We start from the raw sequence: 72,089 nt of genomic DNA on the forward strand, positions 1-72,089 counted from the left end.
AAATAGGGTAAAATACGGATTTCAACGAGTTTTTCCAACTCAGACAATCTAACCTTCACCCACAGGCATTCAAACAGTTTATCTCACATAAGCATCTAGCCACATGGTAAGCATGCTGTCATGGCAACACTCACACGCATGCGGTATGCTAAAGCATAAATACTTACAATGTACTCCGTGCCAAAACAATAAACTAGTTAGCAAACATGCGTGATCCTAGTTCATGTCAAATTGACTAATGCAACACATGCAGGATGCAATTAGAGTAGGCTCGGCTAACCTAAACATGGCATGTGAAATGCAATCAATTGATGCACGTATTCAATTTGGAATTGAAGTACAAATGCAGTTAGAATGATGCGCCGAGCCTGGTGCATGTAAGACAAATGAATGAATGCACGCATGCATAGCATAAGGTATGCTAATTTTAAATATGCCCTAGTCTACCATCATAAGCAGGTAAATAAAAGAGAAGAAAGACGTGAGGTTGGGAGACATACACACACTCACGCACACTTATTACAGATTTGCCCTCGCTCGGAGGGACCAAATAAATAATACAAATTAACTAACTCGCGAGCTAATTAATTATTACAAATTACCTAATCAGTTAACAAACTAACTAAGCTAGGAAAAACAGTAAACCGCCTCGGGAAGAGAGCTCGATGCAACGCATGCTCGGGTCCTGCTCGGAAGTGCACGGCCATGCATAGTCTGCCTCTGTTTTCCCTGCTCTGCCTTTCTGAAGACTGCCAAAGTCTCAAGGATGCCTCTCTGGATACTGGGAATCACCACCGGCTGAGTAGAATTACCACCGGCAATGAATGGTGGTCACTGGCACAAATGAATCCATCGGCTGGTGATTTACTGCCGGTCGGCAATGTATACTGCCAGTCGGCAAAGAATGCCTGCAGAACCTGCAACTCACAGCAGCAGAGGACAGAACTTGCATGGCAATACAATTCAAGCAATGTATGCACCAATCATGTCCCCTATCATGTTTGTGACTCAAAAGGGCATGTGTCTCGATTCTCGAATCACCAATCACGCATTTCCATGCATGATGGCCCAAAGAATCAAGTGTGCAACTTTCATGTCAAATGAAATGCAAACCAAACAAACGAACCAAGGCCCAATTCCTATCACCAAGTCAAGGAACAAGGCATGCATGCAAGATGCAATGCAACCTAGGCATGCGAGCTAAGGATGCAACATGGCATGGCAAGACACTTATGCAAGCATACAAGCAAACATGAGGCGATGCAAACCGATGAAAAGGTGGACTTATACATGATTTAGGCAACTCTAAATAGGCCTAAAATAGTGGCCAAAAACCAAGGAATTGGGATCAAACATACGTACACACATGCAAGTAAGTTGGACCAACACTTAGGCATTAAATAAGCAACTCTAAGGCACACTTGAAAAGGGATATCATGGACAATTAGCATGCAACATAAGCTCTGAAAATCATGTTAAGATGGTGTCAAACCAAACAAACAAAATGATCCAAGCATGCAATAAATGGCCCAAGTACTTGAAGCAAGCCAAAGGGACTTGAACCATGACTAAGTCAACCAAGCCTCACAAGGCTAAGAGGACTTAAAATAGGTTCAAGACAGACCTAGACCATGCAAAAGGGGGCCCCCTAGATGGTATCTAAGTGGCTCAAATTCAAAGGCATGTACAATGGCCAAAACATGGAGCATATGGCACAAGCTCATAAGGCATTAAAGAGACAACCAAGGCAAGCATATAAGCATGCAAAGGGGACTGAAATGTCATGGTGGATAGTTCCAAACCACTAAATCAATGCAAAAATGTCATGCTATACATTCACACACCTAAGGCCAACAACCCGGAATGCAAAGGGGCTATACTAAGCATGCCAAATCCGACCCAAACAACCTAGGACAGACCTTAAACATGGCAAAATATGCACAAAAGCTTCACAAGACTAAGCCTAAAACATGCTAGACTAAGGGTTAACAACCTAAGGCATATTAAGGCAATAACAAGGCATTACATGGTAGGTATGCTAAGCATGCATGGTGTACCAAAACCAACGCACAACAAGGTTATATCATGGCATAATAAGCAAGGAAAACAGACAAGACATGATCAATACACACTTCAACATGATGCTCCCTCAAGAGGCCAAAAAGGGTCCCTTTCAAGGACAACAAGGAGAGGGGGTGGCCCTCCCCTTTTGGAGACTTCAAGGCACCATCTTCGCCACTAAAATCCCTCAAGATTTCAGTGGTGACGAGGCCCAAACACCAAAGTTTCGAAACTTGCACAAAAATAGCACAAGAAGGAGCCTTACAAGGCTTAGGAGGGGTCAAACAAACCCAAACCACAAAACACTCTTAATAAACAATCAAGAGGGCTAAAAAACAGAACTTTTTTGTCTTATACAATAAGCACGAAAATAGCTCTAAGATAGGTAGAAAAGTGATGCAAAAATGGGGAATATAAGGGAAGTTCCTCACCCTTGTAGATCACCTTCACAAATGATGCTCCAACAGCCCTCCTTGGCTTGAATCCAGCTCCAAAACACCAAAACCAGTCCCTTAGAACCTCAGTAGCCAAAAGAAGGTGAAACACTAGGTGTTTGTGTGCAATAGTATGGACTAAAACACAATTAAACACACACAAAGGTAAAAAGAGAGAGGTATAGAAATAAAATGTGTATGGATCCTAACCCTAAAACCAGAGCTCTTCTCTGTATTTTTTCTCTCTCAAGTGTCTAACCTAGAGCCAAGAGAGGAGGGCTCCTCTTATAGAGGAGCCAATCTTGTAAAGCTTACAAGGTAAGCTAACAAGGAGTGCATCCCTCCATACACGTGTATGGAGGGGAACAAAATGACATACAACTGTCTTAAAATATCTGCAAAAGCAGATGAACAGTAATCGGCTGCTCAAAATTGCCATTTTGTAAAAAAGTAGTGCCGACCGGCAACAAACAGTGCCGACCGGCAATATATATTGCCGATGGCAACAAAATACCAGCCGGTGGCCCATGGCCATGGCAGGTGATGTGTGGGGATGCCTCACAAGGCATTCCCTGCCCTTCCAAGGCAAAACACAAGTGTTTGGTGCAAAACCAGACACTAAACAGTCGAGTTCGGAGATCCTGAGGCAAGGTGCGTAGCCGAAACCTCAGGGAACTCCAAACGAACACAAACATGGATGATCACCGGGTGTTCAAACGGTGACGTCCAAGTCTTGAGGACGGTCAAAAATGGGGTGTCTACAGTTGCCCCTCTTTGACAGAGCTCGAAAGTCATAACAATGACGGGAGTGAATGTCAAAGCCCAGAGACGACCCATTTTTGACCAGGCCGAAGACTCAGACAAACATGCAAGACAAACAAGGTATGCGCCCGAAGGCTGGGGCAAAATGCAAGACAATGCACAGAGCCGGACATAACTTATGATCATGCAAAGAAAGCTGTAACGAAGCATAACATGCGACAGCTTTAAGCTAACATACACCAAACTACACTACAATGCAGAAAGGATGTAAGAGAATTATGTAATTCTCAATACGTCTCACTCGGAGGATACAATACCTGTGCGGCTCGTCTGGTTGCACCAGCCTCAAATGAACCGTACATACAGTATCATGCCTGAAAAGAAAGCAAACTCAACAGGTACGATATTGTTAGCAACATGCATGATAATGCAAGAATGGATGCAAAATGATATGCAATATATACAAAACGATGTATAAACAATGCAAATGAAGATGCAATGTAATTGAAATAATGCAAACTATATGCAAAGCAATTGAATCATGATCCAATCACGAGCGGTCCGAAACCACACCTATGTCAAATAGATTGATGGAGGTAACAAGTCTGTCTACCATAGAACGGTCAACTGAACTATGAGTAATGTAGACAGACACAAGAACAAATATTGGGGGGGATTGACACAAGTGGGGAAACGACCCGCTAGGGAAAGGACTACGATCCTAATGTTGGATGCAAAAATTACACTACAATGCAATATATAATGAAAATGCTGGGGAAAACGGCAATGGATATGGCACGCGGGCCAAACCAAATCTTGCCTAGGCAAAGCATGTACGCATACAAGCCACGTCTAACATAGAACGGTCCACTGAACTATGCTTCGACACGAGAAGTATGGGCACATACCGGACCAAGTTCAACATCGAAAGACGCAAGCCATAAATGGAAGGTGATGAAATGAATGCATGCAAATTACAATGCAATATCGACAATTATGCAATGGAATGGAAATAGATACAATGGATATGGTCGGCGGGCCAAACCAAATCTTGCTTAGGAAAAGCATGTACACGTACAAGCCATGTCTAACACAGAAAAGGTGCCACAACCCTCAAACCAACATACCAGCGTGGAATAGGCGCGTACACATGCAGAACTGTGCTTTAACGTGAAAAGTAAGGGCACATACCAGACCAAGCTCAACCTGGAAAGGCGCAAGCCATAGATGGAAGGCGATGCAATGAATGCATGCAAACTACAATGCAAATGCATGACAATGCGTGTTTATTTTCTACAATGCAATATTTACCATGTATGCATGACAATGCACTACTTACAATGGATGCATGACAAGGCACTATGATGCAACGACTATGATTACAGCTTTCCCTATCTTACCAACATGGCGATATACTAGGTTGGTTCAGTATCCAGAATTGAGTCGCAGACATGCTACCTCAATCTATGGGGCTTCCATATAGATTTCAAGCCGAGGATACACCCCTGGGTATTTAAACCAGACTTTAGTCTCGGAACTCCCGAACCTTTGCATTCTAGGCATAAGCCGTTCGAACTCTAGTTTCCACCGTCCCAGTTGGTCTTCTAGGAACTCATCGCAAACATAGGCAGGTGGCTTTACCAGACCACCGAAAGTCGTTTGGACACGACAAACACCAAAGGAATTGCACCTTTAGAGGATTTAAGGTCTCCTAGACCGGAATGCAAAATGTATGCATGACAATGCAAGTGTTTACGACGATGCATGAGAATGCATGTTGTTTTTTTTTTCGTTTGTTTTTTTGTTGTTGTTTTTGGGATGCAAATGCATGATGATGCATGATATGCATGTTGCATGGAATGCGCGATAACACACGGCTTGAGACACATGACAATGTAAATGGACTGTGCACATCAATGCACTAAAGGTCTTGCCGATTGCATGATAACGCATGTGACATTGCCAACAGTCGTTCGGGCACGACAAACACTGAAGGACTTGCACCTTCCGAGGATTTAGGGTCTCCTAAACCGAGCGTATTTAAGGTCTCGCCAGACCATGAAGTGCACAAGACAGCGCGAATGAGTTGCGCAAAATAGCGCGAATGAATGTAATGCACAGGATAGTGCGATGCGCAAAATAGCGCGATGGAATGCATGTGAAATTCAATGAGATGCGCAAAACAGCGCGATGCGTTTAGACAACGCGAGCGCACAAGACAGTGCGGTAATTTGAAATGCGCAAAACAGTGCGATGATTTGAAATGCACAAAACAGTGCGATGATTTGAAATGCACAAAACAGTGTGATAATTTGAAATGCACAAGACAGTGCGATAATTTGAAATGCACAAAACAGTGCGATTGTATGTGATGCACAAGACAGTGCGATAATTTGAAATGCACAAAACAGTGCGATTGATTTGAAATGCACAAAATAGTGCGATTGCGTGCGATGCACAAGACAGTGCGATAATATGTGATGCACAAGACAGTGCGATAATTTGAAATGCACAAAACAGTGCGATTGATTTGAAATGCACAAAACAGTGCGATTGATATGCGATATGCATGGGGCAACTTTTGAATTTCGTAAAAGCCAAAAGGATACGAAAAGGATACACCTTGCGCGAATTCGAGCGCCATGCACAGAAGACACGACCCGAGGTCAAAACGAAGGCCGGCTGAGCGTCGGAGATCCACTTTCTTGTACTTCTTTGAGCTATGAAGACCCAAAACTACAGATCTGACACAAACAAGGATGCAGGAGGCTCACCGGCCGGAAGAAGAGGCCACCGGCTGTCCATCGGCCATCAATACATTCCCGGCCATCCACCGACCACAAAAATAGTCCACTGGCCAAATATTTGGCCGACCGGCCAACAGCAAAACAACTCAAACAAACCACTGCCCATTTTGAACACTCAGCTCGTAACACAATGCTTGGTTTAATCTGCATACAACCCACACAGCTCACAACTAATTCTGAACACTGCTCATTCTGAACTTCATAGCCCATAACACAGTATTCTTAGTTCATTCTGCACGTGACGAAAACAGTTCAAATCTGAAAAGATGGAATACAAAGGTGGGATCGGCTGAAGTTGAAGCACACTCAGATGCAATCTGGAACCCACATGTTCACTGTTTCCAAGTGACCCGGGTTGAACCCTTGCGGTTTTACAAAAGAACCAAACCTATTTTATACAAATGTGGAGAATGGCACAGCACTCTGAGTATAGATGATTTTTGAAATTAAATAAGGGTTTTTCAAACCGGGGTATCGAGCCTACAACTGAACACAGCGGGAAGGACTCAAACAAAAAGGGTACACGACCTAAACACAACGAGACATGCTCGGAAAAGACCCAAAACAAAAGTTGAGGCGAACAAAACGAAAGACACGACACGCGGGCATGTTCAACGAAAGACCTCAAATCTCGAGGAGCCAGTTTCTCTGGGTATTGTTTCCCATCCTTTCTGATTTGTGATTCTCACATCACTCGGCCCTCAGGCTCGGTTTTTCTCTCAAAATCCTTTGGCTCACTCTTTTCTCTCAACTTACACCTTTCTATTCTTTATTCTCTCATTTTTCGTCCCTTCCGAAGGTGATTAATGAATGAATAGGAAGTTGCGGGTTCACGTCTGATGCCATTAGCTCACAGCTATTTCTTCTGGTGGGTAGAGTGCCCTCTTGGCAAGTATGTTGACGACGGGGGAAAGACAGAACACCTGACTCAACTGTGCCCCTAGTTCATCACTTTGACCGTTCTTCGTTTTGGTTTTCTACTAAAACAATTTTGATCAAGATGAGAGTCGAATTAACGTACTTGTTCGATTTTTGATTTGAAAACCATGCAAGTCAGGCTGCAAGCACTGAAAATTTTCCTTTTTTGGGTCCAAGAAATGGTCCAGTTTTGGAAAATGGAATAGTTTTCGGGAGAATAGTCAATCTCAGTAAAAATTTTCAAAAACTATTTTACAAACGGTCAATGCTCAACAAGCATGGAACTTACTCTTTGAGATGCGCAACCTCGGATCGGAGGCAATGGAAAATTGCCCCTGGCTTGAAGAACGCCGCACGGCAACGGAAAGTTGCCCCTGGTTTGAATGGCGTCTTGCGATGACTCGTGGCAACGGAAAGTTGCCCCTTGTTTGGATGGTGCCACAGCAGTTCGCAAACAGTCTTCATTGGTGGTGGTCGAACCCTTGGACACAGAGATGACGAAGACGGTTATAACAAATATATGGACACAGTCACCTTGGAAGGTGTTGGCGACTAGACTTTGGGATGAAGTCGAAACCATTGCATGGACCGAGACGCTATGAAAGCGTTGGGGGCTGGACTTCAGGATGAAGTTGCCTACGTATCCCAAACATGGGAATCAAGCCTTACGTAGTTCCGGTTAAGGTACACTCGGGTATTTTAACCTTCACTTTTTCAGGCTCTAACTTTTGCCAAGGCGCCCAATGCGGGTTTTCGACCTTGCGAGCTTCTTTTCATTTTCTTTTGTTCATTTCTTTTTCACATTTTTTTCTTTTCTTTTCTTTTCTTTTTTGCATTTTTTTACTTTTTTGTATTTTTCTTTTGCTTTAACTTTTTCCTGGGTCGCCCTTCCGGGTTTTCGACCCAGCGAGCCTCTCAAAGGGTAAAAGTGTAACAAGTCCATGCCAAATGGTTTTTGAAGTTGAAGCCTCTCTGTGTCTAGGAGAACGGCTGTTGCAACGATTTGCAGAAGAATCCATCGTGGTTGCTCCACGAGCTTCTTTTGGTGAGATCTAATCTTTTTGATTCGGCTTCGATGCCTCTTGCTCGAGGGCTGCTTCAGAACTGGCCACGCGGGCCTCCTCCGACAGTCGATCGTTGAATGTTCCGGATGAGTTCGTGGTTCAAAACAAACAGGTCAAATCTTGAGGCTGAGAGCGATCCTAGGCTGCACAATCTCAAGAGTGGTTCCACACAGGTCTTCACAAGGCCGTGTAAAACATTTGTTTTTGAAAGTTTTTAAGAAAGCGACGAATTGCTCGTGCCGAAGATAGTGTGAAACCAATTTGGATCAAGCCAGGGTCCTTCCTAGTACTCATGCTGACAAGAATGGTTTCATTGATCAAGGGCTTAGCACGCCTCCCTTTCTCTTAAAATGATCAAAAGTTTGCAAAACCTGAGGAATTCCTTCCTCTTCGTTTTTATCACTGCAGTGTTCAAAAGGGGTTTTTGAGAAACTTAGGTTAATGCAATGAGCTTGGCGCACAGGAGAGCAGGCGAGATGTACTGTTAGCCCGATCAAATTCGCTGGCATAACTAACTTATACTGAAAGCAAGCATGAAAGTGAGATAGCAACAGCTGTTTCATTCAGATTTGTGGGTGTAACTGGTCCCTCGGCAGAAACAGGCTCAAAAACAGGCTCAAAAACAAAAACGGGTAATTACAAGACAAAACGGTGTTCGAGGCAATAACTCCAGAATCACCTGGTATTCTATACAAAGGGGACTGACTCGCTACAACAAGACAGACCCTTAAGCAAGAAGACTGACTCCAGACAAAGAGACAGACTCAAAACAAAAGATTGACTCGAAACCCAAGCCAGATTTTACAGAGCTAGCATTCACAAATGGTCAAAATGCATGCCAGACGCCACATTCAAAATATACCGGATGCCGCCTGCAGGTGGTTCACCTTCTGATTACATACCTGCAGTATCTGTGTCCTCGAAATCCAATAGCTGGGTGGTAACGGACTTGGCTGAGGTGGGTGGGAGGATAACCTCGTTGTCAATCAAATCTTGCACCTCATGACGGAGGCGGAAACAATTGTCGGTTGCATGGCCCGTCTGCTGGTGGTACGCGCAGTACTGGGCAGCATCATGCGTGGCAGGGAGATTCTTCGGGAGAGGTCGAGGCTCCAAGGGTTTAAGGTGTCCCCTCTCGGCAAGGATCTAAAGTGCCTTGGACAAAGGCATGTAGAGAGCATGAAAGACCCTGCGCCCTCGGGGCAGGTACTTTGGAGTCTGAGCGCTCTTACTAGCCGCACAAGCGAAAGGGTCGGCAGGCGCCACCTTAGCTTTCTGATCTTTCCCAGGTGCAGGGGCGGGAATAGGAGGAACTGTTCTGGCATGACGGGGCCTATCCCGATTTTCTGACTAGCTTGAACTACCCTCAAGTGGAGGGGGGAAAGCATCCTCCACAGTTTTTGCCACAACTGCGGATATCTGTTGCTTGTTCATCCCCACGGCTTTCAAAACCTCGACTGCCCACAGCAGTTGTTCAATGGGATCGACATCTGCCTTCATTTTGTCTTTTCCTCTGGCCTCGGCCTGATTGAGGGTTTGGGTTGATGTTGATATGTCATTACCATAGCTGGAGGCCATCTCTGATTGGCTAAGTTCGATCACAATTCGCCCCAACAGCGGGGGCTCCTGGGGTACAAAACTCTCGGCATATGGTGCGGCAGGAGGTGAAGCTGACATTTCGTAGGCGAGATCTGCCACAGACCTCTGGAGATCACCTATCATCCCCATTAGTTCAAATGTAGTAGGCTCGCGAGCCTGGTATAGTTGGGGGGCCCAAACCGGGTGCGCAACAGGCGACCTGGGTGGATGTGGCATATCAATGTTGGTCTCACTTTGCAGAGTGATCCCTTGCTCTAATGCAGCTGTCATAACCACGATCTCTTCTGAATTTTGCGTCATCACAAGTCCTGCCTCGGCAAGGGGGAATACTAGCTATCCTGTATCAATTCTCTGGACACTCTGAACTGAATGGAGAAACAAACAACATTTCAGCCCAAACGGATCAAACACAGGTGTAGCCGAACAACTGCACTCTACTACTGATCACTGTTCCCCAAAATCATTGTTCCCAAAACTGAACCTGGTACCCACAGATAACTGATTCTCATAAACTGATACTGATGCCCTCGGGCCTAATACTCAATCTTGCAAACTGATATGTGTGTTCCTGTAGAGATACACTCTAAAAGCACATGGCAAATAAAGAGAGCCAAAACACCCCTATGTTGGGGTAGGGTTTCCCTGTCCTATTTTGTCAGGAGCTAGGGTTTTACTATGCACGCAGCAGTTTCAAACAACCTATAATCGGGTAAGCAGCCTGTCCTAACTTGGAATGGTCACTATGGATCCGAATATGCACTAGGTCGAATGGTCAAAAAGGGTGCCCCGGTAAAAACCGGGGTTTGTGTTCCCATGCTGTCAGAGCCCATAACCGGTCAGCCTTATGGTCATGCCTTGACAAGACAAGCCTCCGGCAAACCGTTCAGGAATGGAAGATGGCAAACACGGTGTCCTAGGCGCACCAATGCACATGCAATGCAAAGAGACACATAAATGAAATCAAAACAGGATATCACGAGTTCGAGTCAAGCTCTCATACTCCCCAGCGGAGTCGCCAGAAACTGTAGACGCGCCCGCGTGGGGCCTCATGCTACAGTTCGGACTCAATTTGTGTCACGGTTCTTAATCTGAACCAAAGAGTCCAAATCCGGCAAATCGTTTTGAGAAACAGATTTTTAGAAAAGAAGTGCCAAACATGGACTGCTTTGCCAGATACAGAGTCGCCACCTAAATATTTTTTAATGGGGAAATTTAGGAAACCCTGACTCAGTGCCAAAGGCCACGTGTCCATCATTGCCAAAGTTGCCTCGGCTCGGGAGCTTGGGTACGATTGGGAAAGGTCAGCTATGAGCACCCCCTCTCGCCCGATCCGAAGATCGGCCTCTACTAACCGTGATATCTAGTTTTGAAAACTTTATGTGTTCTTATTCCATTTATTAGCCTAGAATTACTACGTTATGCGTACAGCACACAAGTATAGACTAGATCGCCGAATTTATCCGTTTATTTTGGAAAACGTTTTGGAATTTGCTACTCGCAAGTAGGCTAAAATACGGATTTCAACGAGTTTTTCCAACTCAGACAATCCAACCTTCACCCACAGGCATTCAAACAGTTTATCTCACATAAGCATCTAGCCACATGGTAAGCATACTGTCATGGCAACACTCACACGCATGCGGTATGCTAAAGCATAAATACTTACAATGTACTCCGTGCCAAAACAATAAACTAGTTAGCAAACATGCGTGATCCTAGTTCATGTCAAATTGACTAATGCAACACATGCAGGATGCAATTAGAGTAGGCTCGGCTAACCTAAACATGGCATGTGAAATGCAATCAATTGATGCACGTATTCAATTTGAAATTGAAGTACAAATGCAGTTAGAATGATGCACCGAGCCTGGTGCATGTAAGACAAATGAATGAATGCACGCATGCATAGCATAAGGTATGCTAATTTTAAATATGCCCTAGTCTACCATCACGCACACTTATTACAGAGAAGAAAGAGAAGAAAGACGTGAGGTTGGGAGACATACACACACTCACGCACACTTATTACAGATTTGCCCTCGCTCGGAGGGACCAAATAAATAATACAAATTAACTAACTCCCGAGCTAATTAATTATTACAAATTACCTAATCAGTTAACAAACTAACTAAGCTAGGAAAAACAGTAAACCGCTTCAGGAAGAGAGCTCGATGCAACGCATGCTCGGGTCCTGCTCGGAAGTGCACGGCCATGCATAGTCTGCCTCTGTTTTCCCTGCTCTGCCTTTCTGAAGACTGCCAAAGTCTCAAGGATGCCTCTCTGGATACTGGGAATCACCACCGGCTGAGTAGAATTACCACCGGCAGTGAATGGTGGTCACCGGCACAAAATGAATCCATCGGCTGGTGATTTACTGCCGGTCGGCAATGTATACTGCCGGTCGGCAAAGAATGCCTGCAGAACCTGCATCTCACAGCAACAGAGGACAGAACTTGCATGGCAATACAATTCAAGCAATATATGCACCAATCATGTCCCCTATCATGTTTGTGACTCAAAAGGGCATGTGTCTCGATTCTCGAACCACCAATCACGCATTTCCATGCATGATGGCCCAAAGAATCAAGTGTGCAACTTTCATGTCAAATGAAATGCAAACCAAACAAACGAACCAAGGCCCAATTCATATCACCAAGTCAAGGAACAAGGCATGCATGCAAGATGCAATGCAACCTAGGCATGCGAGCTAAGGATGCAACATGGCATGGCAAGACACTTATGCAAGCATACAAGCAAACATGAGGCGATGCAAACCGATGAAAAGGTGGACTTATACATGATTTAGGCAACTCTAAATAGGCCTAAAACAGTGGCCAAAAATCAAGGAATTGGGATCAAACATACGTACACACATGCAAGTAAGTTGGACCAACACTTAGGCATTAAATAAGCAACTCTAAGGCACACTTGAAAAGGGATATCATGGACAATTAGCATGCAACATAAGCTCTGAAAATCATGTTAAGATGGTGTCAAACCAAACAAACAAAATGATCCAAGCATGCAATAAATGGCCCAAGTACTTGAAGCAAGTCAAAGGGACTTGAACCATGACTAAGTCAACCAAGCCTCACAAGGCTAAGAGGACTTAAAATAGGTTCAAGACAGACCTAGACCATGCAAAGGGGGGGCCCCTAGATGGCATCTAAGTGGCTCAAATTCAAAGGCATGTACAATGGCCAAAACATGGAGCATATGGCACAAGCTCATAAGGCATTAAAGAGACAACCAAGGCAAGCATATAAGCATGCAAAGGGGACTGAAATGTCATGGTGGATAGTTCCAAACCACTAAATCAATGCAAAAATGTCATGCTATACATTCACACACCTAAGGCCAACAACCCGGAATGCAAAGGGGCTATACTAAGCATGCCAAATCCGACCCAAACAACCTAGGACAGACCTTAAACATGGAAAATATGCACAAAAGCTTCACAAGACTAAGCCTAAAACATGCTAGACTAAGGGTTAACAACCTAAGGCATATTAAGGCAATAACAAGGCATTACATGGTAGGTTTGCTAAGCATGCATGGTGTACCAAAACCAACGCACAACAAGGTTATATCATGACATAATAAGCATTGAAAATAGCCAAGACATGATCAATACACACTTCAACATGATGCTCCCTCAAGAGGCCAAAAAGGGTCCCTTTCAAGGACAACAAGGAGAGGGGGTGGCCCTCCCCTTTTGGAGACTTCAAGGCACCATCTTCGCCACTAAAATCCCTCAAGATTTCAATAGTGAAGAGGCCCAAACACCAAAGTCTCGAAACTTGCACAAAAATAGCACAAAAAGGAGCCTTACAAGGCTTAGGAGGGGTCAAACAAACCCAAACAACAAAACACTCTTAATAAACAATCAAGAGGGCTAAAAAACAGAACTTTTTTGTCTTATACAATAAGCACGAAAACAGCTCTAAGATAGGTAGAAAAGTGATGCAAAAATGGGGAATAAAAGGGAAGTTTCTCACCCTTGTAGATCACCTTCACAAATGATGCTCCAACAGCCCTCCTTGGCTTGAATCCAGCTCCAAAATGCCAAAACCAGTCCCTTAGAACCTTAGTAGCCAAAGGAAGGTGAAACACTAGGTGTTTGTGTGCAATAGTATGGACTAAAACACAATTAAACACACACAAAGGTAAAAAGAGAGAGGTATAGAGATAGAATGTGTATGGATCCTAACCCTAAAACCAGAGCTCTTCTCTGTATTTTTTCTCTCTCAAGTGTCTAACCTAGAGCCAAGAGAGGAGGGCTCCTCTTATAGAGGAGGGCTCCTCTTACAGAGGAGCCAATCTTGTAAAGCTTACAAGGTAAGCTAACAAGGAGTGCAACGTGTATGTAGGGGAACAAAATGACATACAGCTGTCTTAAAATATCTGCAAAAGCAGATGAACAGTAATCGGCTGCTCAAAATTACCATTTTGTAAAAAAGTAGTGCCGACCGGCAACAAACAGTGTCGACCGACAATATATATTGCCGATGGCAACAAAATACCAGCCGGTGGCCCATGGCCATGGCCGGTGATGTGTGGGGATGCCTCACAAGGCATTCCCTGCCCTTCCAAGGCAAAACACAAGTGTTTGGTGCAAAACCAGACACTAAACAGTCGAGTTCGGAGATCCTGAGGCAAGGCGCGTAGCCGAAACCTCCGGGAACTCCAAACGAACACAAACATGGATGATCACCGGGTGTTCAAACGGTGACGTCCAAGTCTTGAGGATGGTCAAAAATGGGCTGTCTACAGGCATTTATTTTGTTATTGTTAATTTGAACTATATGTTGTAGATTCAGAATGAATGTATAACGCATGTATATCCCTTTTAATAGAAACTCTAATGAATGATGTAGATCATTTTATTATGTTCATAGATCTTATGAATGGATTATTCATATTACTTTATTTTGGGGGCGTGACAACTTGGTATCAAAGCATACCGGGTCTGAATACTTTGGGTACGTGGGAAGTGGTTAGTACCACAATGGGTGTGTCTCGCTTGTTTGAGACTTAAATATGGATATTATGTGCGTATATGATAACATGTCTATGTGATTATATGGGGATAGGATTAAATTTCTAGGATGTTGATCGGGTTCATAGATTTTTAGAAGTCCTGTTGGAAAGGCACTTGATCACTACTGTTTCTAACTGAAACTCTAGCAATGCAATGGGACGGTCATTATCCAGAGATGAAATTCGTATGTGTTTATATGATTATGTGCTTATGTGGAGTGAATTACAGTTGTCCATCGTAGTAGCACGCGAGTGAATTAGCTACGGCACATTTGTAAATGTGTTAATCCCCTTATTATCTTCATTAGGATATCAAGACGAGGTCGTGGTGGTAGGCGTGGTAGGCCTAGGAGGCATGAGATGCCTATACCGGATGAGATTTCGGCACAGGAGGAAGGAGTTGGTCAGGACGATATGGCCAAACCAGTTGGTCAACAGGCCATGAGCGCGTTAACACACGAAATGGCCAGAGTTTTGAGGGAATCCATGGACATTCTTAGGGCTGAGAATGAAGTCCAGGCCCAAGTAGCTGAAGTAAGGCCATCATTTCCAAAGAGGTAGTTCTTCCGGTCGAATCCAAACGAGTTTTTGGGGGATCCCAAGAAGCCACTAAAGGCTGATGAGTGGCTAGAGCGGATGATGAAGACGTTTAAGATGCTCGGCATCGAAGACAGAGATTTGAGAGTGACCCTGGCGTCCTTCCAACTGAAGGGAGATGCAGGTTAGTGGTGGAAGTATCCGCGGGGGATCCCATTGGTGGGACTTGGGAACCCTTTCCTGATGCTTTCCAGGACAAGTACTTACCTGCTACAGTAAGGGAGAAGTTGAGGGATCAATTCTTCAAGTTGGTGCAGCTCAATACACCAGTGGCTGAGTTTGAGGGCACCTTTACCAGTTTGTCGAGGTTCGTACCAGAGTTAGTGGCGACTGAGGAGTGCCGGTGCTTAGAGTTTGAGAAAAGGTTGAGGACCAGGCTCATGTTTAGAGTGGCCGAATCCATGCATAGGGATTATAGGGGCCTTGTGGAGGCAGCAGCCCATCTTGAGACTATCATACATGCGGAGGAGAAGAGAATGAGGGGCTCCAAGAGGAGACAGGATGGTCAGGGGGATAGTAAGAGGCAGAGGGGTTCTAATCCCCAGCAGTCCTAGGGAGCGAATTCAAGGTCTACCTTTCCAGTGCCAAGTTCGGGTTCTGGGAGAGGCGGTCAGAGAGACTTCACTTGTTTTAAATGTGGTCAGGTGGGCCACAAGTCTCCAGCTTGCCCACAGAGGGGAGGAGGGTGGCAAGCAACATCGTCTTCAACTCGTTCTCAGGGCCAAAGTCAGGGTAGAGGCCAGCCGCTCACTTGTTATCAGTGTGGGTAGACAAGGCACTTGAAGATGTTTTGCCCACAGTTGGGTGACACACCTGGTGTGTCTGGTTCGAGGCAGACACAATGTCACCAGCCAGTACAGGCCTCGAAGGCCAATTAGGGAGGCTCTTCAGCTCAATCAGTGCAGTAGTCTTATGCCCCGAGAGGTGAGCAAGTAGATCAAAGACCTTCGAGGTGCATGTATGTTGCTACCACACCAGATCTTATACCGAATCCATCTGTTGTGAGAGGTACCTTTTTGTTTTGTAACTCGGTTGCAAATGTGTTGATCGATACGGGTGCATCTCATTCCTTTATATCTTCTACATTTGCATCAATTTTGGGGTTGGAGTTGGCACAGTTAGCATCTCCTATTTGTGTAGAGTCACCTATTGGTGGTGAGGTTTTCTTGAAACAGGGGTCTCAGGGTTGTGACATAGAGGTCGCTAGTCGTCGATTTCCATTTGCATTTGTTTTACTTTACATGACTAGTTTTGATGTTATCTTGAGTATGGACTCGTTATTGTCATACCGGGCTATTATAGATTGCCACCATCAGAGAGGGTTACTATATGTACCTTAAGCTGTGATTGCTTTTATTTCTTGGGGGACCGAGTGGATAGAGTCTTATCACCGGTATATGATTCGCGAAGGTGGAGTGAACTTAGTTATATTCTCGCTAGCTTTTTGAGTAGTGAGTGTGATGAGGCCCCAGTTGAGTTGCCAACAGTGGTTTGTGAGTACTCAAATGTCTTTTCTGAGGATTTTACTAGTTTACCATCCCACCAAGAGATCGAGTTCTCTATCGATTTAGTGCCTGGCATCGCACCGATTTCTATGACACCTTATCCGTTTGCACCCGCTGAGTTGAGTGAGTTGAAGATTCAACTCCAAGAATTACTAGATAAGGGTTTTATTCGCCCTTGTACTTCACCTTGGGGAGTACCGGCCCTCTTTGTTAAAAAGAAAGATGGAGCCTTGAGACTTTGTATTGATTATCGAAAGTTGAACCGGGTTACGGTTAAGAACAAATATTCGATGCCTCGTATAGATGATATGTTTGATCAGTTGAAAGGGTCTTGTTGCTTTTCTAAGATAGACCTAAGATCGAGTTATCACCAGTTGAGGGTAAGGAAGGAGGATATCTCGAAGACGGCATTCTGTACGCGATATGGCCATTATGAGTTCCTAGTAATGCCTTTTGGGCTAACTAATGCACCAGCTATGTTTATGGACTTAATGAACCGAATCTTCCGAGAGTTCCTAGATCATTTCGGTGGTCGTCTTCATGGACGACATTTTGATTTACTCACCCTCTGAGGAGGAGCACGAGGAACACTTGTGAGTGGTGCTTGAGTTGCTTAGAGCCCATAAGTTGTATGCTAAATTCAGGAAGTGTGACTTCTAGCTAAGAGAGGTTAAGTTTTTAGGCCATGTGGTATCCGAGAAAGGGGTGAGTGTAGATTCATCCAAATTGAGGCAGTGCAGGATTGGGCACAACCTAAGAATGCTTTTGAGATTCGTAGTTTCTTGGGGTTGGCTGGCTATTACCATTGGTTTGTGAAGGATTTCTCCAGATTAGCTTCGCTTCTGACTAGATTGACGAGGAAATGGGTCAAATTTGTGTGGAGTGAGACTTGTGAAAAGTCGTTTCAAGAGTTTAAAGTTAGACTTAGTAGTGTGGCTTGTATCGCCATTCAGGAATGGGGAATGTTGGGTGCCCTTGGTGAATTTGACTTGCATCTGGGCGAGTCTATTGAGTCTGCAGCCTTATTCTCTGTAGTTGTACAACCTACACTTGTGAACCGAGTGTTAGAAGCACAGAAGGGTGACTTTGAGGTAGAATCCCTTCGGGAGAAGATCTCCAGTGGGAAGGTAGAGAAGGGTTTGACTGTGTATTCCAACCTGAGTGTGAGATACTGTGATCACTTGTTTGTGCCGGAGTCTTGCTGAGAGAAAGTACTTCGAGAGTTTCACCATTCACTCCTTGCAGTGCATCTGGGAGGCACAAAGATGTATCATGACCTAAGTCGCCAGTTTTGGTGGAGGGGTATAAAAGACGATGTAGTCGTGTTTGTATCGATATGCCTTACTTGTTAACAAGTGAAGGCCGAACATCAGAGGCCAACGGGTTTGTTGCAACCCTTGCCTATAGCTGAGTGGAAATAAGAGCATGTCACGATAGATTTTGTTGTGGGCCTTCCGAGGAAGGACTCAATGGGGGTAGTGATGCCATTTGGGTGGTAATTGACCGGTTGACCAAGTCAGCGTATTTCATTCCTGTGCACGTAAGTGATTCAGTAGATTATCTTACCGACCTGTACATTAGGGACATTATGAGACTGCACGGGGTCCCTATGACTCTCGTTTCGGATAGAGATCCGCGTTTTACAGCTCGATTGTGGCAGAGCTTGTAGAGTGCCTTGGGCACTAGACTAACTTTTAGCACGACTTATCATCCTCAGACTAACGGACAGTCTGAACGTACTACTCAGATCCTTGAGGATATGCTTCGAGGCTGCGTCCTTGACTTTAAGGGGTCATGGGAGAGGCACCTACCCTTAATGGAGTTTGCCTACAATAACAGCTTCCAATCGAGTATTGGTATGGCACCGTTTGAGGCCTTGTATGGTCGAAGTGTAGATCTCCAGTGTATTGGGCTGAGGTGGGTGATGCACCTTTGTTGGGCCCAGAGTTGGTTCAGGAAATGACGGAGAAAGTTGCACTTATCCGTAAGAGGTTGGTTTCAGCCTAGAGTCGTCAGAAAAGTTATGTCAACCGTAGGAGAAGACCATTGTCTTTTGAGGTGGGAGATCATGTCTTTTTGAAAATATCACCTAGGTGGGGTTTGATGAGATTTGGGAAGAGTGGGAAGTTATCCCCTTGGTTTGTTGGCTCTTTTGAGATTCTTGAACGGATTTGGAAGGTTGCTTACCGTTTAGCGTTACCGCCACAATTTTCTGGAATGCATGACATGTTTCATAATAGTATGCTTCGGAAGTATATGCAGGATCCACCACACGTGTTAGATTGGACTGATTTAGAGGTAGATAAGGATGCCTCGTATGAGGAGAGACCGGTGAGAGTCTTTGATAGACGGGACCAAGTCTTGCGAGGCAAGACAATTCCCTTCGTCAAAGTTTTGTGGAAACATCACAGAGTTGAGGAAGCGACTTGGAAATGTGAGTTAGAAGTCTGAGAGGAATATTTGGACTTGTTTGTTAATATTTAATTTTGTATTGAGGTTTTGGATCATGATAATGAAAAGTGTATGAAAATTGTATATGTTATGGATAGTTTGGAAACATAAATTCTATGCAAGCATTGTTTTATCATCTTTGGAAGCATTGCGTACCTTGTTTAAATCTCTTGAAAAATTTGGATTTGATTAAACACTGTAGATGTTTTGAAGAAATTGTAACTTTCATTGTAATCTAGGGCTTGTGTATCGAGTCGGTGAAAATAAGTGACCGATTATGGCATTGGGTACTGATTTGTAATCATTTTTGGAATTGGCTAAACTTGATTTTGAAACTAAATTTGTAAACCTTGGGACGGAATTGTTTAACGGGGGGAGGTTATAGTGATCCCGGTTTTGACCCGACTCTTGTGATGTTCCGGACTCGGGTTTAATGCTTTCGTATTGTTGTTTATCCCTTTCTTCCTTGTATATCTTTGAAATTGGTCTTTGAGTTGTCTTGGGCATGTTTGGAGCAAATTGGGTACTAGTTGGTCTAGATTGTGGTTGCCCAAAATTTTGGTCTTCCGCTCAAGCGGGTCTTCCTATGCTCGAGCGGGGTTTGCAAACCCCCAGTATTTTGTGTGTCTACAAAGTGTTGGAGGAGTGTCTTTCACGCTCAACCGGCGTTTCCTACGCTCGAGCGGATGGCCGCTCAAGCGGTCCTTCTTGTGCTTGAGTAGTTGGCATGTTGTCTGCAGAAGTTTTGGAAGTGTGTATTCTACACTCGAGTAGGCCCTTTTGCGCTCAAGCGGAACAAAAGTTGACATCTGACGCTCGAGTGTCAAACTCTCCACTCGAGGGGACTGCGCATATATCAGATCGGGAAAAACACTTTTTACATCACTTTTTGTTATTTTTTCAGCCAAAACCCTAAATTTGAGAGCCTCTCTCGAAAATACTCACTCTCTCTACATTTTGGCCTAGATCTAGTGATCTCCTCTCCCTACATCCTTTGATAAAAAGTTGGAGCTTCTCAAGATCTTCTCTTTGAACCGATTAAAGTTGGATTTCGGCACTTTTGGGAATTCTCTCTTGCTTGGCTCATCTTCTCTCTTTGAGGTAAGGACATTCTATACTTTAGTATGAGTTTTAACCTAGTTATTTGTGTTTGTGTATAAATGGTGGAAATTTGGGAGTTTTGGGGTAAACTTAGGGTTTGGTCCCAAATTTAAAGAGGGGTTTCTACATTATGTTACATAGAAGATTATGGGGTTTTGAAAATGAGGTTTACTCGTGTTAAAATGGCATATTTTATCCTTTGGGTTGAATATTGTTTGTATTAATAATGAAATTGATGTGAGAAAGATGAAATTAAGGAAAAGTATAAATGAATGGTGTAGTTGGATTTGTTTAATCACTCATCTATGGAATTTTGACAATTTATCTTGTTATAAAGATTGTATATCTGTTTAGAAATATCTGTATTGGGCTATCGATGGAAGATAGCTATAATTGTTGTAGATATTGCATGATGATTAGGTAAATTGAAACTGATCATTTAAGTTTGCCATTGAATATGACGGTATGATTAAGGCATTGAATATGTGATATGGATAGTCATTGTACATGAAGATGAATTTAAATACATTGTAGATGTATAATGTTTTGGGAGAAGAAAGGGGATGTACTCCATTGTTCGGGAGGAGATAGGGAATGGACTCTATTGAGAATTAAGTTGGCCAGAGTGTCCAGGGTGAAAGTCCCGAAATCTTATGAATACATGGGTGCCAATCTTGCGGACGAAATTTCCATAAAATGGCAAGGTTGAAGTGTTTGTATGATGGTTATGTGGAAAGGGAACGGGTCAGTGGTGGAAGTATGTGCGGGGGCGCATTGGAGGAACTTAGGAAGTTTTTGTTGATGCCTTCCAAGACAAGTACTTACCGGCTACGGTGACGGAGAAGTTGAGAGATCATTTTTCTCAGCTCAAACAGTTGAGCATGCCTGTGGCTGAGTTTGAAGCCACGTTCACTAGTTTGTCAAGGTTTGCACCAGAGTTAGTGGCGACTGAGGAGCGTCGTTGTTTAGAGTTCGAGAAGAAATTGCGGATCGGGCTCATGTTTCGAGTTATTGGGTCCTTGATTAGGGATTCTGGGTGCCTTGTGGAGGCTGCAACCCATTTGGAGACTATCATGCATGCGGAGAAGGAGACGATGAGGGGCTCCAGGAGGAGTCAGGATGATCAGGGGGACAATAAGAGGTAGAGGGGTTCTAATCCCCAGCAATCCCCGGGAGTACACTCGAGGTCTACCTTTCCAGTGCCGAGTTCAGGTTCTGGGAGAGATGGTCAGAGAGACATCACTTGTTTCAAGTGTAGCCAGTTGGGCGACAAGTCTCCAGCTTGCCCGCAGAAAGGAGGAGGGCAGTGAGCAGTATCATCTTCGGCCTGTTCTCAGGGCCAAAATTAGGGTAGAGGCTAGCCGCTTACTTGTTATTAGTGTGTGCAGGCAAGGCACCTGAAGAGGTTTTGCCCACAGTTAGGTGGCACACTTGGTGCATCTGGTTCGAGGTAGACACGGAGTCACCAGCCAGCGTAGTCTGTATAGGCCTCGAGGGCCAATTAAGGAGCCTCTTCGACTCAGTCAGTGAAGCAGTCTTATGCTCCGAGAGGTAAGCAGGTAAATCAGAGACCTACGGGGTGCGTGTATGCTGTTACCGCGCCAAATCTTGTATCAGCTCCATCTGTTGTGAGAGGTACCTTTTTGTTTTGCAACTCGGTTGCTAATGTGTTGATTAATACGGGTGCATCTCATTCATTTATTTCGTTTGCATTTACATCTGTTTTGGGATTGGAGTTGGCACAGTTAGCATCTCTTATATGAGTTGTGTCGCCTGTTGGGGGTGCGGTTATTATGAAACAAGGGTGTCGGGGTTGTGACATCGACGTTGCAGGCCGTCGATTACCCTTTGCATTTGTTTTGCTTGATATGGCTAGCTTCGATGTTATTTTGGATATGGATTGGTTATCGTCATACTGGGCTATTATATATTGCTACCGTCAAAGGGTTACTGTATGTACCTTGAGCGATGATTGCTTTTATTTCTTGGGGGATCGAGTGGATAGAGTCTTATCGCCGGTGTATGATTCGCATGGACGGAGTGAACTTAGTTGTCTTCTTGCTAGATTTTTTAGTAGTGAGTGTGATAAAGTTCGGGTTGAGTTGCCAAGAGTGGTTTGTAAGTACTCGGATGTCTTTTCCGAGGATATTGTTAGTTTGTCACCCCATCGAGAGATCGAATTCTCTATTGATTTAGTGCTTGGCACGACACAGATTTCCATGGCACCGTATCATTTTGCCCGAGCTGAGTTGAGCGAGTTGAAGATTCAACTCCAAGAATTACTAGACAAGGGTGTATTCGCCCTAGTACTTCACCTTGGGGAGCACCGACCCTCTTTGCTAAAAAGAAAGATGGGGCCTTGAGACTTTGTATTGACTATTAAAAGTTGAACCGGGTGACGATTAAGAACAAGTACCCAATGTCACGTATAGATGACCTGTTTGACCAGTTGAAAGGATCCCGTTGTTTCACTAAGATAAACTCTAGATCGGGCTACCATCAGTTGAGGGTCAGGGAGGAGGATATCCCGAAGACGACATTCCGTACGCGGTATGGCCATTATGAGTTTCTGGTGATGCCCTTTGGGCTAACCAATGCATCAGCTGTGTTTATGGACTTGATGAACCGAATCTTCCGTGAGTTCTTAGATCGTTTTGTGGTCGTCTTCGTAGACGACATCTTGATTTACTCACCCTCCAAGGAGGAGCACGAGGAAAACTTGCAAGTGGTGCTTAAGTTGCTTAGAGCCCATAAGTTGTATGCTAAGTTTGGGAAGTGTGAGTTCTGGCTAAGAGAGGTTAAGTTCTTAGGCCATGTGGTATCTGGGGAAGAGGTGACTGTAGACTCATCCAAGATAGAGGCAGTGCAAGATTGGGCACAGCCTAAGAATGCCTTCGAGATTTGTAATTTCTTGGGGTTGGCCGGGTATTACTATCGGTTTGTGAAGGATTTCTCTAGATTAGCTTTGCCATTGACTAGATTGACGAGAAAATTGGTCAAATTTGTATGGAGTGAAACTTATGAAAAGTCGTTCAAAGAGCTTAAGGTTAGGCTTACCACCGCACCAGTCTTGATTATTCCAGAGAGGGGGGTGGGCTATTTGATTTATTGTGATGTCTCACGAGAGGGTTTGGGCTGTGTATTGATGAAAGAAAGGAAAGCAGTAGCCTATGGCTCACAGCAGTTGAAAACACACGAGAGGAACTACCCTACTCATGATTTAGAGTTAGCAGCTATGATTTTTGGCTTGAAAATTTGGAGGCACTATCTGTATGGTGAGAGATTTGAGGTGTTTTCTAATCATAAGAGTCTGAAGTATCTGTTTACATAGAAAGACTTGAATTTGAGGTAGGGAAGTTGGATGGAGTTCATAGAAGATTATGATTTCGAGTTGCATTACCATCCGGGGAAGGCCAATGTTGTGGTTGATGCCCTAAGTAGAAAATCCATCAGTAGTGTAGCTTGTATTGCTATCCGGAAATGGGAGATGTTGGGTACTCTTGGGGAATTTGACTTGCACCTGGGCGATTTTGTTGAGTCTGCAGCCTTATTTTCAGTAGTTGCACAACCTACACTTGTGACTCGAGTGCTAGAAGCACAGAAGGGTGACTTTGAGGTAGAATCCCTTCGAGAGAAGATCTCCAGTGGGAAGGTAGAGAAGGGTTTGACTGTGTATCCCGACTTGAGTGTGAGATACCGTGACTGCTTATTTGTGTCGGAGTTTTGTCGAGAGGAAGTACTCCAAGAGTTTCACCATTTACGTCTTGTAGTGCATCCATGCGTGCATCCATTCATTCGTCTTGCATGCACCGGGCTCGGCGCATCATGCTAACTGCATAGTATTTCAAATCTAACTTGAATACGTGTTACTTGTTGCATTCCATACGCCATCCTAGGATTGATCGAGCCTATTACAGATTGCATTTTGTATGCGATGCATTAGTCATTTAACATGGACTTGGATCATACATTTGGTTACTAACATGTTCATTGTTTTGGCTTGGAGTACACTGTAAGTGTTTTATGCTTTAGCATCTCGCATGAGTGTGAATGTTAACATGACAGCATGCTTACCATGTGGTTATATGCTTATGTGATATATCTGCCTGAATGCCTGTGGGTGAAGGTTGGATTGTTTGAGTTGGAACAACTCGTTGAAAATCCGTGTTTTAGCCTACTCGTGAGTAACAAATTTCAAACCATTTTCCAAACAAACGGATATGCGATGCTTTGTTCCAAATTAGGCGATCTAGTCTATACTTTTGTGTTGTGCGCATCACATAGTAAGATTAGCTAATTAATCGGAATAAGAACACATAACGTTTTCAAAACGAGATATCATGGTTAGTAGAGGCCGATCTTCGGATCGGGCGAGCGGGGGTGCTCATAGTTGACCTTCCCCAATCGTACCCAAGTTCCCGAGCCGAGGCAACTTTGGTGATGACGGACACGTGGCCTTAGGCAAACGAGTCAAGGTTTCCTAAATTCCCCCATAAAAAAATATTTAGGTGGCGATTCTATATCTGGCAAAGCAGCCCATGTTTGGCACTTCTTTCTAAAAATCTATTTTCTCAAAACAATTTGTCGGATCTGGACTCTTTGGTTCAGATTTAGAACCGTGACAATCTGAGTCCGAACTGTAGCATGGGGCCCACGGGCACGACTACACTTTCACGCTCAATCGGCGTTTCCTACGCTCGAGCGGATGGGTACTCAAGCGGTCCTTCTTGCGCTTGAGCAGTTAGCATGTTGTCTGCAGAAGTTCTAGAAGTGTGTATTCTATACTCGAGCAGGCCCTTCTTGCGCTCGAACGAAACAAAAGTTTGCATCTGACCCTCGAGCATCAAACTCTCCACTCGAGGGGACTGCGCATATATCAGATCAGGAAAAACAGTTTTTACATCACTTTTTGTTATCTTTTCAGCCAAAACCCTAAAGTTGAGAGCCTCTCTCTCTAAAATACTCACTCTCTCTACATTTTGGCCTAGATCTAGTGATCTCCTCACCCTACATCCTTTGATAAAAAGTTGGAGCTTCTCAGGATCTTCTCTTTGAACCGATTAAAGTTGAATTTCGGCACTTTTGGGGTTTCTCTCTTGCTTGGCTCATCTTCTCTCTTTGAGGTAAGGACATTCTATACTTTAGTATGAGTTTTAACCTAGTTATTTGTGTTTATGTATAAATGGTGGAAATTTGGAAGTTGTTGGGGTAAACTTAGGGTTTGGTCCCAAATTTAAAGAGGGGTTTCTACATTATATTACATAGAAGATTATGGGATTTTGAAAATAACGTTTACTCGTGTTAAAATGGCAAATTTTATCATGTGGGTTGATATTTTAATAAAGGGGAGGTTTACCCTAAGTGTGTCTTGAATATTATTTGTATTAATAATGAAATTGATGTGAGAAAGATGAAATTAAGGAAAAGTATAAATGAATGGTGTAGTTGGATTTGTTTAATCACTCATCCATGGAATTTTGACAATTTATCTGTTATAAAGATTGTATATCTGTTTAGAAATATCTATATTGGGCTATCGGTGGAAGATAACTATGATTGTTGTAGATATTGCATGATGATTAGGTAAAGTGAAACTGATCATTTAAGTTTATCATTGAATATGACGGTATGATTAAGGCATTGAATATGTGACATGGATAGTCATTGTACATAACGACGAATTTAGATACATTGTAGATGTATAATGTTTTGGGAGAAGAAAGGGGATGCACTCCATTGTTTGGAAGGAGATAGGGAATGGACTCCATTGAGAATTAAGTTAGCCAGAGTGTCCAGGGTGAAAGTCCCGAAATCTTATCAATACATGGGTGCCGATCTTGCGGATGAAATTTTTGTAAAATGGCAAGGTTGAAGTGTTTGTATGATGGTTATGTAGAAAAGGAACGGGTCAGTGGTGGAAGTATTCGCGGGGGCGCATTGGAGGGACTTGGGAAGTTTTTGTTGATGCCTTCCATGACAAGTACTTACCGGCTACGGTGTGGGAGAAGTTGAGAGATCAGTTTTCTCAGCTCAAACAGTTAAACATGCCTGTGGCTGAGTTTGAAGCCACGTTCACTAGTTTGTCGAGGTTTGCACCAGAGTTAGTGGCAACTGAGGAGCACCGTTGTTTAGAGTTCGAGAAGAAATTGTGGATCGGGCTCATGTTTCGAGTTATCGGGTCCATGATTAGGGATTCTGGGCGCCTTGTGGAGGCTGCAACTATCGTGCATGCGGAGAAGGAGAGGATGAGGGGCTCCATGAGGAATCAGGATGATCAAGGAGACAATAAGAGGCAGAGGGGTTCTAATCCCCAGCAGTCCCCGGGAGTACACTCAAGGTCTACCTTTCCAGTGCCAAGTTCGGGTTCTGGGAGAGGTGGTCATAGAGACATCACTTGTTTTAAGTGTAACCAGTTGGACCACAAGTCTCCAGCTTGCCCGCAGAAATGAGGAGGGCAGCGAGCAGTATCATCTTCGGCCCGTTCTCAGGGCCAAAGTCAGGGTAGAGGCTAGCCGCTTACTTGTTATCAGTGTGTGCACACAAAGCACCTAAAGAGGTTTTGCCCACAGTTGGGTGGCACATCTGGTGCATCTAGTTCGAGGTAGACACAGAGTCACCAGCCAGCGTAGTCTGTATAGGCCTCGAAGGCCAGTTAAGGAGCCTCTTCGACTCAGTCAGTGAAGCAGTCTTATGCTCCGAGAGGTAAGCAGGTAAATCAGAGACCTACGGGGTGCGTGTATGCTGTTACCGCGCCTGATCTTGTATCGGCTCCATCTATTGTGAGAGGTACCTTTTTGTTTTGCAACTCGGTTGCTAATGTGTTGATCGATACAGGTGTATCCCATTCATTTATTTCGTCTGCATTTACATCTATTTTGGGATTGGAGTTGGCACAGTTAGCATCTCCTAGATGAGTTGTGTCGCCTGTTGGGGGTGCGGTTATTCTGAAACAAGGGTGTCGGGGTTGTGACATCGAGGTTGCAGGCTGTCGATTACCCTTTGCATTTGTTTTGCTTGATATGGCTAGCTTCCATGGCACCGTATCATTTTTCCCCAACTGAGTTGAGTGAGTTGAAGATTCAACTCCAAGAATTACTAGACAAGGGTGTATTCGCCTTAGTACTTCACCTTGGGGAGCACCGGCCCTCTGTGCTAAAAAGAAAGATGGGGCCTTGAGATTTTGTATTGATTATCAAAAGTTGAATCGGGTGACGATTATGAACAAGTACCCAATACCGCGTATAGATAACCTGTTTGACCAGTTGAAAGGATCCCGTTGTTTCACTAAGATAAACTCTAGATCGGGCTACCATCAGTTGAGGGTTAGGGAGGAGGATATCCCGAAGACGGCATTCCGTATGCGGTATGGCCATTATGAGTTTCTGGTGATGCCCTTTGGGCTAACCAATGCATCAGCTGTGTTTATGGACTTGATGAACCGAATCTTCCGTGAGTTCTTAGATCGTTTGTGGTTGTCTTCGTGGACGACATCTTGATTTACACACCCTCTATGGAGGAGCACGAGGAACACTTGCAAGTGGTGCTTGAGTTGCTTAGAGCACATAAGTTGTATGCTAAGTTCGGGAAGTGTGAGTTCTGGCTAAGAGAGGTTAACTTCTTAGGCCATGTGGTATCTGGGGAAGAGGTGACTGTAGACTCATCCAAGATAGAGGCAGTGCAAGATTGGGCACAGCCTAAGAATGCCTTCGAGATTTGTAGTTTCTTGGGGTTGGCCGGGTATTACCATCGGTTTGTGAAGGATTTCTCTAGATTAGCATTGCCATTGACTAGATTGATGAGAAAATGGGTCAAATTTGTATAGAGTGAGACTTATGAAAAGTCGTTCAAAGAGCTTAAGGTTAGGCTTAACACCGCACCAGTCTTGATTATTCCGGAGAGGGGTTTGGGCTATTCGATTTATTGTGATGCCTCACAAGAGGGTTTGGGCTGTGTATTGATGAAAGAAGGGAAAGTAGCAGCCTATGGCTCACAGCAGTTGAAAACACACGAGAGGAACTACCCTACTCACGATTTAGAGTTAGCAGCTATGATTTTTGGCTTGAAAATTTGGAGGCACTATCTGTATGGTGAGAGATTTGAGGTGTTTTCTAATCATAAGAGTCTGAAGTATCTGTTTACATAGAAAGACTTGAATTTGAGGTAGGGAAGTTGGATGGAGTTCATAGAAGATTATGATTTTGAGTTGCATTACCATCTGGGGAAGGCCAATGTTGTGGCCGATACCCTAAGTAGAAAATCCATCTGTAGTGTACCTTGTATTGCTATCCGGAAATGGGAGATGTTGGGTACTCTTGGGAAATTTGACTTGCACCTGGGCGAGTCTATTGAGTCTGCAACCTTATTTTCAGTAGTTGCACAACCTACACTTGTGACCCGAGTGTTAGAAGCATAGAACGGTGACTTTGAGGTAGAATCCCTTTGAGAGAAGATCTCCAGTGGGAAGGTAGAGAAGGGTTTGACTGTGTATCCCGACTTGAGTGTGAGATACCGTGACCGCTTATTTGTGTCAGAGTGTTGCCGAGAGGAAGTACTCCAAGAGTTTCACCATTTACATCATGCAGTACATCCAGGAGACACAAAGATATATCATGATCTGAGTCGCCAGTTTTGGTGGAGGGGTATGAAGAAAGATGTGGCATTGTTTGTATCAAAGTATCTTACTTGTCAACAATTGAAGGCCGAACATCAGAGGCCAGCGGGTTTGTTATAACCCTTGCCTATAGCTGAATGGAAACGGGATCATGTCACGATGGATTTTGTTGTGGGCCTTCCGAGGAATCAACGGGGTAGCGATGCTATTTGGGTGGTAGTTGATCGACTGACTAAGTCGGCGCATTTTATTTCTATGTGCGTAAGAAATTCAGTAGATTACCTTGCTGACTTGTATATTCGGGACATAGTGAGATTGCACGGGGTCCCTGTGACGATTGTTTCAGATAGAGCTTCGTGTTTCACTGCTCGGTTGTCGCAGAGCTTGCAGAGTGCCTTGGGCACTAGACAGACCTTTAGTACCGCTTACCATCCTCAAATTGATGGGTAGTCCGAGCACACTATCCAGATTCTTGAGGATATGCATAGAGGCTGTGTCCTTGATTTTAAGGGTTCGTGGGAGTGACACTTATCCTTAGTGGAGTTTGCCTACAATAATAGTTTCCAATCGAGTATTGGCATGCGTTTGAGGCCTTGTATGGCTGACCGTGTAGATCTCTAGTGTGTTGGCCCGAGGTGGGTGATACACCTTTGTTGGGTCCAGAGTTGGTTCAAGAAACGACAGAAAAAGTGGCACTAATCCGTAAGAGGTTGGTTACAGCCCAGAGTTGCCAAAAGAGTTATGCTGACCATAGGAGGAGCCCTTTGTCATTCGGGGTGGGTGATTATGTCTTTTTGAGAACATCACCTAGACGGGTTTTGATGAGATTTGGGAAGAGTGAGAAGTTATCCTCTCAGTTTATTGGCCATTTTGAGATCCTTTAGTCGATCGGGGAGGTTGCATATCGTTTGGTGTTGTCGCCACAACTTTCCAAAGTGCATGACGTGTTTCATATTAGTATGCTTCGGAAGTATGAGCCGGATCCATCGTATGTGTTGGATTGGACCGACTTGGAGGTAGACGAGGATGCCTCGTATAAGGAGAGGCTAGTGAGAGTCTTGGATAGGCGAGGGACCAAGTCTTGCGAGGCAAGACAAATCCCTTAGTCAAAGTATGGTGGAAAAATCACGGGGTTGAGGAAGCAACTTGGAAGCGTGAATTGGAAGTCCGAGAGAAATATCCGAACTTATTTACTGATGTTTGAGTATATGTTGAAATTTTAGTTTTGTTTATGAACTATAAAAACATTGTATATGTTTTGGATTATGGAAGCATTATAAATGTTAAAAATGTTTTGGAAATGCAAGTTTAACTTGAACATTGTATATGTTATCTAGTTTCGGAAATGCAAACTTATCATAAACATTGTATATGTTTTGGAAATCTAAGATATATGTATTGGAATTTGTTAAGATTCGGAAGATACATGTTGGTAATATATATTGAGCGATATGTTGTGGATTTGTTCTCTTGTGAAGAGATGGAATGACCGGTGAGTGGGTCATGATGATAAAATTTGAATTATATTCATTTTGAAAATTAGGCAACTGTGGTTTTGAAACTTGTATTAAAATTTCGGGGACGAAATTCTTTAAGGAATAGCGATCCCAGTTGTGACCCGACCTTGTTATATTTCGGACTCGGGTTTCGTGGTTTAATAATGTATCTGTCTTATTTTCCTCCTTTAACTCTTTGTATTTAAGTTTTGGAACTTGTGGGGCGAGTTTGGAATAGGTTGGTTGTTAGTTGGTTCACATTGTTGTTGCCCAGATTTTGGCCTCTTCGCTCGAGCGAGGTTTCTTGCGCTCGAATGAGCTTTTTGTAATTTGCTTCTTCGCTCGAGCGAGGCTTCTTGTGCTCGAGCGAGAATTGAGAGTCCTCAGGTTTCTTTCCTAGACGCAGAATTCCTGGGAAGGTGAAGTTCTTCGCTCGAGCGACGCTTCTTGCGCTCAAGCATGCCTTGTGTTATTTGTTCCTTCGCTCGAGCGAGGTTTCTTGCGCTCAAGTGAGTGTGTTTGTTTGCGAAATACCTGAAGATGTGTATTCTACACTCGAGCGAGGCTTTTTACGCTCAAGTGAGTGTGTGCGTCAGTAAAACTTCTGAAGCTTTGTATTCTATGCTCGGACAAGGCTTCTTGCGCTCGAGCGAGGTCACTTGTTGTGTCTGGTCGCTCGAGCGACAATTCCTTCGCTCTAGCGAAAACCACGTATATCAGTTCGCAACAAAGATAATTTACATCACTTTTTTATTTCATTTCTTCGCCAAACCCTAATCCGGCAGCCTCTCTCTTTAAAACTCTCTCTCTCTCTCTCTCTATAAATACACCTTGATTTGGGAATCTCTCAACTCTTGTCCCTTTATTAAAAAGTTAGAGCATTTTGTGGGCTTCCATTTCATTTAAGAAAAGTTAAGTTTTGGGCATCTTCAAAGTTTCTCCTTCACTCCTTTGGGCTTCTACACTTGAGGTAGGGATATTCTACTCTTTGATATTGGTCTTAACCCAGATATTTGTCATTTCGTATAAATGATGGGATTTGGGAAGATTGCGATGAAGTTAGGGTTTGGGTCAAAATCTAATAGAGGGGTTTTAATGTTGGGTTCCATGAATACATATTTGAAGTTGTGAATAGAAGGTTACATGGGTTGAAATGATGAAATTTGGTTTTGGGTTTAATATTGGAAAAAATAGGAAAATTGCCCTAATTTGGAGCAAATAATCATTTTGTATAAATTATGAAATTAATATAAGAAATATGAAATTGGAAGGGTGTATAATTAAATGGTGTATTTGGATTTGTTAAATCACTCACCTATGGATATTTGTTAAATTATCTGTTTGATGGATTGTATATCTGTTTAGAAATATTTGTGTTGGGCTGTCGGTGGAGGATAGTTATGATTGTTGTAGAAATTGCATGAAGATTAGGCAAATTGAAACAAATCAATTGAATTAAGCCATTGAATATGACGGTTTGATTAAACTATTGAATATGTGATTTGGTTAGTCATTGTATATGACAACGTTTTTAAATACATTGTATATGTATCATTGTTTGGGAGAAGATAGGGGATGTATTCCATTATTTCGGAGGAGATAGGGGATGGACTCCATTGAAAATTAAGTTGGCCGGAGTGTCCAGGGTGAAAGTTCTGAAATCTTATATATATATTGGTGCCGGTTCCCACAAATGTAAATTCCGTAAAATGGCAAGAAAATGGAAGTGTTGGATTGATGAATGTATCGAATTGTGAACCACTGAGTTGTAATCTCATTTTGGGTGATTAGATAATAATGAATTGGGTTAATAGATTTACCCGAAATGGATGAATGGAAATGAATTGAGGTATGGTTATCAATATTAAGTGGTCCTGGAAAAAATATGTGTTGGTTAAGAATATTGTACATTTATCTAATGCTTATATCTTAGTTAAATCTCATATATTGTTTTAACATATCTTTACTCGGCTCACCTTACTTGGGAAACTATTTTCAGGTACATGAGACATGGCGCCTCCAAGGGCATAGCTTGGGAGGTTTAGGGGCTTAAGGCTCCGTTTTGTTATTTCGTTTTGTGTTAAATGTATATTCGAGCCGAGGGCTTTAAATGCATAGAGCTAGGACTCTTTCTTTTGTGGTAACCAAGAGATATCTTGGAAATATGTAAGCCCGTAGGGCGTTTATTTTGTTATAATCAATTAGTGTTACATGTTGTAGTTTCAGAATAAATATCTATGAAAGTATGAAGCATGTAATCTCTTTTGTAATATAAACTCTGATGAGTGAAAGTAATACATTTCCTATTATGTTTATGAATCTCTTGGGTTGGTTTATCCTCTTTATTTTGAGGGCGTGACAAATACAGAAATGGTTAACCAAGGGAATGTGGTTTGTTATCAGCATGACTACAATAAGTAAATACACCCCTTGTCAACTACCAGATGGTCCCCTACCTTGAGCAATGCTAAAGGAAACTTCGCAGCACCGAAACTCCATGAAACCATCTTGGGCAACAAGCAATGAGTTCTATATAAACTACACTCACTTCATATTGAAGGTAACTAATATAAGCTGGACCATACTCACTTAAACACAACTCTCTACACTTAAAGAGCACTTTTCATCTTCTCTGATCACTTACTCTCACACTCGTTGTTACAGGGTCTCAATTCCTAAATAGTCCAAGCAGGTGCGAAGCTCCGATCCGCAATCATCTAGTGAGGTATTCGGTACGCACACATAGGTGTAAAAAAAATGTAAATATATAAAAGTAAAAATTTTAAAAAAACAAAACATTTAAATAGTTATTGAACGTTGAAGCTTTAACATTTTTATTTTTTTTTTGGTGTGTGGCCGTTTCTCGGATAAAGCAGCCATCAGGAACCCTAAAATGTCAGGTGATACCACAATGGTAAATAAATGGTACTTATCAACTTTAACAGTTGTGGGGGAAGTAAAATTGGTGATTAGAATGTTACGCATTTGGGGCACCACAATTTTGTTCTGGACAATTTATGCCCAAATGACCACATTTTTAGTGTCACAAGCCACCACCATGGACCGCCACATTGGCAAATCATTTCAAATCCTCGTCAGCAGCATCCTACTGATCGTCCTGATTTACGACAGAATTATCATTCCAATAGAAAAAAAAGTCCAAAAAAAGCCACAAGGCCTCGTCCCATTACAACGCATCGGTGTTGGCCTAGTCCTATCAATATTGGCAATGGTGGTAGCAGTCCTCACCGAGATCAAGCGCCTCCACTTGGCCCAGTTGCACGATCTGACAAACGATCCGATAGCTGTAGTTCCCCTAAGCATGTTTTGGTTGGTCCCACAATTCTTTCTCGTGGGGTCCGGCAAGGCCTTTACCTACATTGGGCAGCTAGATTTTTTTCTAAGGGAGTATCCCAAAGGTATGAAAACAATGAGCACCTGTTCTTGAGCACACTTTCACTAGGGTTTTTCATTAACACTATGTTGGTTTCAATAGTGCACAAGGTCACTGGGGAAGAAAGGGCATGGCTAGCTAATAATCTCAAACAAGGGAGACTCTATAATTTCTATTGGTTGTTGGCAATTTTGAGTGTTTTGAACTTGTTTTTGTTTCTAGTTGGTGCCAAGTGATATGCGTACAAAGAGAAGAGGCTTGTTGAGGAGTGTCTTGAGTTAGAGAAAGTAGAGCCTAGTTGCCATGCATAAGAGGACCAACACTTCTGGAGGGACCCGTACGTTACTATTGGCTAAACTACTTTACCAAGTTATAGTAGGGAGTAATGTATTAGGTGTCTATATCTTTTTTTATTTTTATTTATTTATTTATTTATTTTGACAAATGATGTAGTTTCTTTCTGTAAACTTACTTTATGAATGCTTTTATGCTTTATGAGATTATAGGGAAAAAAACTGTTTGGAACTAGAGTGCCAATGAACTTTGAACACACAAAATTTGTCCTGACGTGAAAGTTAAAGATACAATTCCACAACTTTATTGTTAGCTAAAAATGACAAATAATATTTTTCCTATGATTTATTTCCTTTCCAGATGACTAGATGAGGCCATTAGTATTCTGGATAGAGGAACAAGGATTTTGAAATAGAGAATTATTACTCACAAATAGATACATGTATGCTTTATATCATTGTCTATAGATTAAAAAGGTGAAAAAATGTAAAAATTAAAAACAGCCAGTTTAAAGAGGATTAGATGACATCATAGTTCTAAATCGCGGTATCGGCTGATGTAACGGTATCGATCGCGGAGTATCGATATCGGTAGTATCGGCCGGTACGTATCGGGAATCGGGCGTCGCGACCGTGAAATTTTAAAAATCATTAACAATCCCTCTAAAACTAAATTTTATGTATTTTTTTGATTCTTTTAACTTTAATTTGTTATATTTTAATCAAAATTTCGTTACGTAGGAACATTTTTGACTAATTTTCCACTAAATGATATGTATTTATTTTTGGCATATGTTAAACTTTTAATAAAAAAATTAATTTGAATATTTATTTTTTCTTGTATTGAGAAAATATATATATATATATATATATTAATATAAATAGAGGTATAGGTGTAAAAAAAAAAAAAAAAAAAACCTTAAACATTTGAATCTACAAATCCACCATAAACCTATGCACCTCCATGTAGGCAAGTACCTCTCTCTTCTTATCCATCTCAATCTCACACTCCCAATGCACCTCATATATATCCACTTCAATCTCAGGCTTTCATACCATAATACAACCACCTCTCTCTCTCTCTCTCCCTCTCTCTCACTCAAAATATTGACCCGAAGTTGCAGAAGAAAAACAGGTGAATTTCATCCAAAAAAAAAAAAAAAACAGAGCATGCTTTATACAAAGCAAACAGAGGCAAAACATATATATATATAAACCGAACTGTTTATATATTTTGCAGGTGCTTTGCTCTATATATAGACAGAGCATGCCTTCTCTATATATAAACAGAGCATGACTTTTGCAGGTGCTTTGCTCCACTTTTACAGCTGCTTTGCTTTGGTTTGGTCGATTATTTTTTGCTTCGTACCGGCTGTATCGGAAATATATCGCTCACGTATCGGATTCAGGCCGATACGTAGCGGGAATCGGCCGTTACGGACGCGAAATTCATTCTCACCGGTATACCGGTGAGTATCCGACTCGGTGGTGGCATATTCCGGTACGAACCGGCCGGTACAGAACGTACCGGCCGATATTTAGAACCTTGGATGACATTACATACTATGACCTATGCTTCACATCATAGGAATGGTTGTAGGCCTTTTAAAATTCACGTTATTTGCATACAAGTGCATTTGAAATTTTAATTGCTTCAACATCTTGATTTTCAAAAATTGTCAACTTTGAAATTGGGCCAAGTGTTGGTGAAAGCCAAATGTTCGATAATAACATATAATAATTGTAATATTTTTTTCACATTTTATATTTATAGAAATTAGTATAATATTTTTCTTCTTCGTTACAATTCTTTTTTTGTTGCGTAAGTATTCACTTTCTCAATGTTAGAATCCTACATACTACCAAAAAAAATAAAAAATAAAAACAAAAAAATGGATTGTCAAGAACAAATTAAATAAACAGAAAGCAATTATTTTTCAATATTTCTATAATAAAGTAACACATAAGACTTTGAGGTATTACATAAGAGGACTTGTTACATATCACTCCATGAAATTACACACACTATGACAAAGGAAACAAGACAGAAGTTACCACATTTGCAATGTTACCCCTCTCTTCCACACCTTTGTAATATGTTTTATTTAATATTACTTTAATAAGATAGAAGTTACCATGAAATGCACCTGCACCCCCACACTCTTATTATATGACTCATGAAATGAGCAAAAGCCACAGAGAGGGCTAGGAAACAGAAGTTGTTTAGGGGCATCGGAAGTTAGTAGGAATATTTCTCCCACAAACGTTAACAAGCAAGCTCAATGCAACATGTACGTTGGGGACCAATGGGTTTGCCTTAATCACAGTACAAAGGCACAAAGCAACCTCAAGGTCAACAAGTCCAGGAAAGAGACTGCAGCATGGTTTTACCGGAGGTGTAACTATTGTAATATTAAGCAATCCATTGAGCAAATTGGCACATACACCTAGTTTTAGGGCATTTATGGGGCAGGTGCCTGTGGAAGGGCTCGGAGTTGGAGGTGGAGGTGGAGGGCTCGGAGTTGGAGGTGGAGGTGGAGGTGGAGGTGGAGGTGGAGGTGGAGCACACTGTGCACTTGCAAAGGCAAAGAAGAGAAGGTTGAGCAAAAAAAACAAGGCAAGTGATGCACTATTGCTCTTGGAACCCATCTCTCTCAAACCCTTAAGAAAAAAAATAACAAAACTTTCTAGACTGTTGATGGTAGAAATTAGCAATTTCTAAAGGGTAATTGTGATGGTGGAGAAAATATGAAGGAAAGAGTGGGTTTTTATAGGATGCAAGGAGGGTTAGGCCTTGAATTGAAGTGGGAGAAGGCAAAATACTTTGTGACTTGCAATAAAAACGCTCCATTCCTCCTTCTTTTCCTTTTTTTTTTTTAAATTTTATTTATGCGTTCGTGTATTTTAACCAGATCAATAAATAATATATTTTTGTAAAATATATCTATTTATAAATTATGTATTATAGCATGTATGTACAGTTGTAAATTTAAAAAGCGTATTGACTCATAAATCTTAAAATTACAACTTATAAACCAATTAGTTCCATAATTATTTTAAAGATATTGTTTTATGCATCAATTGGTATATCAATTAGTATACTAACATATGTTGTAATATTACCATTTCAAAACTATAACCTTACCCATTATACAAATTACAAAAACTCAAAACCTCTAAAATTATACCAATTAGTGCATGTAACATTATTCTTATTTTAATGAACACACAAGTCCTTATTAATGTAAATTGACATATTTGTCATTGTTTTTATGATATGGTCAATTTGAAGATTCCCTCCGTAATTTTAGTTATTTACCACATTCCATATGTCACATTTTAAAAAAGTACACTAAAGGATTTTTGAAGTCATTTTTGTGGTTTGAATAAAACACATTTCACATTCAATCCATCCAAAATATAACATTTTGAAAATCAAACCACATTCCACATGTCACATTTCAATAAAGTATAGTGCTGGTTTCGACAAACCACATTTCACATTTAATCCACCCAAAATGTAGCATGCTCATTTTGGAAATCAAAATGCATTCCACATTCAATCTACTCAAAATGTAACATCCAATTATGGAAATCAATCATTATACCACATTTCAAAAATCACATTCCAAAAAAAAAAAAAAAATGAGCCCAACAATCAATAAGGGCAAAAACATCCTAACGGGACACTAATATATTAAATAGGATCTCATAGAAAATACTTCCAAATGAACAAGACCTATCGGTCAATATATATATAAAAAAAAAAAAAAGGCTTCATGGTATGTAGATTTCTGAAATGAGATTTTCAAGTAGTTTTCACAATTTAGGATTCAGGCCATTATGTGATTAATATATGAATTAAATTGTAAAATTAATTTTATATAATTGATATGTGATATTTATGTTAATTTTAAAAATAGAAATCAGATAACAATTCTTTCTGTAATATTAAATATATATATATTTTTTTTTAATTGCGCTTTCATGTATATATATATATATATATATGAAGAACTTAAATTTAAAATTGTCACAACCGTGCTTTAATTCTTTCCTACACGCCCACCCTTCGTCAAGTTACTTTTAAAAATGTTAGAATTTCTAAAAGTTTTATTAACATATTAACAGTCCGTGGTATAAAAATAGCATATTAACAGCCTGTGGTATAAAAAATATATTATATGTTATTACATTGAAGTATAAGTTTATTTCAGATGTGTGACCGCCCTTCATATTCCTTTTATTTATTTATTTATTTTTTTTAAGTGACTGCCCTTTATATCTACGACACATAGGATAAAAGTATAAAATTAAAATTTTTAGACAATAATATAACAAAGGTATTTAATTTATCATAACTAATGTTAATTTTGGGTCTTAGCTCTTGAGAAGAGAACATAGATTAGGAGTCAAATTTAAAACTTTTTAGATATAAATAATTTATTGAGGTCTGTTCATATAAGATTTTTCTCTGGTTTTATTGGGTCTCTCACTAGTGAATAGTGGGTTTGGTCCCTCTAAATTAGTCAATCTAATAGGTTGGTTATCAAGTTTTAGAAAAAAAACAAAAAAAAAAGAAAAAGATAAGGAGTCCAAAAATTAATCACGTTTATTTAAAAAAAAAAATATTATTCAAAGTTTTAATATGAATTATATCACAAATTTCTAATAATATAAAAAAAGTGTCAAGCACATCTCAATATATCTAACTTTAGTAAATGGATTGTTTTACAATTATTATCTTTCGCAATTCAACACTGATAAAAAAAATATATGATTATTTTATAGGACAATTTGATCAAAATCCTCTCATAATAAAATTTTAATGTATTAAAGATAAGCATAAAAAGTTTTTTTTAAAAGTCTAGCACACAACACTATTATCAAAATATTTTTAGTGATGATATAACTTTGATCTAGATGTCAGTATTTAATAAAATTCGTATTTTTAGAATCCTCTCATCAAGATCTATAAAATAAGATCCATGGTGACTCCAAAATTCTTCCAAAAAAAATTACCATCGAAATTAACGTAAACAGTAAAATTTTATGCAGTTTCACACTAATAGTAGAATAAATAACTGAAGAACACACTACCAGAGTAAAATTTTATTATCATTCTGGAACAGAGCATCAGAAAAAAAATATAGTACAAATTAAATAACAAGTAGAGATAAAATTTTACTTTCATATTTATAAACTAATAAACAAACACCATTACAACAATCAAACAGTGAAAAAAACAAACTCCAACTCTAACACAAACAAAACTCTAACTCTAACTCGAACCGAGATCGAATTAAGATCTCCAATTCAATGAAGCTCTGTTATATACAACTCAATGAAGCTATACTCGATAAATTTCTCTTGCTTTACAACTTGATAAAAGCAGTGGTTAATCTCACGTAACTTCGTATCGGAAAACAATAATCAATGAAGGAGAACCACTCTAGGGATGGAACGACAACATTGAAAGATTTGATTCAAATCTCTCACAAATATATGGATAGATAAGATTATCCAAAAAGAAATTTAAAAAAAATGTTATTGTATCCTCCATCAAGTACGTGCCTCTATGTGAGGGAGTTTGTGAAGAAGAATTACACGTTGTCCTTTTCACCAAAAGGAGGCCCAATAGAGGAGTTTTGGCCAAATTTTCCTATTTTATATAGTAAAAATCTATGCCGTAAGTTTTACATTATTTTTTAAATTTTATTAGTATATATAGCAGTATCACACTTCTCCTCTTCTCATCTTTAACCCCCCTTATAATTCCCCAAACTCAATTTGTTTAGATGAAATAGGTAAAAAATGAAAAAAAAAATGAAAAAAAATTAACTTCTATGAGTTTATTTAGCTTGAAAGTGGTAGAAAGTATAAGAAAACTAATTTTTTTTGTACAACTCATATTAGCGTTGTGACTAATTTTTTATTTCTTGCAAAAAAAAAAACACAAAAAAATACAAGAAAAATTGAATGTGTGTATTATATATAACTAAACTTTTAAATTTTTCTATCTTTTTCTTACAAAATTTGTATCTTAATGAAATGCTTGTAAGAAAAAATATTTTCTTTTTTATTTCTTTTCTTTCACATCATTTTCTTTTAGTTTTATCTTCTACCAAATTTTCTTTTTCATCAAGCAGAGCCTTAAAGATAAAATTGAAAAAACAAAATAAAAAGATGAATCATTATTCATATATATTGGTCCCTCTATATTGAAATCTTGGATCCATTCCCAAATACCAGAGTGCACAAAAAAAAAGAAAAAAAGAAAGAGAAGTATGACCACATTAATTACGTGATAATTAAGAGTGCCAAGTCAATGCCAAACTCGCGCTACTATGGAATAGTTATGTTCTCACTAATGAGGCATGTTTTGCCTTACAAAGTTCTGCAAGTTTGGTTTTGCAGATGCTACAAATACAAAAATCGATTACATAATCAAAACACACAATATATATGACAATTTGTTAGTAAAATCTATTTATGAAAAATTTTATGTATCTATGTACATTTTGTATCTAATTCTATAACTGATTTATATATTTGTAGATTTGTTTAATAGAGATAGGAATGGTCAGAAAACAATGGATTGACAATTCATTCATCTTTTATGAGTATTTTCAAGGAACTCTTTAAATGAGGCTGGTTATTATTATAACTAATATTATCATGTTTTAGTCACTCAAATAGGTTAGCTATTACAATAGTTATTTTAAAAAAAAATTTCAAGGTTAGCTACATTTGGAGAGCCTTGAGAAATGTTTTGAACAGTTTGTGTGTATGACTAGGTAAAATAAGGAGTAGCATTGGAATATATAGATAAAAAAATAATAATTAAACAAAATAAAAAAAAAATACATTTTTTATATTTTAATAAAGAGTATGATTGGTGTTGCTCTTATGCCACAACTTTACAACCACCGTGTAATTATTAAGTAGTACTGAAACATTATAGTATTATTTTACAGATGGGTCAAACTTACGTTTGTTTGGTAGTGTTACAATTTTTCATTGATCGGAAATATCACGTAGACATTGCAACATATAATACTCTAAAAATATCTGTCAAAAAATTTTAAAAAAATTCATAATGACCTTGCATTATAAATTACAGATGTACGATCGGCTAATGTATCTATTTTTCTTCATATATTTTGTTTTGATTTTTGGATTTCATAATATTAAAAAAAAAATGAAATGAAACGAAAAAATGAAGTGAGAGATCAACGATAGTAAAGCATATATATGGGTTTTTCTTCACAACTATTTAAGTTTTTTGGGTTTGGCAAATAAAATTTGTTGCTTTTTGTTTATAGTAAATCTTCTTTTTTTCATTTTGTCAATTTTTTTTTTTTTTTTTTTGTAAGTCTATTAAACTCAAAGACCCTTTTTTTTTTTTTTCTAATGGACCATATTTAAAAAATATCAAAAAGAGAATAAAGGGAAAAAAATGTCAATTTTTGTCTTTTTAAATCTATTGGTTTTTTTGACCGTATCTAAAAATTAAGATAAATTGGGCATTTTTATTCAAACTCAAAAATTAGACTTAATTTTCAAACTCAATAATCTATTTAGAATATTTAAGACAACACTCTCTCTTATATCTTTTCTAATTATTTATCAATCATCTCACTTACAAATTGAGTCTAAAAAATAGGTGTAGAAAATGGCTTTTTATATCATTTTTCTAAATGATACAAATTATCAGCCCAAAAAATAACTAAATAAAAATCTCTTTAATAGTTTATGTTAGTTAAGCTGGCATCCCATGTTTAGAAATTATATTCTATTTCTTATTGAAATTTGTCTGTTAAGGTTGGGCAGACGTTAATCTGAGGGATAATTTCACAATATACACTCATTATCATTTGAACTTTTAGTTACGCTATTTTCTTTTTTAATTATAATATTTTTTTTAATTATAATATTATTTTGAGATATTTAGTTATGCCTCACATAGTATTTTATTATGATTTTTTTAATTATAATTCAAAAAAATATAAAACTATATATATTTTTCTTTAATTATAAAATACATATAATGCCTACCATTTAAAAAGTATACACCATCATCTTTCCCATGACTTGAGAACTAGAATTCGATTAGTCATGTCATGTCTACATTTTATAGATTCATTTAGGCCCATTCACTATGAGCTAAACTTTTATTTTTAGGGCTGGTCCACCAATAAAAAATCATTTAAATCTCTCCTACATAAAAATTCATTCTTTTGTCCCCAATCGATCATATGACATTCGGGAAATTATATTTTCAGGTAATAATTTTTTTCAGTAGACATATTTAATGAATATCCTTTTAATACATACATCAAAAAAATTAAAATTTCCAATGTATGTCTCTTTGTTTCAATAATACCCTTATCTTCAATTTTAAAACCCCAAGCTATGTTTAGTTTCAATTTTTGAATCAATTTTTTGAATTTTTTTTTAAAAATATAATTTAGTTTGACCAAAATAAATATAAAAAATATATATTTTTAAAATTTTAATTTTTTTACCTTCTAAAAGGATAAAACATATGAAAATAATGATTTTTTTAATTTATTATTATTTTTATTAAATTAGTTTTTAGTTTTTTTTAAAAAATATTTAAAACCAGACCAAACAGAATCTAATTTTTCTTCCGTTCACTCACCCTTCATTTGCTATCGTTGCCGTCATTTTCAACCCTCCATCACCACCACCGCCACCACTACTGTCACTCCCAACTCATTCCCTTTCATCATAGACCTCTACAATCAACCTTCAAAGTGGGTTATTCACAGCGAAGGCTTGTGGAAGTGTATAATTTATGGCAAAAAGTAGTTCTAGGCAAAGAGGGAACAAGGCGACTAGAGGGAATGACAGAGAAGAGAGATGATGGTGGCAATAGAGGATGATTGTGGTGTTATAGAATTAAGATTTGAGTGGAAGAAGAAAAAGATATTATGGTATTTTTATTCTAAAATAAAATTATATTATGAAAATATTTCATTAAATGTGTGAATTGAGAAAAATTGATATGTGAAAATAGAATTACCCATTACTTCCAACACCTCCTAATATCGTTTCTATACCCACTTTCACTTACCTCCCTCTCTTTTTCTTTTGGAGGTGGAGGGTTAAGCAGTTTTTTTTTTTTTTTTTTTTTTTTTTTTTTTTTTTTTTTAAAAAAAAAAAAAGATAAAGGAGACAAAAGAAAAGGGATGAAGAGGATTAATTTTATTTGAATAATATTTCTATTATGATCAACTATTTTTTAATAGTTGATCATTTTGTAGCATTAACACGAACAAATTATAAAATAAAAAAATAAAAATAAAAACTTATTTAATGTTTTATGTTAAGCATAACACCATATCCCATATTAAGAAATTATAGTCCATTTCATATTATAATTTTTCCCTTAGGAATGGGCAAATGCTAGTTCGAGGGGCTAGAGCTCTATTCGTCATACTGATCTTAACGACTTCCTTGTAAAATTTAGACCTAATCTTTAAAGAATGACAATTATATCTGCCTAACAAGTGAACCAATGCTTGCCCCATTGTGTTATTTTATTTTTTAAAATAGCAATTGGTATGAAATAATTGTTTTTTTCAAAATAATATTCTTGTAAATTATAGTTAAACTATATATATGTAAATATACATTCCATTTGTTTGGGCGATTTTTTTTTTTTTTTTTTGAAATATGTTTTTTGTATTTTCTGATATTTGATACAATGAAAAATAAAAGTTAACGAAAAACATTTTCTATAATTTTTAAAATAAAAAAGCCTATATAAGCTAAAAATATTTTTCACTTTAAATGTCGGAAAATATTTTCTGAATTAAAATCTCATCAATAGTATTACACTACCACTGTCACTCTCACCTCTACCGCCACACCACTATCCTCACGGTCACTGTCACCATTACTATCGCTATTACCACCACCACCACCCCACTACCATGCCACCACCTCCACCTCCACCTTCGTTTTACCACCACTACCACCAAACATAGAAAATATTTTCTATTTTAAAATATTTTTTATCTAAACAAATGTAGCTATAATATTAATTTTAAAAAAAATGTTGCTGCGAATGCAATGTTGAAGAGTACTTTTAACACTATTGTTCTATAAAAATATAACTTAAATAAATATATGTAATAATTTCATATGATGTTAAATTATAGGATAAATTATACATATTTATCCTGAGATTTTTGACAAATACAAAAACCTCCCTTGTGGATTATAGAAACCTCTCCTATTTTTGTTGACAATATCAAGATTCTCCTCCGTTAATTTAGCAGAAACACTGTTATTTTTCTATTCAAAATGACCATATTACCTTTCTTAACTAATAAACTATTTAAATGAAAATTTTCACTCACTTACCCTCAGGTTTTGCATATATATTATTAAATATCCATAAATATTATAACTTAACATCCTTATAGTTTAATGTAAGACCATAATAATTAATACAATACTTATCACACTTATTTCACACTATATAAACAACGAAATATTTATCAATTTTAAAATTTAGACCTAATCTTTAAAGAATGACAATTATATCTGCCTAACAAGTGAACCAATGCTTGCCCCATTGTGTTATTTTATTTTTTAAAATAGCAATTGGTATGAAATAATTGTTTTTTTCAAAATAATATTCTTGTAAATTATAGTTAAACTATATATATGTAAATATACATTCCATTTGTTTGGGCGATTTTTTTTTTTTTTTTTTGAAATATGTTTTTTGTATTTTCTGATATTTGATACAATGAAAAATAAAAGTTAACGAAAAACATTTTCTATAATTTTTAAAATAAAAAAGCCTATATAAGCTAAAAATATTTTTCACTTTAAATGTCGGAAAATATTTTCTGAATTAAAATCTCATCAATAGTATTACACTACCACTGTCACTCTCACCTCTACCGCCACACCACTATCCTCACGGTCACTGTCACCATTACTATCGCTATTACCACCACCACCACCCCACTACCATGCCACCACCTCCACCTCCACCTTCGTTTTACCACCACTACCACCAAACATAGAAAATATTTTCTATTTTAAAATATTTTTTATCTAAACAAATGTAGCTATAATATTAATTTTAAAAAAAATGTTGCTGCGAATGCAATGTTGAAGAGTACTTTTAACACTATTGTTCTATAAAAATATAACTTAAATAAATATATGTAATAATTTCATATGATGTTAAATTATAGGATAAATTATACATATTTATCCTGAGATTTTTGACAAATACAAAAACCTCCCTTGTGGATTATAGAAACCTCTCCTATTTTTGTTGACAATATCAAGATTCTCCTCCGTTAATTTAGCAGAAACACTGTTATTTTTCTATTCAAAATGACCATATTACCTTTCTTAACTAATAAACTATTTAAATGAAAATTTTCACTCACTTACCCTCAGGTTTTGCATATATATTATTAAATATCCATAAATATTATAACTTAACATCCTTATAGTTTAATGTAAGACCATAATAATTAATACAATACTTATCACACTTATTTCACACTATATAAACAACGAAATATTTATCAATTTTAAAATTTAGACCTAATCTTTAAAGAATGACAATTATATCTGCCTAACAAGTGAACCAATGCTTGCCCCATTGTGTTATTTTATTTTTTAAAATAGCAATTGGTATGAAATAATTGTTTTTTTCAAAATAATATTCTTGTAAATTATAGTTAAACTATATATATGTAAATATACATTCCATTTGTTTGGGCGATTTTTTTTTTTTTTTTTTGAAATATGTTTTTTGTATTTTCTGATATTTGATACAATGAAAAATAAAAGTTAACGAAAAACATTTTCTATAATTTTTAAAATAAAAAAGCCTATATAAGCTAAAAATATTTTTCACTTTAAATGTCGGAAAATATTTTCTGAATTAAAATCTCATCAATAGTATTACACTACCACTGTCACTCTCACCTCTACCGCCACACCACTATCCTCACGGTCACTGTCACCATTACTATCGCTATTACCACCACCACCACCCCACTACCATGCCACCACCTCCACCTCCACCTTCGTTTTACCACCACTACCACCAAACATAGAAAATATTTTCTATTTTAAAATATTTTTTATCTAAACAAATGTAGCTATAATATTAATTTTAAAAAAAATGTTGCTGCGAATGCAATGTTGAAGAGTACTTTTAACACTATTGTTCTATAAAAATATAACTTAAATAAATATATGTAATAATTTCATATGATGTTAAATTATAGGATAAATTATACATATTTATCCTGAGATTTTTGACAAATACAAAAACCTCCCTTGTGGATTATAGAAACCTCTCCTATTTTTGTTGACAATATCAAGATTCTCCTCCGTTAATTTAGCAGAAACACTGTTATTTTTCTATTCAAAATGACCATATTACCTTTCTTAACTAATAAACTATTTAAATGAAAATTTTCACTCACTTACCCTCAGGTTTTGCATATATATTATTAAATATCCATAAATATTATAACTTAACATCCTTATAGTTTAATGTAAGACCATAATAATTAATACAATACTTATCACACTTATTTCACACTATATAAACAACGAAATATTTATCAATTTTAATTAATACATTTATTATTTAATTTTTTTTTCTTTCCTTTTTTTAAGTTGAAAAAAAATGAACTTATTTTTTTTCAGTAATTTGCCTTACTTATTTATTCATATGTAAGAAAATTATTTATCTTAAATTGTTAAAACATTATTAACAAATTTTAATTTTTATCTTTGAGTTATTAAATTTCTAGTCAATACATATTTTAAAAAAATGCGAGTTATTCTTACATGATTAAAAAAATTAAAAAATAAATATAGAAGTTAAAAAAAAATCTAATTTTCTTACAATAAATTAAAATTAGTTAATAAAAAATGAAAGATAAAGAAACCTTTTGAGAATAATAAAGAATTCAAACAATTTCTCATTTCTTACCCCTAAAAATAAAATTAATCTTTACTTGAATGGAGAAATTATTTTTGAATACTAAAATACTCAATTAATTTGTTGTATGATGCTTAAAATATATTCTCCATCTTTATTTTTCTCACTTAAACTATTTTCATTAAATTAAATGTTAAAATTAATTTCACACCGTCATTAATGCTTAAATTTTTACTTTATTTTTTAATTTCTCACTTTTGTTGTGTTCTGTTATTATTTATAGCGAAATGTTATTATTTAAATTATCTAATTTTACTTCTTCCGTATATCTAATACTCATATAATTTCATTGACGAGTTTGAGAAATCAGACTCTAATACTAATTTAAACACACAATGAAATAAAACACTTTCTAAAGAAGAAAAAAAAATATAAATGTAATTTAATTTACCCTATTAAATATATATGAAATTATTATTTATTTTTCATAATTCTTTTTAAAATATAAATGCAATTTCTTAACTCAATTTTTTTACACAAATTTTTGAACTTTTATAAACAAAAAAATAAAAATAAAAATTCAACCATTAATGGAATGACAAATAAATTTTAAGATTTAATTTAATAAAAATAGTTTAAATGAGATAAAATAAAGATGGAGAAATAGATTTTAAGTATCACAGTGTGTGAGTTGAGTATAAAACATGTGCATTCGGCAAACAAAGCATATCTAAACCCATCCCTCATAGGCCCAAATTGAATATTGCCCATTGAATTGTTGAGAAGATGAAGTGCCGAGCATGCTAAATGATGTACCGAGTAAGTGGATTAGGCAGAATCGGCAAGCAATTAAGCCAAGTACCAAAGTGAGCCCAGACTGTCCCTTTCCAAAAATATAATAGGAACTTGGGTTCTAACATTCAAATGATGATGACAAATAGGTCAAATTATGTAGAAAATATCTGTACCATCTACACCAGAGGACTTTATACAGAAGGTACATGCAAGGGAAAATGTATGCACTAGGAACTAATTGAACTTTGCCTTAAAAATATCATACTCATTCCCTCTCATACACAACCTGCTAATTTAACCGTCGGAGTGTTAATTCCGGCATCCCTGACCAAAATATTTCCTATTTTAGATATTAGAGCGAGGATTAAAGAAAGGTCTGTTTGGGATGAAATAATATTGAAGAACCACTCCTCACACGTACATAACAAATTAATTCAATATTTTATTATTCTCACATAATTTTTCCATTCAAGTAAAGATTAATTTTAATTTTAGGTATAAGAAATGATAAATTGTTTGAATTGTTTATTATTCTCAAGTGATTTCTTGATCTTTCATTCCCTATTAATTAATTTTAATTTATTGTGAGGCGATTAATTTTTTTTTACTTCTATTTTTATTTTTAAATTTTTTTTAATCGTGTGAGAAATATCAACATATGTTTTTTTAAATATGCATCAACTAAAAATTTAATGACTCAAAGATAAAAATGAAAATTTGAGAATGATATATGATTGAGAAAAGATAAAATAATAATTTTTTTAAATATGAATAAATAAGTAATGTAAATTATCGGGAAAAATATGTATGGATTTTTTATAATGTATATGCAAAACCTCAGGAGATGTGAGTAAAATTTCTTATTTGAATAGATAAAGTAATTAATGTGCAATTTCGTCACTTTTGGTATGACATTAGCAAATTCTGTTAAATAGCTTAACAATGGGAGAATCTTGATGATAGTTTCAAAAATAAGGGAGGTTAGTATAATTATTGAAACCACAGGAAAGATCCTTATAATTGTCAAAAATCTTAGGAGAAGTTAGTGTAATTTATCTTAAATTATAACATACTAAAATAAAACTCAATTTCATAGTAAAAATAATAATAATAAGCAAAATGAATTTATTTTTTATTTTTTTATTTTTTTTGGTTTGCGACTTTATTGAAAATACTATGTTCAAAAATGCTTGGGACTCCCAAAGTTGGGGACCCTCATGACCTCCAAAATGATGTGGACCAATCATGTGTTTTTATTTTTTCTTTTCTTTTTTGGACCAATCACAATTGAGTGAAGGTTGTGGGGGTTTTGTTTTTTAGGGGTCTATAGTTCTGTTGTAATATGTTTAACCATACTCAAAGATTTGATTCACAATAGATTTTCGTATCTTGTAACGCCCCTAAAATAATACAATAAAGATAACTCATATGCGGTCAGAGTTCACTATCACACAACCAGTTAAATGCCCTATAAGCTTACACATTTCCAAGTCATTGCTTGGTTACAAAAATTGAGTCTCGCTCATTACATCTTAAGTCCTCGGCTTTACAAATAACAAACATACACACATAAGGCATAAGGCATAAATAAGAAGCCCTTACTTCCCGAAAGTCCACCCATGCTATTGCCTTGGAGGAAACGTTTCAACTACACCTGAAAATGATATTCCCGTATAGGGTGAGCCAACAGCCCAGTAGAAATAACCTAACACAATTTATGAGGTTTAGCAAAGGTATAAATACCACGTACATAAACAATACCGATATGGAAGCATCCACAAGCCCGCATATTCATATGCCACTAAGACCAATCTTATTCCCTTTTCCTTCAATTCATTTCCAGTTCATATATACTACTCAATTCATGAGTTAAATTCATCATCTTTCAACAACCAAAATGAGACTACAACTCAATGATTTTCCATTTATGCAAAACACACATTAACACTTTAAACTTTGCCATTTTATGAATATTTCGTCTGAATGAATCGGCACTCATTTATATATAAAATTTCGGGTCTTTCACCCAGGACACTCCGACCAACTTGCTTTAGATGGAGTCCATCTCCTTTCTCCTCCCAAACAAATATACATGTGCAATGTATTTATAAACATAATCATATATGGAGTACATCTCCTATCTCCTCTCAATGAACATACATATACAATGTATTTATAAATATAATCACATATGGAGTATATCCCCTATCTCTTCCCAATAAACATACATATACAATGTATTTATAGCACGATCATATTTAATGACAACCAACAATATATTAGCATTAAATTGCCTAATCCTCATACGATTTCTACAACAATCATGACTATCCTCCACCGATAGCCCAATACATTTATCTATAGACATATATTAAATCTTAAGATAAATAATTATTTAAAACTTCCAAATGTGTGAGATAATACATATCCAATTTCACCACCTATATCAATAATCATCCAATTTAACATATTCAATATTAATTCTAATTATTTATACAAAATAATCATTTTATCAAGTTAGGGGAAAAATCCCCCTTTTTTCAATATTGACCCAAACACCCAAAATCAACTATTTTGGTACACCAAGATCTTATATTTTAACTACATACTCATTTATCTCTCATACATCAAAAACCCCTCTTTTCATTTCACACCCAAATCTTAGATTTGTCCAAACTACAACCAAATCTCATCATCTATACACAATAGCAAATAACTAAGCTAAAAACCATATTAGAGTGTAGAAAATCCCTACCTCAAGTTTTGAAGAAGAAATGAGATGAAACCTCCAAAATTCGACGTTGCTGAAAATTGATTTCCACCGGTCAAAATGTTGCTCTCGCCATGCTCTTTATTTTAGTCTCCAGAACATGGGTTAAAGGAGATACCACTTCCATAGTGTCATTAACTCCTTGCTTGAGGTGTCATCCTCTATATAAGAACTCTCATTTTTCCACAAAGGCATCTCCAAAAATTGGCCCCTGAAGATCTTTCAAAGAAGAAATAAATTCATAAATTAAGGTTCATGTCCAAGTTGTTGGGACATTTTCGTTACTAACACCCCTATGGTCCTCCTACCTAGACCATTCTACCTAGGGCCTCATGTGATTGCGAAAAGTCCACTGAACTTCACCACCCAGCCCAATACTAGTGAACCAAAATGAGGCCTTGTGTGCACCATCCTTGTGATGTGGCCGTCTCACCTCCATACACCTACCCTTAGTCGACTTTCACATACTGCTTGAATGTGAAAAGGCTTGGGCACCACGTGGTCTGCTTTAGAACATTTGCCAATTATCACACATGCTACAATACACTGCCCCAGGCCATCCTTTTGCCTCCATCCACGCACATACATCGCGTGACCTGCAAGGGAAGTCTTTGATCTAGGGTTCTTTCTATTGACTGATTGGCATTCACATAGGAGGAACTGAGATGATGAACGACACACAAACCAACATCACTAAATGAACTGCATTATCATCCTTACAAGCCTCCTTCAAGCTCACAATACTCGAATCTTTCGGCGAATGCTTCATAATCGCCACCTCTCTCCTCACATCCTCCACATCCACCGTCTACATCAATAACCATCCAATTTAACATATTCAATATTAATTCTAATTATCTATACAAAATAATCATTTTAACAAGTTAGGGTAAAAATCCCCCTTTTTCCAATATTGACCCAAACACCCAAAATGAACTACTTTGGTACACCAAGATCTTATATTCAAACCCCATACTCATTTATCTCTCATACATCAAAAATCCCTCTTTTCATTTCACACCCATATCTTAGATTTGTCCAAACCACAACCAAATCTCATCATCTATACACAATAGCAAATAACTAAGCTAAAAATCATATTAGAGTGTAGAAAATCCCTACCTCAAGTTTTGAAGAAGAAATGAGATGAAACCTCCAAAATTCAACGTTGCCAAAAATCAATTTCCACCGGTGAAAATGTTGCTCTAGCCAAGTGTAGACACCCCATTTTTGACAGACCTTAAGACTCAAACATCATCGTCTATGTATTCGATGATTGCGCATGTTTGTGCTAGTTTTGAGTGCCCGAAGGTCTCAGCTGAACGCCTTGTCTTTGAGCCTCTAAACCTTCTGTGTTTGGCCTTGTTGTTAGGCCAAACCTTGGTACGAGAGTATCCGCCGGCCTTTGGCCCATTCAGGGGGACAATAAAAGGCAGAGGGGTTGCTGGGGATAGTCTTATCATCGGTATATGATTCGCCAAGGCGGAGTAGTGAGTGTGATGAGGCCCGAAGAGTGGTTTGTGAGTACTCAAATATCTTTCCTGAGGATCTTACTAGTTTACCACCCCACCGAGAGATCGAGTTCTCTATCGATTTAGTGCCTGGCATCGCACCGATTTCTATGGCACCTTATCGGTTTGCACCCGCTGAGTTGAGTGAGTTAAAGATTCAACTCCATGAATTACTAGATAAGGGTTTTATTCGCCCTTGTACTTCACCTTGGGGAGCACCGGCCCACTTTGCTAAAAAGAAAGATAGAGCCTTGAGACTTTGTATTGATTACCGAAAGTTGAACCAGGTTACGGTTAAGAACAAATATCCGATGCCTCGTATAGATGACTTGTTTGATCAGTTGAAAGGGTCTTGTTGCTTCTCTAAGATAGACCTAAGATCGAGTTATCACCAGTTGAGGGTAAGGAAGGAGGATATCCCGAAGACGGCATTCCGTACGCGGTATGACCATTATGAGTTCCTAGTAATGCCTTTTGGGCTAACCAATGCACCAGTTGTGTTTATGGACTTAATGAACCGAATCTTTCGAGAGTTCCTAGATCATTTTGGTAGTCATCTTCATGGAAGACATTTTGATTTACTCACCCTCTGAGGAGGAGCACGAGAAACACTTGTGAGTAGTGCTTGAGTTGCTTAGAGCCCATAAGTTGTATGCTAAATTCGGGAAGTGTGAGTTCTAGCTAAGAGAGGTTAAGTTTTTAGGCCATGTGGTATCCAGGGAAGGGGTGAGTGTAGATTCATCCAAAATTGAGGTAGTGCAGGATTGGGCACAACCTAAGAATGCTTTTGAGATTCATAGTTTCTTGGGGTTGGCCGAGTATTACCGTTGGTTTGTGAAGGATTTCTCCATATTATCTTCGCCTCGGACTAGATTGACGAGGAAATGGGTCAAATTTGTGTGGAGTGAGACTTGTGAAAAGTCGTTTCAAGAGTTTAAAGTTAGACTTACCACTGCTCCAGTCTTGATTACTCCGGAGAGGGGTTATTCAGTGTATTGTGATGACTTACGAGAAGGCTTGGGTTGTGTATTGATGCAAGAAATGAAGGTAGTAGCCTACGGCTCATGGCAGTTGAAAACGCACGAGAGGAACTACCCTACTCACGACTTAGAATTAACAGCGGTGATTTTTGCCTTGAAGATTTAAAGGCATTATCTATATAGTGAGAGATTTGAGGTGCTTTCTGATCATAAGAGTCTGAAGTATCTGTTTACACGGAAGGACTTGAATTTGAGATAGAGAAAGTGGATAGAATTAATAGAGGATTATGATTTTGAGTTGCATTATCATCCTGGGAAGGCCAATATTGTGGCCGATGCCTTGAGTAGGAAATCCATTAGTAGTGTGGCTTGTATCGCCATTTAGGAATGGGGAATGTTGCGTGCCCTTGGTGAATTTGACTTGCATATGGGCGAGTCTATTAAGTCTGCAACCTTATTCTCTGTAGTTGTACAACCTACACTTGTGAACCGAGTGTTAGAAGCACAGAAGGGTGACTTTGAGGTAGAATCCCTTCGAGAGAAGATCTCCAGTGGGAAGGTAGAGAAGGGTTTAACTGTGTATTCCGACCTAAGTGTGAGATACCGTGATCGCTTGTTTGTGCCGGAGTCTTGCCGAGAGGAAGTACTTCGAGAGTTTCACCATTCACACCATGCAGTGCATCCAAGAGGCACAAAGATGTATCACGACCTAAGTCACCAGTTTTGGTGGAGGGGTATGAAAGATGATGTAGCCGTGTTTGTATCAATATGCCTTACTTGTCAGCAAGTGAAGGCTGAACATCAGAGGCCAGCGAGTTTGTTGCAATCCTTGCCTATAGTTGAGTGGAAATAGTAGCATGTCACCATAGATTTTGTTGTGGGCCTTCCGAGGACTCAACGGGGTAGTGATGCCATTTGGGTGGTAATTGACCGGTTGACCAAGTCAACGCATTTCATTCCTATGCGCGTAAGTGATTCGGTAGATTATCTTGCCGACCTGTACATTAGGGACAAAATGAGATTGCACGGGGTCCCTATGACTATCGTTTTGGATAGATATCCACGTTTTATAGATCGATTGTGGCCGAGCTTGCAGAGTGCCTTGGGCACTAGACTAACTTTTAGCACAACTTATCATCCTCAGACTGACAGGAAGTCTGAGCGTACTATTCAGATCCTTGAGGATATGCTTCAAGGCTGCGTCCTTGACTTTAAGGGGTCGTGGGAGAGGCACCTACCCTTAGTGGAGTTTTCCTACAATAATAACTTCCAATTGAGTATTGGTATGGCACCGTTTGAGGCCTTGTATGGTCGAAGTGTAGATCTCCAGTGTATTGGGCTGAGGTGGGTGATGCACCTTTGTTGGGCCCAAAGTTGGTTCGGGAAATGACGGAGAAAGTTGCACTTATCCGTAAGAGGTTGGTTTCAGCCGAGAGTCGTCAGAAAAGTTATGCCAACCGTAGGAGAAGACCCTTGTCTTTTGAGGTGGGAGATCATGTCTTTTTGAAAATATCACCTAGGCGGGGTTTGATGAGATTTAGGAAGAGTGGGAAGTTATCCCCTTGGTTTGTTGGCTCTTTTGAGATTCTTCAATGGATTGGGGAGGTTGCTTATCGTTTAGCGTTACTGCCATAACTTTCCGGAGTGCATGACGTGTTTCATATTAGTATGCTTCGGAAGTATGTGCAGGATCCATCACACGTGTTAGATTGGACTGATTTGGAGGTAGATAAGGATGCCTCATATGAGGAGAGATTGGTGAGAGTCTTTGATAGATGGGACCAAGTCTTGCAAGGCAAGACAATTCCCTTGGTCAAAGTTTTGTGGAAACATCACGGAGTTGAGGAAGCGACTTGGGAACATGAGTTGGAAGTCTGAGAAAAATATCTAGACTTATTTGTTAATATTTAATTTTGTATTGAGATTTTGATCATGATAATAAAAAGTGTATGAACATTGTATATGCTATGGATAGTTTGGAAACATAAATTCTATGCAAGCATTGTTTTATCATCTTTGGAAGCATTGTGTACCCTGTTTAAATCTCTTGAAAAATTTGGATTTGATTAAACACTGTAGATGTTTTGTAGAAATTGTAAATTTCATTGTAATCTGGGGCTTGTGTATCGAGTCGGTGAAAATAAGTGACCGGTAGATGGATTATGGCATTGGGTACTGATTTGTAATCACTTTGGGAATTGGCTAAACTTGATTTTGAAACTTAATTTGTAAATCTTGGGACGAAATTCTTTAAGGAGAGGAGGTTATAGCGATCCTGGTTTTGACCCGACTCTTGTGATGTTCCGGACTCGGGTTTAATGCTTTCATATTGTTCTTTATCTTTTCTTCCCTTGTATATCTTTGAAATTGGTCTTTGAGTTGTCTTGGGCATGTTTGAAGCAGATTGGGTACTAGTTGATCTAGATTGTGGTTGCCCAGAATTTTGGTCTTCCGTTCGAGCGGGTCTTCCTACGCTCGAGCGGGGTTTGCAAACCCCCAGTATTTTGTGTGTCTACAAAAGTGCTAGAGGAGTGTCTTTCACGCTCAATCGGCGTTTCCTACGCTCGAGCGGATGGGCGCTCAAGCGGTCCTTCTTGCGCTTGAGCAGTTGGCATGTTGTCTGCAGAAGTTCTGGAAGTGTGTATTCTACACTCGAGCAGGCCCTTCTTGCACTCGAGCGGAACAAAAGTTCGCATCTGACGCTCGAGCGTCAAACTCTCCACTCAAGGGGACTGCGCATATATCAGATCGGGAAAAACACTTTTTACATCACTTTTTGTTATCTTTTCAGCCAAAACCCTAAAGTTGAGAGCCTCTCTCTCTAAAGTACTCACCCTCTCTACATTTTGGCCTAGATCTAGTGATCTCCTCACCCTACATCCTTTGATAAAAAGTTGAAGCTTCTCAAGATCTTCTCTTTGAACCGATTAAAGTTGGATTTCGGCATTTTTGGGGTTTCTCTCTAGCTTGGCTCATCTTCTCTCTTTGAGGTAAGGACATTCTATACTTTAGTATGAGTTTTAAACTAGTTATTTGTGTTTGTGTATAAATGGTGGAAATTTGGGAGTTTTGGGGTTAACTTAGGGTTTGGTCCCAAATTTAAAAAGGGGTTTCTACATTATGTTACATAGAAGATTATGGGTTTTGAAAATGAGGTTTACTCGTGTTAAAATGGCAAATTTTATCCTTTGGGTTGATATTTGAATAAATGGGAGGTTTACTTTAAGTGTGTCTTGAATATTATTTGTATTAATAATGAAATTGATGTGAGAAAGATGAAATTATGGAAAAGTATAAATGAATGGTGTAGTTGGATTTGTTTAATCACTCATCCATGGAATTTTGACAATTTATCTATTATACAGATTGTATATCTGTTTAGAAATATCTGTATTGGGCTATCAGTGGAAGATAGCTATGATTGTTGTAGATATTGCATGATGATTAGGTAAATTGAAACTGATCATTTAAGTTTATCATTGAATATGACGGTATGATTAAGGCATTGAATATGTGATATAGATAGTCATTGTACATGACGATGAATTTAAATACAATGTAGATGTATAATGTTTTGGGAGAAGAAAGGGAATGTACTCCATTGTTTGGGAGGAGATAGGGAATGGACTCCATTGAGAATTAAGTTAGCCAGAGTGTCCAGGGTGAAAGTACCGAAATCTTATGAATACATGGGTGCCAATCTTGCGGATGAAATTTCTACAAAGTGGCAAGGTTGAAGTGTTTGTATGATGGTTATGTAGAAAGGGAACGGGTCAGTGGTGGAAGTATGCACGGGGGCGCATTGGAGGGACTTGGAAATTTTTGTTAATGCCTTCCAAGACAAGTACTTACCGGCTACGGTGAGGGAGAAGTTGAGAGATCAATTTTCTCAGCTCAAACAATTGAACATGCCTGTGGCTGAGTTTGAAGCCACGTTAACTAGTTTGTCGAGGTTTGCACCAGAGTTAGTGGCGACTGAGGAGCGCCGTTGTTTAGAGTTCAAGAAGAAATTGTGGATCGGGCTCATGTTTCGAGTTATCGGGTCCATGATTAGGGATTCTGGGCGCTTTGTGGAGGCTGCAGCCCATTTGGAGACTATCGTGCATGCGGAGAAGGAGAGGATGAGGGGCTCCAGGAGGAGTCAGGATGATCAAGGAGACAATAAGAGGCAGAGGGATTCTAATCCCCAGCAGTCCCCGGGAGTACACTCAAGGTCTACTTTTCCAGTGCCGAGTTCGGGTTCTGGGAGAGGTGGTCAGAGAGACATTACTTGTTTCAAGTGTAGCCAATTGGACCACAAGTATCCAGCTTGCCCGCAGAAATGAGGAGGGCAGCGAAAAGTATCATCTTCGGCCCGTTCTCAGGGCCAAAGTCAGGGTAGAGGCTAGCCGCTTACTTGTTATCAGTGTGTGTAGGCAAGGCACCTAAAGAGGTTTTGCCCACAGTTGGGTGGCACACCTGGTGCATCTGGTTCGAGGTAGACATAGAGTCACCAGCCAGCGTAGTCTGTATAGGCCTCGAGGGCCAATTAAGGAGCCGCTTCGACTCAGTCAGTGAAGCAGTCTTATGCTCCGAGAGGTAAGCAGGTAAATCAGAGACCTACGGGGCGCATGTATACTGTTACCGCGCCAGATCTTGTATCGGCTCCATCTGTTGTGAGAGGTACCTTTTTGTTTTGCAACTCGGTTGCTAATGTGTTGATTGATACGGGTGCATCCCATTCTTTTATTTCGTCTGCGTTTACATCTATTTTGGGGTTGGAGTTGGCACAGTTAGCATCTCCTATATGAGTTGTGTCGCCTGTTGGGGGTGCGGTTATTCTGAAACAAGGGTGTCAGGGTTGTGACATCGAGGTTGCAGGCCGTCGATTACCCTTTGCATTTGTTTTGCTTGATATGGCTAGCTTCGATGTTATTTTGGGTATGGATTGGTTATTGTCATACTGGGCTATTATATATTGCTACCATCAGAGGGTTACTGTATGTACCTTGAGCGATGATTACTTTTATTTCTTGGGGATCGAGTGGATAGAGTCTTATCATCGGTGTATGATTCGCATGGACGGAGTGAACTTAGTTGTCTTCTTGCTAGCTTTTTGAGTAGTGAGTGTGATGAAGTTCGGATTGAGTTGCCAAGAGTGGTTTGTGAGTACTCAGATGTCTTTCCCGAGGATCTTGTTAGTTTGTCACCCCATCGAGAGATCGAGTTCTCTATTGATTTAGTACTTGGCATGGCATAGATTTCCATGGCACCGTATCGTTTTGCCCCAGCTGAGTTGATTGAGTTGAAGATTCAACTCCAAGAATTACTAGACAAGGGTGTATTCGCCCTAGTACTTCACCTTGGGGAGCACCGGCCCTCTTTGCTAAAAAGAAAGATGGGGCCTTGAGACTTTGTATTGACTATCAAAAGTTGAACCGGGTGACGATTAAGAACAAGTACCCAATGCCATGTATAGATGACTTGGATCCCATTATTTCACTAAGATAAACTCTAGATCGGGCTACCATCAGTTGACGGTCAGGGAGGAGGATATCTCGAAGACGACATTCCGTACGCAGTATGGCCATTATGAGTTTCTGGTGATGCCCTTTGGGCTAACCAATGCACCAGCTGTGTTTATGGACTTGATGAATTAAATCTTCCGTGAGTTCTTAGATCATTTTGTGGTCGTCTTCGTGGACGACATCTTGATTTACTCACCCTCCAAGGAGGAGCACGAGGAACACTTGCAAGTGGTGCTTGAGTTGCTTAGAGCATATAAGATGTATGCTAAGTTCGGGAAGTGTGAGTTCTGGCTAAGAGAGGTTAAGTTCTTAGGCCATGTGGTATCTGGGGAAGAGGTGACTGTAGACTCATCCAAGATAGAGGCAGTGCAAGATTGGGCACAGCCTAAGAATGCCTTTGAGATTCGTAGTTTCTTGGGGTTGGCTGGATATTACCATCGGTTTGTGAAGGATTTCCCTAGATTAGCTTCGCCATTGACTAGATTGACGAGAAAATGGGTCAAATTTGTATGGAGTGAGACTTATGAAAAGTCGTTCAAAGAGCTTAAGGTTAGGCTTACCACCGCACCAGTCTTGATTATTTCGGAGAGGGGTTTGGGCTATTCGATTTATTATGATGCCTCATGAGAGGGTTTGGGCTGTGTATTGACGAAAGAAGGAAAAGTAGTAGTCTATGGCTCACAGCAGTTGAAAACACACGAGAGGAACTACCCTACTCATGATTTAGAGTTAGCAGCTATGATTTTTGGCTTGAAAATTTGGAGGCACTATCTGTATGGTGAGAGATTTGAGGTGTTTTCTAATCATAAGAGTCTGAAGCATCTGTTTACATAGAAAGACTTGAATTTGAGGTAGGGAAGTTGGATGGAGTTCATAGAAGATTATGATTTCGAGTTGGATTACCATCCGGGAAAGGCCAATGTTGTGGCTGATGCCCTAAGTAGGAAATCCATTAGCAGTGTAGCTTGTATTGCTATCCAAAAATGGGAGATGCTGGGTACTCTTGGGGAATTTGACTTGCACCTGGGTGAGTGTGTTGAGTCTGTAGCCTTATTTTCAGTAGTTGCACAACCTACACTTGTGACCCGAGTGTTAGAAGCACAGAAGGGTGACTTTGAGGTAGAATCCCTCTGAGAGAAGATCTCCAGTGGGAAGGTAGAGAAGGGTTTGACTGTGTATCCCAACTTGAGTGTGAGATACCGTGACCGCTTATTTGTGTCGGAGTCTTGCCGAGAGGAAGTACTCCAAGAGTTTCACCATTTACGTCTTGCAGTTCGTCCAGGAGGCACAAAGATGTATCATGATCTGAGTCGCCAGTTTTGGTGGAGGGGTATGAAGAAAGATGTGGCATTGTTTGTATCAAAGTGTCTTACTTGTCAACAAGTGAAGGCCGAACATCAGAGGCCAGCGGGTTTGTTATAACCCTTGTCTATAGCTAAGTGGAAATGGGAGCATGTCACGATGGATTTTGTTGTGGGCCTTCCGACGAATCAACGGGGTAGCAATGTCATTTGGGTGGTAGTTGATCGACTGACTAAGTCGGCGCATTTTATTTCTATGTGCGTAAGAAATTCAGTAGATTACCTTGCTGAGTTGTATATTCGGGACATAGCGAGGTTGCACGGGGTCCTTGTGATGATTGTTTCGGATAGAGATCTGTGTTTCACTGCTCGATTGTGGCAGAGCTTGCAGAGTGCCTTGGGCACTAGATTAACCTTTAGTACCGCTTACCATCCTCAGACTGACGGGTAGTCCGAGCACACTATCCAGATTCTTGAGGATATGCATAGAGGTTGTGTCCTTGATTTTAAGGGTTCGTGGGAGAGACACTTACCTTTAGTGGAGTTTGCCTACAATAATAGTTTCCAATCGAGTATTGGCATGCGTTTAAGGCCTTGTATGGCTGACCGTGTAGATCTGTAGTGTGTTGGGCCGAGGTGGGTGATACACCTTTGTTGGATCTAGAGTTGGTTCGAGAAACGACAGAGAAAGTGGCACTTATCCGTAAGAGGTTGGTTACAGCCCAGAGTCGCCAAAAGAGTTATGCTGACCATAGGAGGAGGCCTTTGTCATTCGAGGTGGGTGATCTTGTCTTTTTGAGAATATCACCTAGACGGGGTTTGATGAGATTTAGGAAGAGTGGGAAGTTATCCTCTCAGTTTATTAGCCCTTTTGAGATCCTTGAGTCGATCGGGGAGGTTGCCTATCGTTTGGCGTTGTCGCCACAACTGTCCGAAGTGCATGATGTGTTTCATATTAGTATGCTTCGGAAGCATGAGCCGGATCCATCGTATGTGTTGGATTGGACCGACTTAGAGGTAGACGAAGATGCCTTGTATGAGGAGAGGCCGGTGAGAGTCTTGGATAGGCGGGGGACCAAGTCTTGTGAGGCAAGACAATTCCCTTAGTCAAAGTATGGTGGAAAAATCACGGGGTTGAGGAAGCAACTTGGGAGCGTGAATTGGAAGTCCGAGAGAAATATCTGGACTTATTTACTGATATTTGAATATATGTTGAAATTTTAGTTTTGTTTATGAACTATAAAAACATTGTATATGTTTTGGATTATGGAAGCATTATAAATGTTAAAAATGTTCTGGAAATGCAAGTTTAACTTGAACATTGTATATGTTATCTAGTTTCAGAAGTGCAAACTTATCATAAACATTGTATATGTTTTTGGAAATCTGAGATATATGTATTGGAATTTGTTAAGATTCGGAAGATACATGTTGGTAATATATATTGAGCGATATGTTGTGGATTTGTTCTCTTGTGAAGAGATCGAATGACCGGTGAGTGGGTCATGATGATAAGAATTGAATTATGTTCATTTTGAAAATTGGGCAACTATGGTTTTGAAACTTGTATTAAAATTTCGGGGACGAAATTCTTTAAGGAATGGAGGTTATAGCGATCCTAGTTTTGACCCGACCTTGTTATATTTTGGACTCGGGTTTCGTGGTTTAATAATGTATCTATGTCTTGTTTTCCTCCTTTAACTCTTTGTATTTAAGTTTTGGAACTTGTTGGGCGAGTTTGGAACAAGTTGGTTATTAGTTGGTTCAGATTGTTGTTGCCCAGATTTTGGCCTCTTCGCTTGAGCGAGGCTTCTTGCGCTCGAGCGAGCTTTTTGTAATTTGCTTCTTCACTCGAGTGAGGTTTCTTGTGCTTGAGCGAGAATTGAGAGTCCTCAGGTTTCTTTCCTAGATGCAGAATTTCTGGGAAGGTGAAGTTCTTCGCTTAAGCGAGGCTTCTTGCGCTCAAGCAAGCCTTGTGTTATTTCTTTCTTCGCTCGAGCGAGGTTTGTTGCGCTCGAGCGAGGTTTCTTGCGCTCGTAGTGAGTGTGTTCGTTTGCGAAATACCTGAAGATGTGTATTCTACACTCGAGCGAGGCTTCTTGCGCTCAAGCGAGCGTGTGCGTCTGTAAAACTTCTGAAGCTTTGTATTCTACACTCGGAAAAGGCTTCTTGCGCTCGACCAAGGTCACTTGTTGTGTCTGGTCGCTCGAGCGACAATTCCTTCGCTCTAGCGAAGACCGCGTATATCAGTTCGCAACAAAGATATTTTACATCACTTTTTGATTTCATTTCTTCGCCAAACCCTAATCCGGCAGCCTCTTTATTTGAAACTCTCTCTCTCTCTCTCTCTCTCTCTCTCTCTCTCTATAAATACACCTTGATTTGGGGATCTCTCAACCCTTGTCCCTTTATTAAAAAGTTAGAGCATTTTGTGGGCTTCCATTTCATCCAAGAAAAGTTAAGTTTTGGGCATCTTCAAAGTTTCTCCTTCACTCCTTTGGGCTTTTACACTTAAGGTAGGGATATTTTACTCTTTGATATGGGTCTTAACCCAGATATTTGTCATTTCGTATAATTGATAGGATTTGGGAAGATTGCGATGAAGTTAGGGTTTGGGTCAAAATCTAATAGAGGGGTTTTAATGTTGGGTTCCATGAATACATATTTGAAGTTGTGAATAGAAGGTTATATGGGTTGAAATAATGAAATTTGGTCTTGGGTTTAATATTGAGAAAAAGGGGAAAATTGCCCTAATTGGAAGCAAATAATCATTTTGTATAAATTATGAAATTAATATAAGAAATATGAAATTGGAAGGGTGTATAATTAAATGGTGTATTTGGATTTGTTAAATCACTCACCTATGGATATTTGTTAAATTATCTGTTTGATGGATTGTATATCTGTTTAGAAATATTTGTATTGGGCTATCGGTGGAGGATAGTTATGATTGTTGTAGAAATTGCATGAAGATTAGGCAAATTGAAACAAATCAATTGAATTAAGTCATTGAATATGACGGTTTGATTAAACTATTGAATATGTTATGTGGTTAGTCATTGTATATGACAATGTTTTTAAATACATTGTATATGTATCATTGTTTGGGAGAAGATAGGGGATGTACTCCATTATTTGGGAGGAGATAGGGGATGGACTCCATTGAAAATTAAGTTGGCCGGAGTGTCCAGGGTGAAAGTCCTGAAATCTTATATATATATATATATTGGTGTTGGTTCCCTCGAATGTAAATTCCGTAAAATGGCAAGAAAATAGAAGTGTTGGATTGATGAATGTATCAAATTGTGAACCATTGAGTTGTAATCTCAATTTGGGTGATTAGATAATAATGAATTGGGTTAATAGATTTACCCGAAATGGATGAATGGAAATGAATTGAGGTATGGTTATCAATATTAAGTGGTCCTGGAAAAAATATGCGTTGGTTAAGAATATTGTACATTTATCTAATGCTTATATCTTAGTTAAATCTCATATATTGTTTTAACATATCTTTACTCGGCTCACCCTACTTGGGAAACTATTTTCAAGTACATGAGACATGGCGCCTCCAAGGGCATAGCTTGGGAGGTTTAGGGGCTTAAGGCTCCGTTTTGTTATTTCATTTTGTGTTAAATGTTTATTCAAGCCGAGGGCTTTAAATGCATAGAGCTAGGACTCTTTCTTTTGTGGTAACCAAGAGATATCTTGGAAATATGTAAGCCCATAAGGCGTTTATTTTGTTATAATCAATTAGTGTTACATGTTGTAGTTTCAGAATAAATATCTATAAAAGTATGAAGCATGTAATCTCTTTTGTAATATAAACTCTGATGAATGAAAGTAATACATTTCCTATTATGTTTATGAATCTCTTGGGTTGGTTTATCCTCTTTATTTTGAGGGCGTGACAAATACAGAAATGGTTAACTAAGGGAATGTGGTTTGTTATCAGCATGACTACAATAAGTAAATACACCCCTTGTCAACTACCAAATGGTCCCCTACCTTGAACAATGCTAAAGGAAACTTCGCAGCACCGAAGCTCCATGAAACCATCTTGGGTAACAAGCAATGAGTTCTATATAAACTACACTCACTTCACATTGAAGGTAACTAATTTAAGCTGAACCATACTCACTTAAACACAACTCTCTACACTTAGAGAGCACTTTTCATTTTCTCCGATCACTTACTCCCACAGCAGAGGGGTTATCTGGCCAACTCCGACTGCGCAACTCTAATGGTGCTCGTTGTTATAGGGTCTTAATTCCTAGATAGTCCAAGCAGGTGCGGAGCTCCGATCCACAATCATCTAGTGTGGTATTCGGTACGAACACATTGGTGTAAAAAAAATGTAAATATATAAAAGTAAAAATTTTAAAAACAAAACATTTAAATATTTATTAAACGTTGAAGCTTTAACATTTTTTTTTTTTTGGTGTGTGGCAGTTTCTTGGATAAAGCAGCCATCAGGAACCCTAAAATGTCAGGTGATACCACAATGGTAAATAAATGGTACTTATCAACTTTAACAGTTGTGGAGGAAGTAAAATTGGTGATTAGAATGTTACCCATTTGGGGCACCACAATTTTGTTCTGGACAATTTATGCCCAAATGACCACATTTTTAGTGTCACAAGCCACCACCATGGACCGCCATATTGGGAAATCATTTCAAGTCCCAGCCGCCTCATTGACTGTTTTCTTCGTCTGTAGCATCCTACTGACCATCCCGATTTACGACAAAATTATCATTCCAATAGTAAAAAAAGTCCAAATAAAGCCACAAGGCCTCATCCCATTACAACGCATCGGTGTTGGCCTAGTGTAGACACCTCATTTTTGACCGTCCTCAAGACTTGGACGTCACCATTGGAACACTTGGTGATTACCCTTGTTTGTGTTCGTCTTGAGTTCTCGGAGGTCTCGGTTGCGCGCCTTGCCTCAGGACCTCTCGACTCGACCGTGTTGTGTCTGGTTTTGCACCAAACACTTGTGTTTTGCCTTGAAGGGGCAGGGAATGCCTTGTGAGGCATCCCCACACATCACCGGCCATGGCTTGAGGCCACCGGCCAGTGATTTTGTGCCATCGGCAATGTATATTGCCGGTCGGCACTCTTTATTGCCGGTCGGCCATTTATTTTTCCAAAATGGCAATTTTTAATGGCCGATCACTGTTCATCTACTTTTAGTAGATATTTTGTGCCAGCTGTGATAGCTGGCACCCACTCTGTTCCCCTCCATACACCTGTATGGAGGGATTTCCCTCTTGGATGGCTTGTTTTGGAAGCCTTACAAGAGGGAGTTGCCTATAAGAGAGAGTCTCCTCTCTTGGATTTAGGTTAGACAACATTTTTAGAGAGCTTGGATATTAGGGTTAGGAATTTATATATATTCTATCTCTATACCTCCCTCTCTTGAGTGTTCTAGGTGTGTTTGTTCATAATATTGTACACAAACACACACTACCACACCTTTCCTTGGAACTGAGACCTTTGAGAGTTGTTTTTAGAGTTTTGAAGCCGGTTTCAACCTAAAGAAGCTGCTGGAGCTCCATTGTGGGAGAGAGTCTTCAAGGGTAAGAAGCTTGCTCCTTTTTACCCCTTTCTTGCATTGTATTTTTTCCTACCTTACAACTATTTTTGTGTTTAGTATATAACATAAAAAAGTTATGTTTTTAGGCCCTCTAAATAGTTTGTTTAGAGTGTTTTGTGATTTGAGGTTGTTTGACCCCTCTTAAGCCTTGTAAGGCTCCATTTTGTGCCATTTTGAGTGAGCTCCGAGACCTTGGTGTTTGGGCCTCCTCAACACTGAAATCTTGAGGGATTTCAGAGGTGAAGATGGTTCCTTGAGGTCCCAAGAAGGAGAGGGCCACCCCCTCTCCTTGTTGTCCTTGAAAAGGACCATTTTTGCCTTTTGAGGGAGCACCTAGCCTAAGTGTATGTTGACCATGCCTTAGTTGATTTTTATTTTTCTTTTTATTTTTCTTTTGTTTAAATAATATTTCTATTATGATCAACTATATTTTAATACTTGATCATTTTGTAGCTTTAATACGTGCAAATTATAGAAAACTTGTTTAGTTACACTAAAGCATAACACCATAACCCATATTAAGAAATTATAGTCCATGTCATATTATAATTTGTCCGTTAGGAATGGGCAAATGCTAGTTCGTGAGCGCAAGGATCCTCTAGAGTGATATGGTGAAGTGATCCTCTAGAGTGATGTTTTATAGCTTGACACGTGCCTGTAGACACCCCATTTTTGATCGACCTTAAGACTCAGACGTCACCGATTGAGTGCTCGGTGATGGTGCATATTGTGCTCGTTCAGAAGTTTTAGAGTCTCGGCTGCGAGCCTTGCCTCCAGACTTTCGGGCTCTTTCGTGTCTTGTCTCGGTTTGCGAACCAGGCTCCGTTTTCTCTGTTTTCTCTTCCCGAAGGGAGGGAGAGGTCTCGTAGATCATCTCTCAGTGGCCGTAGGCTACGTTTCGTGGTCGTAGGCCATTTTTCCCGTTTGGAGCCCGATTTTCGGTTTTTCGGAGTCGACGGCCGTGTGCCTTGGTTCGGGACCGCTTAACCACCTCCGTTTGCCCCGGTTTTGGGTATACACCCCACCACCATCCATTCCAAAAACTTGGAGCTATTTTTCAGAGCTTAGAAGCACCATTTCTCAGACCGAGAGCTGCTAGTCCATTGGTCTTCAAGGGTAAGCTTCTTTTCCCTCTTTTTTGTTCTTATCTTTCTCTATATCTAAGTCTTGCTTGCAAGCATTTTTGGGCTCCGACCCAAACTGTAAATAGTTATATTTTGAGGTCCTTTTCATGTTTGATTAAGGACCTTTCGCTGTGTGAGGTCTCCTACTATCACTTGCCTCTTTAAATCTTTTTTAGGCCTATTTTTGCATGATATTTTAGGCTTATTTGTGAGCTGTTTAGGACTTGGTCATAAACTGTAAAATGTCTTGTTTTGAGCCCCTCTTCAACTTTGTTGAAAGGCTCTCTTCAGTTTGAGGCCGGCAGCTACCACTTGCCTCTTTATCTCTCTTTTAGGCCTATTTTTTGGGGGAAATTTGAATTTCATTTCCCCCCCTTTTTCCTCCACTCCTTTGTCTATATAACCAGCACCCCTAGCTGTGTTTTCAGAGGTTACAAAATTTTCTTTAAGGCTCTTGCATTATCTCTCTCTCTCTCTCTCTCTCTCTCTCTCTCTCTCTCTCTCTCTATTCCAAGCTCCAAAACCCCAAGTTTCCTACACCATTTCTACACTACCTCATAGCACAAAGCCTCCATACTCCATTCCAGACCTTTGAAGCTGATTTCCAGAGGTGAAGAGCTTCTAAACTTGGAACAAAAGTCATTGAAGCTTGGTTCTACAAGTGTGAGTCCCATTTTCCCTCTTTCTTGCCTTATTTTGTTCCATATTTAAGCCATACTTGCTTACACTTTTGGGCTCCGACCCTAACTGTAAATAGTCATATTTTGAGCCTCTTTTCATGTTTTATTAAGGACCTCCTACTGTTTGAGGTCTTCTACTACCACTTGCTTCTTTATCTCTCTCTTAGGGCCTAATCTTGCATGATATATTATCCTTGTTTTTGATCATTTCTGGGCTCCAATACAAACTGTAAATAGTCTTATTTTGAGCCCTTCTTCAACATTGTTGAAGGGCTCTTCTCTGTTTGAGGTCCCCTACTGCCACTTGCCTCTTTATCTCTCTTTTGGGCCAATTTTTGCATGGTAGTTTAGGCTCATTTTTAAGATGTTTTGGACTCTTCCATAAACTGTAAAATGTATTTTTTTGAGCCCCTCTTCAACTTTGTTGAAGGGCTCTCCTCTGTTTGAGAACAGCAGCTGCTACTTGTCTCTTTACCCCTCTTTTAGGCCTTTTCTTGCATGATAGTTTGGCCTTATTTGTGATTATTTTCGTGGCTTGATGTAAACTATAAAATACCTTGTTTTGAGCCCCTCTTCAACTTCGTTGAAGGGCTCTTTGCCATTTGGGGCCAGCTTCTGTCCCTTTGTGTTTAATCTCTATTTTGGGGCCATTTTTGCATGATAGATTAGCCCTATTTGTGTTCATATTTGAGAATTTTTATAAACTGGAAATATGCATTTTTTGGGACTGTCTTGCTTCTGTCTTCATACTTCATGATCAAATAATGCATGTTTTGTATAGCTATAGGCCAATGCATATGCCTAGTTTTGTGTTTCGGGTTCATTCCATGCATCGGGTGCCATGTTTCCATGTTTCGGGGCTGTTTTGCATCATATTTCAGCACTAAAATTTGCATGTTTGCATACCATGTTTCATGCCTTGCCACGCCTTGTTAGTGTTGCATGCTATGCCTTGGATTCGGTCCTCGGTTTGCGTGCATGTGTGCACGCATTTCGAGTATCTCATTTTTCATCTCATGGCTACTAATGTGAGTGTGGCTGAGGTCCACTCATGTTGGTGTAAGTCCATTGTGCATTGAGTATGCCATTTCATTTAATAGCATTGCGTATGCTAGGTTGTATGTCAGAGCATTGCGTATGCCTTGTTGCATCGCGCATTGTGTATGCCATCTCATAGCATTGTGCATGCTAGGTTGTATATTAGTTGCATTCATGCATGTCATGCATATTGCATTGTGCTTGGGATAGGAGTTAGCCCGAGCACGGGAAACGAGGGACGTTTCGTACTTCGAGTGACAGAACGTGTCTCAATTCCCAGTCACCGACACTCCGGATTATCCATGATGGAGTTTAGGTTTTGTTGTGTTTATATGTGCATTCATTTCATATTGAGTCGTGCAATTCGACTCCTCGGCCATCATGCATCGATATGCGTGATTGGTGGCACGAGGACCGAGGACTACACTCCCTGAAGAGTAGTCATGCATACATATGTGAAAATACTTTGCCATGCCCCTTTGTTGCTCTCTGTTGCAGCAAATCAGAAATCGACAGCCTTCCGGAGCTTGGAACGCATTCCAAGAACAATTGCAAACAGAGGCAAACCGGGGCATCGCGAGGGATTCTCCGCACAAGGCAACCCGAGCACGCATCATTCATCATCCGGATCAGAGTTGAGGCAGTCCCTGGCTTGTATGCCAATTTATTACTTTCCTAGTTAAATTTGTAAATTAATTAGGGTTTTGTACTTATTCAGACTGTATTATTCATTTGGGACTGTATATTATTTATTCGGACCCTCTGCGCGAGGGCAATGTTGTAATAAGTGTGCATATGTGTGATGTATGTCTTCAAACCCCACGTCTTTCTCCTTTTTATTTACCAGCTTATGATGGTTAGATTAGGGCATGTTTCAATTAGCATACAGTATGATAGCATGTTTGCATTCATTCATCTGTTTTGCATGCACCGGGCTCGGCGCATCATACTAACTGCATTGTATTTTCAATTCCAAGTTGAATACATGTTAGCTGTAGCATTTCATATGCCATGTTTAGAATAGCCGAGCCTGCTATAGTTGCATTTTTGCATGTGTTGCATTAGGCATTTCCGTATAATTAGGATTATGCAAGGATTTCTAATTAGCTTCTGTTTTGGCTTGGAGTACTCGGTAAGTTTTATGCTTTAGCATCCTTGCATGCGTGTGAGTGACTGCCATGAATAGCATGCTTACCATGAGGCTATATGCTTATGTGATATAACTGCTTGAATGCCTGTGGGTGAAGGTTGGGTTATTTGAATTGGAACAATTTATCAAATGTGTGTTTTAAGCCCACTAGATAGTGGCAAAATCATGTTTTTCTAAGCCCACCCGAGGGTGGCAAATCCACGTCTTAGCCTACTTGCGGGTAGCACCATCAAACCACTTTAAAAAACAAACATGAAATGTTTTGTTCCAATTCAGGCGATCCAGTCTATACTTGTATGTTGTGCGCATCACATAGTAAATCTAGGCTAATAACCGGAATAAGAACGCATAATGTTTTCAAAAATAGATATCATGGTTAGTAAAGGCCGATCTTTGATCGGGCGAGCGGGGGTGCTCACGAAGTGACCTGCCCCAATCGTACCCAAGTTCCCGAGCCGAGGCAACTTTGGTAATGACGGACACGTGCCCTTAGGCAAACGAGTCAGGGTTTCCTAAATTTCCCCAAAATAAAATATTTAGGTGGCGACTCTGTATCTGGCAAAGCAGTTCATGTTTTGCACTTCTTTCAAAATCTGTTTTCTCAAAACGATTTGTCGGATTTGGACTCTTTGGTTCAGATTTAGAACCGTGACATATTGAGAGTTCGAACTGTAGTGAGCCCAATATCGAACGGAACGGGGGACTCGTTCCTCCCGAGGCGTTCGTGGACGTCTACAGAAAACTTGTTTAGTTACACTAAAGCATAACACCATAACCCATATTAAGAAATTATAGTCCATGTCATATTATAATTTGTCTGTTAGGAATGGGCAAATGCTAGTTCATGAGCGCAAGGATCCTCTGGAGTGATATGGTGAAGTGATCCTCTAGAGTGATGTTTTATAGCTTGACACGTGCCTCACTAATAAAATCAAAGGTTGAGATTATTTTGGTAAGGAAAAAAAAAATTCTTGAGTTTGGTGAGTTTCAAAGCAACTGAAGAGGGGAAGAGAGAGAGAGAGAGAGAGGAGTAGCTGAGGAAGAAGACCATCGCGTCGCCCGCCACCCGTCTCCGACGAAGTCGCGTCACCCACCGCCGCCGTCGCCGCCGAAGATAGCATCTTGTTTCTTCTCTTCTCCTCCACCTCCCTTCCCTTCTCTCTCTCTCTCTTTCTACACCTGTCACTTTCTTTCTCTAACTTCATCATCCTGCAATTGACGGATCTGAGCAAACATCCTCCTTCATCCTCCTATCACTTTCTTTCTCCAGCTTCATCCTCCCTTTTTTGTGATAGATTTTTTTTATTAATCTAAAACCCAATTTCCAGTTGAGTATTAATTCTAGTGAATTCATTTGTATTTGTATTTTTGTTTTGTTTTTGGGCAAACATAAAGTTCAATTCGTTCACTTTTTTGAACTTAAGTGGGTTTGCTTCATTTTTCTGTCTTCTATTTTAATTGATCGGTTCTGGTTTTAATTTTCTATTTATTTGTTTTTTTAAGCTGTTTTAAAATTTTGTTTGATTTAAGTATATCTATCATGGGTTGATTTGTTGAACTGTCTATCAAGATTAAAATATAATCACTTGCATATATTTCTATTCATTACTGTTAGAGCATTGTAGAAAAAGAATAAAACAATGAAAGTGACCCTTCTTCTTCTGTTATAAGAGTATATATGTGAATATATTAAAATATTTGGTGGTCTTCAAACAGGTGAAGGGAGTCTTAAAGAATAGCTTCAGCGGCAACGGTAGCGGGACGACGCGACTTCATCACCGGCGGCAACGGGGCAGTGCGCGACGCTGTGGTCTTCTTCCTCAACCGCTCCACTCTCTTTTCTTCTTTCTGTCTCTTCCCCTTTTCAGCCGCACTAGAACTCATGAAAAAAAGATGAACTCATGAAAGAAAGTTGCTCCGTTTTTTGTTTTCCTCACCAAAACGACGTCGTTTTGGTAAAGGAGAAATCTCAACCTTTGATTCTATTAGTAGGACACGTGTCAAGTCTTAAAGAATCACTCTAGAGGATCACTTTATCATATGACTCTAGGGGATCCTTTCGCTGTTCACGAGGGCTAGAGCTCCACTAGTCATACAAATCTTGATGTATTCATTATTTAATTCAGACCTAATCTTTAAAGAATGACAATCATATCTATCTAACACGTGGATCAGTGCTTGTCCCACTACTATGTTACTTTATTTTTTAAAATAGCAATTGGCATGAAATAATTATTTTTTTCAAAATGATGTTAAACTATATATATGTTTATGTATATGTAAATATATGCTCCGTTTGTTTGGGCCAATTTTCTATTGTTGAAAAATATTTTTTGTATTTTTTTATATTTGATAAAATCGAAAATGAAAGTTATTAAAAAACTTTTTCTATAGTAAAAAATAATAAATAATAAATAATAATAAATAAAAACAAGACTATATTGGCAAAAATTATTTTCTACTTTTAAAATTGAAAATATTTTCTGAATTAAAGTCTTACGAATATCATTATATTACCACTATTACTCTCACCTTCACCAC

The 72,089-nt window shown here is 39.1% G+C and overlaps 1 long non-coding RNA gene and 1 pseudogene across 1 annotated transcript; both read left to right on the forward strand.

Moving 5' to 3' along the window:
• The first annotated feature begins 21,220 nt into the window (after nt 1–21,220).
• Nucleotides 21,221–34,151, forward strand: LOC114317319 (protein NRT1/ PTR FAMILY 6.3 pseudogene; annotated as a pseudogene).
• Nucleotides 34,152–35,685: 1,534 nt separating this feature from the next.
• Nucleotides 35,686–36,816, forward strand: LOC145802973 (uncharacterized). The gene is made up of 2 exons (XR_014344881.1): nt 35,686–36,634; nt 36,680–36,816. It is a non-coding gene; the product is annotated as an uncharacterized LOC145802973 (long non-coding RNA).
• The last annotated feature ends 35,273 nt before the right edge of the window (nt 36,817–72,089 follow it).

Source organism: Camellia sinensis, chromosome 11 (assembly GCF_055761805.1).
Source record: "Camellia sinensis isolate YWXY chromosome 11, ASM5576180v1, whole genome shotgun sequence".
Classification (NCBI taxonomy): Eukaryota; Viridiplantae; Streptophyta; class Magnoliopsida; order Ericales; family Theaceae; genus Camellia; species Camellia sinensis.